Here is a 65,121-nt window from a genome sequence, read left to right on the forward strand (position 1 = left end):
CGCCCTGAAGCAGTGGTTCTCAAATGGTAGATCATATGACCCTCTCATAGGGGTCACCTAAGACCATCAGAAAACACAGACATTTCCATTACAATTCATGACAGTAGTAAAATTACAGTTATGAAGTAACAATGAAAGCAGTTCTGTGGTTGGCTGTCACTATAACATGAAGAATCATATAAAGGGGTCACAGTGTTAGGAAGGCTGAGAACCACTGCTCTAGAGCAAGAGGAACCCAAATACATTTGGAGAGCTTCCACCTTAGAACTGGTCCACATAGGATTAGCTTTTGCATATTTTAATTTTGCAGTAAATATAAAACCGTATTCATCTTAAGGGACTATTTTGGTAAATCTGATGAAATTCATAACTCAACCTGTATCTCTGTTTTCTTTCCAGCATAGTATTTCAGGGAAAATTGGAACATTTGGTGAGATTTCCATTTGAATGAGAGGCACCTGTGACTCTGAGGACAGGATAGTGAAAAGCCATCAAAGCCTTCTGCTCACAGCATCCAGCCTTGCTTCCTCAAAGCCCTGCGGGCACCTCCCACACTCCACTTCAGGCCAAGAGGCAGGAGTGGAAAACTGGTTCGAATTGATCAATGAGCAAGTGATGCCAAGATAACTGAATGGCCTGGAAAGAAACTGGAAGACTCCCAGTTACAGAGAAGACTCAGCAAAGAGAGCTTGAAGGGCACAGCAAAGCGACGCACAGAGAGGCAAACAGGGCCAGCCAGAAAGGACATGTGCAGGAAAAGGAGGACAATTGGAGTAGGAGTCCTGCCAGGTCAAATCGGGAAGCATTTACAAATGCCTTTCAGGGCTGATACAGCGTGCTGGGATTTATTTCAGGCACAAGACTATTTGGGGGTGGGGTAGGGGGAGCTGGAGAACATTTAGAATAGAATTGTGTAACTGAATGAATGACTACTGACACTGTTGAATGTACTCAATGTGCCACTGCACTTGTGTTTGAAGTATGTTTTCCCCTCATTGGAGGGAAAAGAACTTGAGAAGTAGGGATATCTTGTCCAAGGGTGTCAGTTGTAGATGATGGGCTGTGAAGAGAATCTACTGCTAGTTGTTGGGATGTGTATATCTCCATGAGTGGGTTCCTGTGCATCAACTACATTTCTAGTGGGTTACTAGAAAGGCCACAGGGAATGGGCTCCAACAAGCTTTTTAAAAATCATGTCTGATTGTTGGAGCAGGAGCTCTGAGACTGTCAGTGACAGGTCAGTAATTCAATGTTATTATATTCAATATTATACAGATTCCATGCGATAGAGGCTATGGGAAGATTTTGCTCTCCTCCAAGCACAGTTTTGGGTAATTTGGGGAACATGGAAGGACTTCTCCAGACTTCGTCACTGTAACGGTTAGCTTTAATTGTCAACTTGACACAACCTAGAATAACCTGGAGGGGGGTGAGGATGAGTCTCAATGAGAAATAGCCTACACTGTGTTGGTTTATGGGCATGTTTATGGGGAATTGACTTAATTACATTAATTAATGTGGGAGGACTCATCTTATTATGAGTGGTACCATTCCCTAGGCTGTGGGGATCCTGGGCTGTGTAAGAGGATAAAGCAAACAAGAAGGAGTACTCTGGTTCTGCTCATGGATGTGGGGTGACTAACTACTTTGAGTTCTTGCCTTGTTTTACCTGCAATGATAGACCCAAACCTGGAACTGTAAGCTAAAATACACCCACTCTTTCCCCATAAATTTATTTTTGACAGTGTATTTTATCACAATAGAAATAAAACTAGAACAATTATTGACGTCCTGACTTTGGTGAAACAGTTATAAGCATGCTGCTATAGACAACACAAAAGACATACCTTCCTCCTGCTGTATTTCTTTATTTCTTATGGAACTTGAAGAAACAATAAATTGATAAATATAGCACAAAAACATGCAAATAAAATAAAAGACCTAAAGTCAAAAGATGAGAGGATAGAAACAAGAGAAACATGGACCAAGAGTGATACTGGAATTGAGTGCTGAAATCAGCTCACACACCAGGAGCCACCATGCCCACTGTCTGATGCAATTAAGCACATTCATTCCTTGGGAGTGACAAAATTTTTCTCAGGCTGAATTCAGAGAGCAGAGGACTATGTGTCACCTAGATAGCTGTGGAACTCCCCCATGACTATTGTCATTGCTACAAACCCAGTGCAGATGATCAGAATCTGCCATCCAGGTTACCTCGACATTCTTAGACCCTAAACAGGTTCTATGTTGAACCAGGAATAGTGCTTTGTACAAGGCCCCAGTGTTATCTCATTCAAGCTTGGTTATATAGCCCAAAGATGAGATGGATTAGAAACCTGTTTCTAGGCAGATGTTCCCCTGCTTTAGCATCTGGCTGATGCTACCCATTGTTTGCATTCTGGTTGGGCCACGAGAGCCAGATTTCCGCACAGTCCATGGAAGTTTACCTGAGAACCTGAGTTCGATCCCAGGACCCACAAGGAGGAAAGAAAGAACCAACTCATCTAAGTTGTCCCCTGATCTCACATTGGCATGTGTGAAGCCACACACACACACACACACACACACACACACACACACACACACACACACACACACACACACACACCCCACCACCACCACCACCACCACCAACAACAACAACAACAACAATTACTATGTAAAAAAAGAAAGACAAAATGGCCTGAGTGTGGTGTGTTCAGCATTCTTAACTAAGGAGTTCTCTTCATTAAGTGTCAGTAGCCTCTAATAAGCAAGGATGCTACACACAGAGGCAGTCCTCAGACTTAGCACCAGCTGTGAAATCAGCCCTGAAGCTGAATTCCATGCTACTTCTTAACAATTTATGTGCAAGTCGTCAGGGAGACAGTATATATTGTTTATGAACTCCGTGACACCTTACCTTTTACCCGTCCAAGTCCATTCACTGTAAGAAACATTCTGTTGCGGACATGTGGCCCTGCTGTAGTACCAGGATGATGGAAACGTCCTGAGTGGGTTTAGGAGAGATGGATCTCCCCACAGACTGTACTAGCAACCAGGCAGCAGTGCAGGCTAGAGCACTGGTGTGCTCCAAAGGCAGATTGGACCTGAGTATTTTTTTAATTGTAAGACTGGTTCAGAATTAAGCTACGGGGCTCCATTCAAGAAGCTATAGGGTTTTGTATAAATGTGGGAATATATTTCTCTACTACTTTAACTATTCACACAGTGAAAATCACTTATGGGAATCTTCTGGTGTTAACTGAAGATAATATTTCAAGTTCTGTGGTAAGTCACTTCTTGATTCTTACAGATAACCAGCCCTAAGGTTTGTATAACCTAGAGCTAAACAATGTGCCCCTACACACCAGTTCCTTAGGCTGGCGGATTTCTAATCGTTCAGCATGGTGCAGATACATAGCGTCAGAAAGATAAAGCAAGAATGAGGGACAGCTAAAGCAGCACCACTCAGACAGTAAAAGGCGATTGTTTTCCTTAGGTATACTGTCAAATTGTCTTCATTATATTCTCATCAGAATCTAGACAGTCATCGGTTCCAATTCTCAATCAGATATTGTCCCATGTATGCTGAAAATGCTTTGCTTTGTGCAAAAACACTGGGGCCAGGGTAGCACTTAACTGTGAAAAGCTGGGACTATTTGTGCATTTGGTTGGATAGAACCATGTGTAGTGACTCTTTCCTGGGGCAGCCACGGACGCTTGAGAAGGCTCCACCAGTGAATAGGTAGCCATCGCCATGGCTCAGAAGACAATTTTTGGCTGGATATATTTAAGGGTAAATGATGTTGCTTGGCAAGGTCTTCATTAGACTCTTTTACACAATTAACTGAGCAGACATTTGGTAAAAGGTGAAAATGCATCTTCAAGACCTATCTATGATTCTAAAATACATTTTATTCCTGAAAGGATATTTTGTAGACAATTTTTACTAATGCAAAGATGTTTGCGTGTACTTTTAATATCTTAGTGGAATGTTAAATTTGACAGGCTAGTTTTAGGTGCCAAATATTCCTTCCAGTTAATTATACGTTATTTCTGTAATATTAGCATGTTTGTTCATAGGCAAACAGACATATGTGGGATTTACTTTATTTAATTTATGCTTGTCTTATACACAATTATTATGTATTTCTTTATATGGGATTTGCCATCATGAGTGATAAGGAGATCTGGGAACACATGCAGGAAACTTTTAGTTGCAGCTATTTAGGGGAAATTAGTCAGTAGCTAAAAAGGGACATTTCATTTTTATGGTGTGAAATTTAAAAATATACAAAATCAGAGAAAATAATTTACTGGCTCAATAGCACTGTCTTATTTCAACAATCATAACATTTCCTTTTTATTGGATCCCTTCTCTAGCCCTGTGGCTTAGTTTGAAACATAATTGTCTTGGCTACACACACACACACACACACACACACACACACACACACACACACACACTTTCCACAGACTCTTAAAAAGTAATACATTATTACATCTGAAACCAAACAGTAAGTTTTTAATAGCATCAAATATTTAATCAAGGCTCAAGTGTCCCCAATTATCTTTGTAAGCATTAATTCATCCTGGTGAGTATCCAAGCCTCAGATCTCTCTTTAATCTATAAGTTCTCTCTCCCTTTTTCTCAGCATTCATTAAGAAATTGGTTATTTGTTGCCTAGAAGGTCCACATTGTAGCCTCTGGAAATTGTCTCCCCAAGGAATGAATATGCCTTTCTCTTCTATGCATTTCTTGAAGAGGTATGGTCACATACAAATATTATGTAGATTTCTCAGCAAGACTACAGGAGAGACTGGGATCTGGCTGGTTTAGGATGATCTTAACTGGAGCAGCTCTGTGCCATGTAGTGTCCATATTTAAGTGTCACCTCATGTTTGGGTCCAAGGGTGGGAGATGGAACTCTCCAATGCCTTCTTAAGCCCAAGTTTACTATCTGCTTGGCCAAAATAAATCGTAAACTGGGTTTAAAGTTAGAGTGGAAGGGCCTACAGATAGAAATGCCAGTTACTGGGCCTTTGTCAGGAGACACATAACTTGACATTGTCTTATAAGATAAAGTCTACTCAGACATTCAAGTGTCATATGCCTGATTCATCTTTCTTTCTTGTAATAATGAGGCACTAATTTGGTCATTACTTCTGCATTGTTTTCTTACATACAGGATCTTCTGTGAAGGAGTAGTTACTTACTATCAATTACTTGATATTGCTGAGGCAAAGAATAATTTTCTAGTGTTTGTGCTACTGAATTAGTACCTTAGCACTCAACACTCCAAAGGAAGTGGTAAGTTTTGATATCATTGTCTATTACTGTATAATCATCATCATCATCATCATTATTATTATTATAATAAACAGATTTTTAAACTCTTTGACACGTGTCAGATCACTATAGTCAATATTTGTTTTAACACTGAAGTCATTCCATCCTACCAGTAGGAGATCCTTCAGTTTGGTCTCTGAGTCATTTCGCTGAGATCCCAGACAGGTCTCCTTTTCTCTTCTGTGACTAGGTTTTTCAAGCTCACTGTGCCCCAGAAGTGGACTCAGATATTTCTGAGCATGTGCCTCTATGTGTTATGGAGCCCTGAATCCACAAGCTGAGGTTTTAAACTACATTATAGACTTGCATATGTGGTAGACAGTGCACATAGTTGCTGTTTGTTTAATGTACCAACCTCTATTTCATTGTTATGGAAATAAATATCACTGTATCTTTGGACATTATGGTTTTTCCTCACTAATAATTTATATCTAGTCATCACAGCCTGCCTCTCTAGGTCCAACTGCAGATATGTCATCAAAGCTTTTGCCAACATCATTTGAACTGCAAATGGAGAAATTTAACTTGCCAACAATATATTGAGATCGAAGCTTTGGGGCTGTCATCAACCCTGCTTTTCCTACCACATGTAAGAGCTGGTTGGACATATTTGGTGACTCAGTTTCCCTAGGGATATTTCATCTAGTGCCTTGGCCCTGGATGCCTCTAACTTCCTGAAATCTTAGCCTGTCACTTACTCTCTTGACTATATACTGGACAGTCTCATTAATTCGATGCTTTGTCTCTGGAATCTTAGACATTTAAAAATTATTCTTTGAAAATTTCATAGATATGTACAATGCATCTTAATTACATATGCCTCACTTTCTCAATGTGCCTTCCTTATAGCTTCAAGACTTCTTAAAAAAATAACCCGTTGAGTCTAATCAGTGGTGTACATTTGCCCATGGTGGTGAGGTTATCCGATGGGACACTGGCAACCTGCTATTGCCACTCCTTAAAGAAAAGTGACTCTCTCCCTAAGTAGCCATCAGCTGCAACTTGGGGTAGGCCTTTGGGAACACCTTTCAACTCCATGCTGGAATCTTTAACTGGCTTGATCATGTGCAGAGAACCATGGCATCTGTGAGTTCCAATTCACAGTTCTCCTCCCCACCCACTGACTCTTAAGTTCTTCATACCCCCTCTTCCATAATGTCCTTTGAGCCTTGGGGTGGGGGTGGAGAATGTCAATAAAGATGTTCCATCTGTGGTGAAGCACTCACAGTTGCTTAGTATCATCAGTTAGAGCAGTTATGTGTCTATGCACTAACCTCTGCCCAGCAATACTAAGCCAGCCTCTCTGACCAAGGTTAGGAACAGTGCAAATCTATGGATAAAAACAGAAACATTTAAAAGACAGTCAGACAATGTGCCCCTGTCGCCAAATAACATTAGAAGGTTCTTATACCTTGGTTGGTTTATGTGAACCCTAGCCACAGGTCTTGATAACCTTAGCTCTTGGTGATCATAACCATTTATTTAATAATCATTTTATTGTAGTGTTTCTGATACACAAAGCATGTGTCGCATTGAGATCACTGGTCCCTGCCTCCCCAAGATGTGTTCCGTGTCTCCTTCCCCAGTCTACACTGTAAGATCCACATCTTCAGTGACAGACAATGTTATCTAGGCCCCCTTGAAAACACAGCTTGCTAGATGTACTCACTATGGATAGTTGATCACTCCATCTATGACTTGTAAATCCTTTTGAACAAGATAAGACAATGATGGTTTTTGAAGAAAATAAGACAACAATGGTTCATTGAAAAAACCCTCCTGCAAACTCATGTTCTCAAGCTTTAGCCAGGCTTCCCCCAGTTCAACTCCTAACTTTCACTGACTCTACCCTCCTGCCCCTTCCCTCAACAAATAACCTCATTTTGAACTTCATGCTAACCATGACTGGAATTTTATCAGACTAATAGTAGCATCACTACCCATGATGTTTTAAAGCAAAATACCATGCAATAGCTCTAAGAGTGAGAGATAAATGCATCATTACCAGTAAGAAAGCCCTATCACAAGGAAGGCAAAACCACTATCCTGAGTGTTCAGTAAATCTGAGTAACAACCCACTCCCTAACTCAAAGGCTTAAAACCATAATCATATGCTATTTTTTTTTCACGAGTTTGGGGCATTGCCTGGATCATTTGCTCTGGGCTATGCTGGGATCAGTTGGGATCTTGAGATAATTCCACTTTTCTCTCATCTCATTCTACCAGGCTTTTGCTCACGTTACCACTGTGCTAAAACTGTCTACCATATTAGAAAGCAGTGGCAACTTTATTAATTTGGCTATGGAAGGTGATCTTTGAGGAGGAATCTTTATAAAATATTGTTATGTATTTGGTGTCAGCATAAAGTAACCAACTCACCAAAAGGTGAATTGAAACAACAGCCACAAACCAGTGTTGGTGTGTGTGTTTGTGTGTGTGTGTGTGTGTGTGTGTGTGTGTGTTTACATTCCATGACACTTGTGTGGAAATTCAGAGGAAAACATTTGGGAGTCAGTTATTTCGTATTGTGTCAGTTACGGAGATCAAACTTAGACTATCACTCTTGATGACAATTGCCTTTAACCATCAAACCATCTTGACAGCCCCCAATAAATGAAATCTGAAAAGGAAAACTAGCTTCCCCACCTGGCAACTCAAGCCAGGCTTTTAAGTAAATTGAAATCAAGCACAGATTAGTTTTAGGGTAAGAAATCAAACCAGACATGTGACTGCAAACTTTGTGGAAACTCTAATAAAGTCTTATCCTAAATAAATACATCTAAATTAGGGAAGGAGAGTAAGTGTTAATTGGAGTCACATTTTTAACACTCCATTGACAGTTTTCAAAGTCAGAGGCTTTTAAGTCTTGTAGTTAAAAGGTCTCTCTCTCTCTCTGTCTCTCTCTTCTCTCTGTCTCTGTCTGTCTCTCTGTCTCTGTCTCTCTGTCTCTCTGTCTCTCTCTCTCTCTCTCTCTCTCTCTCTCTCTCTCACACACACACACACAGTTTCCATCTGACCAGCCCTCAAAAAACAGTTAACTAAAAATACTAAAGTTTTCAGGCAAAAAAGCTCAGCATAGCTCTAAATAATGTAGTATTTTTGTCTCTACCCATTGGCAATGGTTACAGAATAAAATATTTTAAAAATATTTTATTTTTAGTTAAATGGTCTTTTGTGGGTATGTGCACTTGTATGTAGGTGTCCATGGAGACTCTAAGAGGGCATCCAATCCCTTGGAGCTGGAGTTGCAAGGGCTGCTGGGACCTGAACTTGGGTCCTCTGTTACAGCAGCAAACATTGCAATCAACTGAGCCATCTCTTCAGCCAGGAGCTCTGCATTAGATCAAAACTGATGACAACATCTCATCTAGATCTAAGGTGTACCACCTCTCTCCAGAATCCTTAAAATGTATCTTAATAAAAAGTAACCTGAAGCTGGGTGTTGGTGGCACACGCCCTTAATCCCAGCACTCGGGAGGCAGAGGCAGGCGGGTCTCTGTGAGTTCGAGGCCAGCCTGGTCTACAGAGCGAGTTTAGGTCAGCCTCCAAAACAATACAGAGAAACCCTGTCACTGGAAACAAATTTTGCAAAAGTATAAAAGAAAAAACAGTTTCTTTTTTCTTAAAAAAGAGGCACCCATATAACCTGCAAAAGAGCTATCTTTGACATCCATGTCAATACTTTCCACTCTCCCTAATGATAACTGCACTTCAGTAGTCCCAGTTCATGTCCCCTAGAAGTTCATGATAACCAATACCAGAGAGTCCAGTGCTCCAGCACCAGGGTCAAGGCTTGGCAGGCAGAGTCTTAGTGCCCCTTTCCTGTCCGGTCCCCTCCACGCCCACCTCCTCAGCAAGAGTCCCCTCCCCTTGCTGGAGCCCGGACTCTCTTTGCCCTCATTGTTGGCCGCATCTGTCACTTTGTGGGCAGGATGACATGAATGGATGGGCCGGACACACCTTCCGTCGTGATGTGAAAACCCTGTCCTGATCTGCAGACCGTTCCCGGACTCTGCCAGAGACGCAGCCAAGGGCTGGGACGCACCCCTCCTCCCCATCCCGTTTGGGTCCCGGTCCCTGCGCACTCGCTACCCGCAGCTCACCAGGCAGCGGCGCGCACCATGCTGCCCAGCGCTGTGGCGGCCCAGGCCGGAGCCTACTGGGATGTGGTGGCTTCTTCAGCACTCCTCGGCCTCCCCGCTCCGGGCTTTGGCAGCTTGGGCAAGAGTTTCCTGATCGAGAACTTGCTGCGAGCAGGGGCCGGACCCACGCACGCACCCCCGCCCCCGCGCCCTGCGCTGGGTCCCGAGTGTCCTCAGCTGCGGCCACTGCCCGCCAGCCCAGTACCGCTCAAGCTGTGCCCGGCCGGGCCGTATGGTGCGCGATGGGCCTTCCAGATGCCTGGCCGGGCTCCAGGGGACCGAGACACTGCCTTCCAGCCCTCAACCCCAGGTGAGCTTTGGTCAAGGGGAACCTTGGTCCAAGAGAGCCTCGACTCAGGAAGCCTCAGTCCTGGGGAGCCTCAGCCTCGGGGAGCCTGGACCCAGGAGAGCCTCAGCCCTGGGGAGCCTCGACCCAGGGGAACTTCAGTCCAGGGGAGCCTCGATCCAGGGTAACCCTAGCCCAAGGAAACCTCGGCCTAGGGAAGCCTTGGTTCCAGGGTAGCCCTAAGCAACCTCAGCCTCAGGTTAGCTCTGCCGCTAGCCCAAGCGCCAAAGCAGTCTCCACCGTGAGCCTCGAGTAGCTCACGGTGAGTACTCGCCGGGATGACCCACTGCAGTGAGCTGAGCCAGGGTGCAGATGCTACTCGTGCAGTCAGGAGGGGACACCAGTTCTGATATCTTTTCTCTCCATCCCATCCAGCCCTCGCCATTCTTAGCCTCCTTCTTCAACAGGTGGCTGGGCTACTTGGGCTGATCGTCTCTGCGGGGATCCTCGGAGTTTAGGGATTTCTAGCTGGCTGGCTTCTGTCCCCAAGGTTAGCACTGCATCTCCGGAAAGGTGTTAGCCGGATGGTGCCTGGGGCTTAGCGGCTAGAGACCTTGCCGCTGCCTTGGTGGGGGTCTGATGATTTGAAAAGAGTTGCACAACCTTTGGACTTCACAGTTTGGATCTCCTGAGGCGTAATGATCAAGGCTTGTTTGCTTCGTTCTGAGCTAGCTGATAAAATGTCGGATTGGAAACTAAAGTAGGAAGTTCACCTATAGACAGGAATGTGAATAAAACCTAACTAGTGGGATTGAGAGGAAAGCTGCAGGCAGTTGAGTTAAATAAGAGGTAAAGCTGAAGCCAGACATTAACAAAGTCTCCAAGTGACTGGAGGGAAACTGAGATCCAGTTGGATGACCTTCTTCTTCTTCTTCTTCTTCTTCTTCTTCTTCTTCTTCTTCTTCTTCTTCTTCTTCTTCTTCTTCTTCTTCTTCTTCTTCTTCTTCTTCTTCTTCTTCTTCTTTATTACTAATTAATTCATTTATTTTTTACTGTGTCCTTAGACGGTCTTTTAATCCCGGTGAGTTTGCCCAGAAAGACGAACGTGCCTTTCAGCGGTTTCCATTGTCCCAGCAAACAGCCAGGTCAAATTTATTGCTAATGGCTTTATAGAATTTAGTGTGTTTAGAACCTGTCCCGGCCTTTCACTTGAAATGACTACTAACAGAATGGAACAAATGAAATTATTAACACCGGTCTCTTTCACAGAGCATAGAACTTAAATGCTGAGAGAGCCCTTTGCACCCTGGGAGAGGCAAGCTTTGGTGAAGGCAAGGTCTGTGTGCCTTGGGAACGTTTGTGTGCCAAAGAGACATGAGCACAACTCTTTTTGAAATATTGTAAATGTTGAAATATTGTATATAAATATGTGAGATAGGTTTATGTGACCACAAACAAGTAAATAATGTTACACAAATAGCATTTGCTTTTCAAGACAATTTGGGGATTTGCAGGTTTAGAATTGTGCTCAGAGAAGTTAGCTTTAAAGACTTCTTAAATTGCTGGTGATTGACCTCTTGGTGTGCAAAACTACTTAGCTGTAACCTTTGTTGACTTTTCAGTGGTTAAACTAAGTGCAAATTAGCAAGGATAGCTCAGTAAGCCACAAAAGTAATTTCCGTATACTTATTCATTTCATTCCAAATACTGTATTTAATGGAGAAGGGGTTTCCAAGACTATTTATTTTATTACAAGAACGTATTCATCCTGGTATACTTACTTACTCAAGTGCCCAAGTGCAAAAAAAAGTGAGGTTTTTTAAAGTAACTAAGAGAGCATAACTTGAAATGCTCTACTATAGTTTAGATGTATTATTTTCCCAAATGACTTGTTCAATCCCCATTGAGGATTGCATCTTTTCCTAGGTTAGTTTTCATATGGACAAGCAACCCTTTGTTTCAAAATGCATTTTTGTGAAGAAAACATCCACTTTTTCAAGCTGGAAAAAAGTCTAAAGAGAAGGAGGGGGAGAAAAAAAACCCTGTAAGTCCGTGACCAAAATAATTTAGATGAGAATGCAATCAGTCTTGTGAACACTGGCTCCATTTAAATGATGCTACCCTGTCTCAGTAAATGCAGGCTCTCCTTCATCTAGCAGTGGTGAGGTTGTAAAGTGACAGTATCTTTAAAGATCATCTGGAGATCAGGTGAGTTGGTGTGGCTGATGTCACTCCCACAACTGGGAGCTGACCTCACAGTCTCTCGTACATGCTGTGCAAACAAATGTTACACCGAGGTACATCCCCAGCCTGTGACTGCCATTCTGTAGAGTTCTTAGAAGAGCTATCCCCCTCCCCCCAAAATAACAATAGATCTCTTTGGGGAATAACCAGTAAAGTATGTATCAGTTTGTTTTGGTTTCGGTTTTGGTCAGCAGTGGAGATTGAATTGGAGCCTTGTGAATGGTAGGCAAGCATACTGCCATTGACTCACATCTGAAACCCCTAAGCATAAGTTCTGTGTCTTTACTTTATATATTGACTTGGGAAAGAATCGTCAAATGTGATTTAAAATAATTTTAACACATGACTACACTTATTTTTGTCGACCTTAATTTGTTGACTACTCTTAATGGACTGGTAAGAAATTGCCGCTGTTGCTTTATATAGATCACACTGCCTAAAACTGATGATCTGTTCTGTTTGTGTTTTTGCTTCATTATTTTGGTTATACACTGTTGATTACACCACACAGTTCATCCGTTCAGCAAAGCTTGAGGTCCGTCATGTGTTGGGCTCTGTTTTAGGTGATTGGCATAGTCGCTGAATAAACAGTGACTTATTTCTGCCCTTGTGGAGTTACAGTCCATGCCCTTAGGTTCCAGTCATTTTCACAATGCTTAGCTTCTCTAATCCTCACAGTAGGCATAGCAGTTGTTTTCTATAACAAATTATTTTACTTGCTAATTTTGTTTTTGTCCTATGTGCAACTTTCAATGTGAATGGACTCCCAAAAGAGAAGAAAAATGCCCCCAATCTTCAGTCTGCTACCTTGGGTTCATCTTGTGTTGACTCTAAGGAGGCCTCAGAGAGTCCAAACAGGGAAATAATCAGGAAAGAAGTTTGCAGCTGAGAAAGTGCTCAGGCACCCCAGGTCAGTGGTGAGAGTAGAGCTTCTTAGCCCCCCAAAATCAGCTAGTGTCAACACCTTGGAGGAAGAGGTTCTAAGTAATAAGTTGTCAGCACCAAAAGGGTGTTTCTGAGGGTTCAAGGAAGACACCTTTTCTGACAGCAGGTAATGAAGAGTCACCTATACTTTTTATCGGAAAGGAAGATGTCTCTAATCCATTAGAGTTTACTAATGGGGATCAGGAGGCTTTACAAGTGAAATTATAAATATTAAAGGCAATATTCCCAAAGCTCATTATCCTCATCATTTGGAAAATACTGTGAGTATTAGAACATTCATGTATTTTTGTATTTAAAAAGGGATCTTCAAATTTATAGAAGAAAAAATATGTATTTCTCTTAGTTATGAGAATGCCCTGTGAATTTTCCTCTTGATGGTTGGGCCACCAAGTCTCTTCAAATTGAAAGTAGCTTGCTGTTTATTAAACCCGCTTGTGTGCATTTAAAAGGATCAGAAAGCAAATGTTTATTCTGGACAAGTGAGTTAAACATTCTTTAAGTTGTCTTATCATATATGTATAGCCCAGAAATGCAAAATTGGTACCATTTTTTTTTCTGTAACTCATCTGAGGTTTCTTTTTACTGCCAATATTTAACATGTTTTCTGACTGCTTCACCTATCTGTCATTCAGAGGATTATTGACCTACTAATTCTCCACTCTGTTTCACCTACTTTCATGTGTGTCATAAATCCAGAGTGGCATTTTATCCTCCCTTCATTGAGACACACCGGCACTGTGATTCTACAAAACTGTTTTAGGCATTTGGCAAAGGATGGCTCGGAAGACTTTATTGATAAACTGTATTCTAGCATTATTTTTGGCTGGTTGAAACCTTGGACCCTGGGATGTTAATGATGTTGATGAGGACCAGGGCAACAAGAGTGTAGAATTCAGAATAAGATTGATGGCCCCATTGAAGCAGTTTCTTGCTCTGGTCATTGTCTCTGCCATCTTCTGCTGGGAGTAGCAAAACCATAGTCTTTATTTATTTTGATATTTTTGTAGCCAGGTTAGCATGTCCTTGTAGTTATACAACCCATGAAAAATTCTGAGCAAATTTTGTTGCATAGTCTCCAAGTTAATCAATACCTTCAGGTTCAAGGGGAGCAGTCCTTATCATGAGTAGCACTAACAGGTCCTTTACTTTAGTGCTGATGGAGAAAGCCACACTCCTTTAAAAAACAGCATCTGACTTGGAAACTGTCCATGTGCATTTGAGTTGCTCCCAACCTCAGCACCCACACACCTCCCATTAGTCAACATACTCAGACAAATGAATCTTAATGGGCACATGTATGGATAGCCATTCCTATTTCCTAACACAGCAGGAATAAATGCAGCAGACAAGCTTAAGTTCTAATTTCCATGTAGTTCCCACTTCAGTGACTTCAGGGATAAAGATGTGCAATGGATTGAATGCTTAGAACCTAGATTTTAAAACAGTATTCAGAAGGTTTATGACTGCACCAGATAAGAATGCCACATGTGCTAGGCAACTTGTGATGGCCAAGGGTGACTTTTGCCTTTTCCTCCGGGCTAGGCAAGTCCCTCCTCTTTATCTATTTGTGTTGGATTCCATTGTCTTCCTCCTCTGTGCTGCCTCCTTTCTTTTCATGTACCTGCCAGAAAGCATCTTTATTTACTACAAGACATTTTTATTTAGCCACATAGAAATGATGGCAATGCGTCAGTAAAGGACAACCGTCTGTACATAATTTCTGGTTAGTAATTGCATGCTATTTTCTTTCTGATTCTTTGATTGCAAAGCCTGTACACAAGGAAATTTTTTCTTAAAATGCTTAAACAAATGTGTCTCTTTCTTTCAAAAGAGTATTATTTTGTTTATTCGGTTGTCCACATTTTAACTTAGTTAGGGTTTCTATTGACGTGAAGAGGCACCATGACCACAGCAATTCTTATAAGGAAAATATTTAATTAGAGAGACTTGCTTATAGTTTCAGAGGTTCAGTCCATTATCATCATGGTGGAGAACATGGCGGCATTCAGGCAGACCTGGTGCCGGAGGAGTAGCTGAGAGTCCTAACCTTGCAGGCAACAGGAAGTCAACTGTGACGCTGGGAGGCATCCTCAGCATGGGAAACCTCAAAGACCACCCCTACAGTGACATACTTTCTTCAACAAGGCCATACCTACTCCAACAAAGTCACACCTCCTAATGGTGCCACTCCCTATGAGATTATGGGGGCCAATTACATTCAAACTACCACAACTACCAAATTTGCATTGTTGACATTGCCAACAACTTTAGAGTCCATCAAATTTATTTTGATTTTTGAAACTGGATGTCAGAGCATAGCCCATTTTGGCTTAGCACCTTTTCTATTTTATCTAGAACTTTTCCATTTTGTGCAAATTTGTATCTTTGAACTCTTGTTCCTCCTGCCTCAGCCTCCTAAGTGCTGAGATTACAGTCATGAAATCACCATACATAGAATAGGAAACTCTTCATCTCCCCCACCCCTTTTAAAGTTTGATTCTCCATTTTTAAAGTTGTCTCTGACTCACACTTCCCTACACTTATGAATACACACAATGAAGTCTACAACTTTTAAGTCAGTATAGTTTTCGTTCAAATGCACCTGGCATTTGCCAGGAGTAAAAAGGGAAATGGTAAACTGAAACAATATGATTTGTATCTAAGAACAATTGTTAGAACCTTCATTTAAGGCTTCGCTAGATCATTCTTCTGTTTTATACACTCTGAGTAAGAAATTGGATTTTTGCCTTAACATATAACATGCTTACTGGACCCTTGTATATTTTATTCCAATGTACTTTATTTCACTCTCAGTAATGTTTCTACTTTTAATGAAATCTTCACCTTTCATTCTTTTTAGCCTCCAGTCAGTACTTAACTTGGCAATGCTGAGCGATTCATCACTTTATATAAGGTTACCGCACCTCATTTCCTTTTTAATAGCATTATTCATTTTGTCAACCAGCTATTAGTTGTGAATAGATCAGGGGCATATTTTTGTGAGTTATGTGAACAGTAAACTGTAGGCACTAAAATTCTCTCTGAAGTCAAAGATCAAAAAGCTGCTATAAGTTTTTAGACCTTTGTTTCAGAACTATAGCATGTAGGAGAAGGAAAGGAAAAAAATAAGCCAAGAAGTTTGGGCCTTTTGTGTATATTGTTAAATGTTTAATAACTTTTTTGTTTATAAATATTCCTGAGAGGGCAGGATTTTTGGTTTTCTGTTTTGTGTGCAGGTATCTTGGCATCCTCAATTTTGTTAATTTTAAGCAACCATTGTAAGTAGAATGTGTGATATATTTCTACAAATTCTATTGAAGTCTCCAAATTTCTTGTTTTTTAAAATTTTAAATCTCGATTACTTTCTAAATTAAAATATGCATGAATAAGTTCCGTTTTGACAAGGCTATATGCTTCAGTGAGAGAAGAAAACCAGAACTGCTGATGGGTTTCTAATAGACTACCCCAAACTGGATCTAGACACATCCAACAACTCTATAGGTACACCGAGTCTGAAGTTCGAAAAGCCTTCTAAGTCTTGAAAGGGGGCGAGGCAGGATCACACTATGGGTTTACCTATTTTCTATAGGTGCTTTGCATTACAGATAGAAACCCAACAATTGTAGATGTCATGTGATTCACAAAGCCCAGAATATTTACTTTCAGGTCCAGGAAAGTTTGACAACCCTTCATCCAAAGCACAAATGGCAAGGTGAGGGTATTTTAATATATCGAATCATTATTTGAGTCCTATGGAAATCGCCCATGATTTTAAGGTCTAGATTCAAGGGTTTAGTGGTACTGACGATGTAGCCCAGAGTGGTTCAAGATGCCTCGTTTCAAAATGAGAGCAGAAGTTAGCATCAGCATTTAATTTCCAAGCACTTGCCTCAAAAGCCCTTTGGTAAGAGACAGGAAAACAGGTATTTCCTTCTAGTTTATCATAACTAAAATGCTATAAGAATCCACATAGGCAATTTGTGGATTAGAAACAAACCAACAAACAAAGAAAACCCATTTTGTTTTTGTTTTCTGCCTTTCTGTGGGCTGCATGAGCTCAGCTGAGGGTTTCTTACTGGGAACATCCTGAGGTTGTGACTGGATGTCCAAACTCCATGGGCTGCATGTCCAAGCTGCCGCCCACACGACTGGCAGTGACTGGGTGCTCAGCTGGAGTTTTTCATCAAGATTTGGATTCTTTAATGTCTTGACCTTTATATTGCATGGTTTCTGGGCTCCAAATGGGAGAGTTCTGAAAACAAGTCCACGTGGTTTGAGGGCCCTGGACTTTCTGGAGCCTCTAACTAAACTCAGCAGGTCTTGGAAAGTTCTGAAAGGCTGCCCTGCCAACAGCATGATTGAGAAAGTCACCAAGAGCATCTGACATTCCAGAGATGAACAAATAGACTCCACTTCTCAGTAGTGGGGAGCCTATTACACCACTGTAGCCATTTAAAATCTGCCAAGAGGGATAGTATGATTCCTACGGGACCCAGCTTCTGAGTAGACCTGTGTAGGAATCGACCACAGAGTGGTAAATAGCTGGAGCTCAGGGAGACTACACAGAGGTGTCGGCCTGGGAGCTACCCATGCCATTGTTTAAAGGTATTCTCCTGTGTAACACCTACTTTGTATTATACAGAACATTACTCCCTCAAATTCAGCTCATTTTCTAGGAACTGTGTAATAGACCATGGTGAGATAGAAGAGTGTCCCTCGAGTCCCATGGTGGTCACAAAGATCTAGTATGCTTGTGGAGAAGCCAGGCAACCCACTTGCTGCTCTTGGATCAAGATGTTGATGGAGGTGTCTAAATATATGCTTACTAGTACCTGTTGTCACAGTGCGGTGTCACCAGACAGGATGTTTAGGGTAATACCCAGGCACCACTATCCAATGAGTTTCAAATACAGCTTTCTTCCTATAACCAGGCTTGTCTGGGAAATACAAATTTTCCCTTTGGCTGGAGCTAGCATGAAAATACATGCTTTGGAATTAAGGCCTTTGTCTTAGCAGCGACATCTAACCCTTCTTACTTATACTTTGTGCTACTGGTCATTCCTTTGACCTTGTCCCAGCAGCTGGACTGGTGTCCTTAACCTACTCTCCTTCACTCCTTTGCACATGTGACCTTTCCTAATTAGAATGCCTTTTTATTCCTTTGTCATTCTGAGTGCTTTTCAAAGGGAGGTTCAAAGATGTTTCCATACCTAAAGACACCCTTAGCTAAGCTTTATTATTATTATTATTATTATTATTATTATTATTATTATTATTATCATCACTCATTTGCTCATTTGTACATGTCAGAGTGCAGGGATTACAGGTGTCTAGCTACTTGCTTAAATATTTCAGTGGAAGAAGTCTGGGCCATACAGCTTCTTTTCCATGTTGTCTTGGTATCGCCCTCCACTTATGATCTAGATGGGGGATAGGCTAACAGCAGTTGAGCACTGCTATCTACAAGGTATTGTTTTACATTCTGTACAGTGACATATTCCTGGCTAACATTGTAATCACCCGTGGAGTGTTTGAACTAATATTGTATGTGGGGCCCCTTACAAACCAAGTCTGTTTTAACCAGGTTGGTATAGGGCCCAGGCACCAGCAGTTTTGTAAAGTAGTGCCCCACATAATTCTAATGCATAGTCATAGCTGAGAACCATTGGTTAGGGAAAGAGTAGGAGTTCTTAATCTTTATCTTTATAGGGAATGCATCAGGTCTGATAGAACAAAAGCAATTTGGAGTACTGGGAAATTTTTACCTCTGACCTGTAAGTTCATAAAAAACAAAAAACAAATTCTTCAAGGAATGGGAATTTTCCTTTTTTTTTGTCATTGTAGTCCTGGCAACAGGGCAGAATTTGCCACTTGATAGACTGCAGCTCCTATTTGACATGGACTTAAAGGACTGAATCTAGCAAGTAGCACCTAACTGGAATTTGTGTCTCATGAGTCATTCTCACACATGAAGACCTGTTATTTTCTGTCTGTAAAATACTTGAGGCAAACCCCCAGAATGCTCACTTCTGTTGTTCCCTGGGTACCAGAAAGGTAAGGGATGACCTTCCTTATTTCCCTGCAACCAGATCACACAAATGGATTGTTTCAAGTGGACTGTGTGACAATACACACGAAGCCTCGTTGTGGTCATTAGGCCTGACTGTCCCTTGATAGAGGTTTGCCAGCTTTAAAGCTTTGTCTTTGGGCCCACTCTGGTCTAGACAGTCTCTTACACTGTGTGCTATTTTTGAGTTGCAGTTTAGGTTTCTTTGTATTCCAAGTGCCTGAGAAACTGGCACTTGAAGGATGTCATAAAAAACGTTGGAAATTTAATTCTCCATTATGCTTTTCCTACAACTTTTTGTTTGGTTGATTTTACATGTTGGCTTAGGAAGTGAGTTTTTTCTGCCTCTTCTCAAATGTACTTAGCAGTCCACACAGATCATGAGGGCCTCCCGGGACTAATTTGAAAATCTCACTGGTGAACTTTTGGACTCCTTCTCTGAGATTTTCTGTTAAATGACTCAGTACCACATCTTGCAGGTTCATCTTTTGAACTGTTTAGATGGAGATTGTAATTATCTGTTAGTAAAGAGGAATGAAAATAGCAAAAAAAAAAAAAAAGTAAAATGGAACACTCTAGACAATAAAAGTTTGAAAGTTGTTTTTCTGTAGTGGGGCTTATGGCTGTTCTAGGCTGTGGGATACTTAATGACCAATCCATGTAGTTAGTAGTTTTTCTTTCAAAAGGATGCTTCATCATTAAATCAGCTGTAAGCACTTAACTGAACGTTGTAACTGAACACTGTAGTTGATTGATCACTGTGGTGAATTTGTATCTTCAAATGAGCAGAATACCTGGTAAAGGAGTGTGGAAGAGAGGAGGGAGCGGAAACTTTGATCAGGATGTAAATTAAATAAATAGATTTAACTAATTAAAAACAAGAGTGTGGAAGGAAGGCTCATGAGTTTTGTGTGTGAATGCTTAAACTTTGGCTCTTTGGATGAAGGTAGATTCCAGTTTAGGTGCAAAAAGTTTAACTTATTTTGTTCATAACGTAAGTTCCCCACGGAAGCAGGAAGTTAGGTGTGTCGGTGTGCCATGGAATCACAAAGGTCCTACTGATAAGGCATGGTCTTGGGGCTGTGCTACCCGACCTCAGGCCATTTGCTTTTTTTTTTTCTCATGGGAATCCTGGAAATATTTCCATTTTCTAGACTCCAGCTCTTACCTAGTAACTGGTCATGTCCCTACCCTCCTAGCTAATAATAGGTCCTTATGTGAAAATCAAAACGGTTTATCTTACTCATTTTAAACATTTTTGAAAGAATTCCATCACATTCCAGATGCCTGTCCCTTTGAAGTCCAGAGTCAGTGAGTGGAGAGAGAATGAGCTAAATTCATTACCAGCTCAGGGCCAGCATAGGATAAGTGCTCTCCAAACGCCACCACTCCGTTGACCAGTCAGGGAGCCTGCTGTGACAAATGGTGAAATAACAGCACCCAGCCTTCAAGGACTGAATCTGAAATGTTTGTCGAGGATTAAATTGCCCTTTTCCTGCCTTTTCCAGAGCATCTTCAAAGCAATTGCTGAGGGCTTAAAGGTTTTCACACATCTGTCAGCCTAACACTTGCTCTGTCAGCCTCAGTTTGCTTTCTGCTCATTGCTTCAAAAAGAAAGAGTAGGCCATTTGCAAATATTAACAGTGTAACGTGTATTTTGAACTATGGCGTTGTTTTAAATGTTGACTGCCTGTGACCGCTCAGCACTCTTACCATCACAGACTCAGAGGGATTGTTGCTTGACTTCTGTCAGAGGCAAAAAAGAGAGCACTTAATTGGAATTTCACAGCAATTTCCACATAAACCAGCTTAAATAAGGTGTATTTATGTACAGCGATCAAGAGCTGACTAATGTCCTGCTAAGTGTGTGTGTCCAAGAGATGACTGGAGTGCTGAAAATTCTCTGCACAGCAGACAAACTGCCAGGCTAGCCATGTCATAACGTGAAAGCCGTTTCCTGTTGCCCCAGCTAGAATTACTACTGTAGATTTTGTTTATATTTTTGTCATTACAGATTTTGGTGTCGTTTTGTTTATAAGTTTCAAACGGAGCAACATGTGGCAATTTAGCAGACTGCTCAATTAAACCGTTTCTGGTTTAACTTCAGATCAGATGCTTTCAGACCGCATTTATCACACAGGAGTTTAATTGGTGTCTTGTCTCATGTAAACAAATGGTTTTTAATCCATTATTTTTCCATTATTAGGGCTATATCTTAAGACTGGGAAATTTTTTTTAGAATAGGAAAATGTATACTTTATTTATACCTTGCAGTGTTTTGTTTTTATGTTCTATACTTGAACAAAACCCAAACCCAAATGGACATACACAGTTTTGATGCTTCCAGATAACATGGGAATTGTTTAACTTTGTATATCTAATTGTAACATTGTTGCATCTTCCTTTTTTCCCTATGGAGTAAAAACAAAGAATAGCCTAAAAACGCAATAGCCCCGATTAATGATGTAAAGTATGCTCACTTTGGAGAGGTAGTAAGTTAAAAGAAATGTTTGGAAACAAACTCGAAGATGCAACTTTTCTACCTAGAAATACATTACCATTTTCAAAGTGCTTCATTATCCACACTAGTAATGGAAATGTTATCTACCTAAAAATGTCATACTCTTCTTTAACTGTCTTTTGAGAATTTCATATGTGGCTATTATATTTACGTCATTTCCAGTCCATACTCTCTGCCTTCAACCACACCCAAATTCTCTTCCTACCTCTCAACCTTATGACTTTTTCTTTAACTATTATTGTGACACACGCACACACACACACACACACACACACAAACACATATCCCGAGTCCCTACAGTAATGCTCAAAAGTGTGTGTCTTTAAGGCTATCCACTTGGGATTGGATAACATGCCAGTCAGCTTGTCTCTAGAGAATACTGACTCTCTCTCTCTTGGAAGCTGCCAGTCACCTGTAGCTCTTCATTTAGGGGTGGAGCCTTGTGCGTTTTTCCCTATCCATGCTGGAATGTCAGCTGGTGTCATTATGCAGGTCTTGTTTAGGTAGCAACATTAAGATTTCACGGATTACTTTTATAATACAAATTGTAAAACTCATATAAAAGTATCATTTCTGTGGCCATTTATGGTCAATCAACACTAGAACAAGCCATAACAGAAATGAAGCCTTTTTTTTTTTAACTAACTTTGGAAAACCAAAATAATTTGTCATTTCATGTCTTTGCTTAGTTTCAAATTTTAAAACACTTTATTTTTTTAGAAATGTATTTTTTTTGCTTTTTTAAATTATGTTTTGTTTTTTCAGGACAGGGTTTCTCTGTGGCTTTGGAGGCTGTCCTGGAACTAGCTCTTGTAGACCAGGCTGGTCTCGAACTCACAGCGATCTGCCTGCCTCTGCTTCCTGAGTGCTGGAATAGGCATGCGCCACCACTGCCTGGCTAGAAATGTATTTTAAAAGTAAAAATATTAATATTGACATCTCGATATTGTGTGATAGGAGGCATAGGCACTGGTTTCCAAGTAGTTTCCCATTTTAAGGCCCTCAGGATCCTACAAATACCTTAAATATTTTTTTCTTGGGCAATCTATTTGCTTTATCATACCCTTTAAAGAAATTGGCTCAGATAAATACCTGCTGTTCTGATTGATAAGAGTACAAGTCTGAAAATACTGTGGTCTTTAAAAAGCTGTATAGGCATATCAAATCAAAATGAGAGTCTCTGGTGTGATCCAGAAATGGAAAGATGCTGCCACATGAAGACAAGAAAACATCGTAAAAATAAATCTTTATTTTCATGTTGAAATTTGGATTTCAAGGTTATTGGTCTCAAAAGATACCATATTTGAGGGTGTTCTAGGGAAAGGAATAAAGTTAATGTTTCTATTCCTGTTTCCTTAGATCAGGGAAGTTTCCTGTTCTTTGTTTTAAAGGTCACTTATTCAATTCTTAAAAGTCTGATTATTCTGGTTGTAAGCCCAGCCTTTAATGGCTAAGCCACCATTCCAGCCCCTGACTATAATATGTCAGGTAATGCTGCTGTGTACCTCAGAGTAAAAACAGGTGCCTCACTTCAGGAAATGGTGACTCCTCTCCCCATATTTATACTGTATTAAATGCATTTTATTAAAGGATGTGGTATGTAAAAGTCATCATTTAACAAGACTTGGCACTTAGTTCTCAATAACAATAGTTGTTTTTCTATGGAGTGGGGAATAGAGTTAAAATTTTTTCTTAAATATTGTATTCAATGAAAACGATTGTTGTGTCTGTGATGGTGTAGTCAAAATGTCAGAACAACATGTGATAATAATAACAAAAAGATCTTCATGACTAGTTAGACACTCAGTTAGGCCTCCTCCCCACATGTGGAGGATCCCATGGACATCTCTTAACAGATTTATGAATCATGTGCTTAAATCAATTGAGTAAAACAGAATTAGGGATGAACCACTACAGTGTGAACATGCTTTCAGGTAACTGGATTTACCATGAGAGACAATATAACTGTTCTTTTGTATTTAAAACAAGAGACAGGGATGAGGTTCAGTACTTTTACTAAGGAACAACTCTTCAGTAAATTAACTCTTACCATGTTGGGAACCCAGTTCTTTCACAGAACGTGGAAATGAACACTGAAGCGATGTAATCTCTTCCAAAGACCAGGCACTTAAATTGTTTCTTGGTAAGTAGAACATTTAGAACCGTGCCATTTAGTATTGTCATACTTAGCCACAAGAGCCTCTTTAAGTTTAAATTAATCTGGTCTGAAGATTTAGTACCTACTCATGCTAGCCATATTTGAGCTTGGCAGTTACACTTGGCCAGGAGCGCGATGTTGGCCAGGGCAGGTGCAGACGTGTGTGTCCATCATCGCAGATGTCCCTTGCCTCCTGTCACTCTAGTGTGCCTTGTAGAGAAGAACAGTCGCTATTCATTATTTGTAATTACAACCACCGGGCCTTGAGTCTTTCCACAGCATCTTCCAAATACCGAGGAGAGGACTTGGCAAGAACTTCCACACTTCAAAATGACTTTAATTTCAGTACAAGTTAGAACTGAGTTAAAGTTCAGCCACGGCGTGCTTTTACTCAGGGCCTTGGGGAAAGCTTGGAGATTGTGTGAAAGAAACGGTTAATCAATGGGATCAATGCTCTCTCTGCAGTGCCTTCCAAACCCTTCCTCCTGAACGCCCAGCCATTCTACTCTGCGTGCTGCGGTGGGTCCTGCAGGCGCCCTGCCTCCCCCACAGCTTTTGCAAGTAAGTTTTAATGCTTCATCAGCAATGCCTCAGTTACTTTGTAAACCAAAGCAGCAGGATTTAATGTGCTCAGGGAAGCTAATTGGCAGTGCAGTGGCAAGGAGCTAATGCCTCACTAAAAATCACAGCGAACCTATTCAGGAGGTTTCCAGAGATTATCAAACCTCGGCACAGTGAGCGATTGTGAGAGGGTTTTCGGCCACCCTAAGCCCGGAGCTGACATGCCAAGGCAAGGGCTTGTTTTCCATTTGGTATAAACGATCTTAGAGGGACCAGTTTGGCTTTTTCTGAAACCTGTAGACGCACTCAGTTAAAGAAGGTTGGTGGGGGGGGGGTGAGGGAAGGAAAGTAGACATGGAGAGTACACTCTGCTGTTTGCATTAGGCTTCAAATGACTCAGAAGTCACAGGTCTAGAAAATAATTAGAAACTGGAGACCGTAAAGAAGGAGTAAAGTATTATCTCTATCTTCCTGAAGAAAACTTGCCAGGGTTGTAGGGAGTGTTTTCAGGGAACTGGTCTCTAAATGTTCTAAAAGCAAAATTCAACTGTGTCTGGGAAAGAAGACGAGAAACTGAACAGAGTAGTGGCCCGCACTCCCATGCATACAGGTGTCTTGGGATGCCACTAAAAATCTATAGGCAGAGGATGGAGCCTTGCACAGGCACACAGTCAACGCCAGGTGACAGTGGAGTGAGGGTGAGTCCCAAGGCTGTTTTCAGCCCCCACGGCCCCATATATGTTCATGTGTTTAATGGGTGTTTCAGGAGAGCAGTTGCCCCACCAAATGACTTCCAACAAGCGAGGCAGCAAAGGCTGCCGTTTAATGAGCTGCAGGCTTCTGAGTATCTCTTTAGGGGGCTGATACTTTCCCACAGAGCCCTTTACACGGCTGGGACGCGGCTACAATGGGTGACAGACCCGTGACCAATCCTCACTTTTGCTGGACTCATCCACACGCGACCTCACCACGATTTTTCACTCTGCAGATGAACTTTAGGGACCATTTCACAGTGAGAGGGCTTGGGCAAGGGTCATTTGTCCTTTTGTGTGGTCATTAAGCCAGGCTCTGTGTGTCAGCCTTTTCTCCCGCTTCACATTCCAAGTGAATTTCTGGCCGCCATTTAAAGCCCTTGACTGAAAAATAAAGCAGTGAATTGAACTGACTTTTATAGACTCATTCCAGCTCATCTTCCCATATAGCCCTGTCCACCTGAAAGGGGATTTAGTGCCTGAGCTGACTGTATATAGGGACTTGCTGAATACACAGGGCCCATTATCAACTGTGGGGATTGTTTATTAACCAGGATTGATACACTTCTATTTTGGCAGTGACCTATTAATTGTCGATTTAACTAGAATGTATTGAATTTGAATAGTGAGATAGAAACCATGACTAAACCTTTTACTCGCTCCTTCAAGGTGGTCCTCTATGAGGGCGATTGAAAACTTGTGCAAATTAAGGAACCATTCATCACCAGATATTAGAGTGGCAGTCAAAGATGTCTGGAGGAGATACAAACCCAGATGCTAAAAACAAAACAAAACAAAACAAAACCACAAACAAAACAAAACAAAAAAACAAAACAATCAAGATCTCATCTCAGAGGCACTAAAGGGATCTCATACTTGATTTCCTTTATTTTGCTTATTCCATCTTGATCTCTTCTACCTCAGAAGGCTGCTCATGCTACCACTCAGGTGTGTGGAAATAGGTGCAGCAGTTTCATGTGATAGGGATGTTCAGGTGTGTGGGTATACAGGGCGGCATGGTGTATTTATTTTATGGGGGTGTTTCAAAAGAGTCTCTAACCCATAAAAGTTTGGGCCAGTTTAATAAATAGGAAAAAATCATTGGGCCACTTTAATAGAGCGAGTCATTTTCTCAAGAGCTCAAATGGTTATGTTGAGCAGGTCCCGTTTAAGGTCCCGTTTTCTCTCATTAGTTCCCAGTCCTTTCCGCTCTGTGCCCTCTGCATAGCTGTTGGAAGTGATGCTCATGCCTTGGGACTTAAGGCCCCGTGTTTATGTTGTAAAAAAAAAAATAAACACATGGCTTGAAAGATCAGTGCGGTTCAGATCAAGGACAGAAAATGTTGCCCTTGACTTGTCTGTCTTCCTAATGTTGGTCTCTTAAAATCATTTAGAGTCCTACATGTGTTTTTAATAAATGGTGCTAGGTCACTTTATTAGTTATAACTCTGAAACGAATATCTTATTTTCCTGTTTATAGTGTTCATTCACATTGGCAGCAACTAATAAGAAGGTGGGATCTCGCTGTCCATAAAGAATTCTACAAAAGCAACTATGACAACCAGGGCACAGCTAATGAGCTTTACATCTGAAGTACTTTTTCACTAAAGGAATTTACTAGATTTTCTTTTTTTTAAAATAATAAGTGTTTATATCCAAGTTGCTAAATTATTTTCCATTGCAGAAAAAAAAGGGAGAGAAAGAAAATGAGCCGTTCAAGTAAACTTGTGTCAAGTTTCCGCTTGGACAGCCAAAAGCAAGGTTTACACTAAAAGTTTTAACAAGTGATGAAACCGATGGCTGCCATTGTTGTTTCACAACGTTGACTTCACTTTTTCCCAAAACCCAGGATCGGGTCAGCACATCTGCAGCTAAACAAGTGAAATGCCTTTTCCACTCATAATGTGATTCATTTGTTTCACGTCGACTGGGGTTTTCTTGACTTCTCAGATTTAGACTTGATTCCCTGGTGCAATATGGAAGCCATCATTCGCCCGATGCCCTTCTCACACACGCAGTAAATTGTTTAATAGGCTGTTTCAGCACTATGCTAAAACACTGAGAACAGCAGAGAAAATTGAAAGGCACCAGTCAAAGCTGGCCCCTCCCCTAAAGCACTGCATGGAAAAATCTTTGATATTACACTCATAAACTTATTTTCAAAAATAATGCATTTCTCAGGTAACATGAAAAGGAAAGTTGTGGAAATGGCTTTTAAAAAGCTCCCTTCAAACACTGAAATCTTAATTAGGGAGGCTAGCAAATTGAGTTAATTAGATAATTACTTCATTTTGTCTTTGAGTACCCAACTTGACCTTTCAAGAATTTTGTGTCCTAGGAAACATAACTTCAGTTTGGAGCCAACTTTACGTGAGTTGTTTGAACAGAGAAAAACCTGTCGCCAGGACAAACTGCTCAGCCTTTTCCTAGAAGATGCCCTTACATTTGACATTTCCAGCTCATTCTTGCCTTTTTATCCTTGCTAAAACTTAAGGGGCCATCATATCCACTCCAGGTTTGAGTGTAGCGCTCTGTGGGCTGCAGCAGCAAAGGGCATTTTTCCTGGGTGAATCTAGATTGGCTCTGTAGGCTCACTGTCAAAGATGGGCAATGTTCTGATTGATAATATTGTTCCACCCGACCCGAGTGTTGGTCTTCTGATCTCAGCTGGAGTGATGGGTAGTCTGAGGAAACTGCCCAGAGCTGTGGAAACCTAGGAGAGACTAAATGCAATTCCTGACACATATATGCACACAAATGTAAAATATCTAACATATCCAGAGATTTAATTTAACCATTCTGTGATCTTCAGAGGGAAACAACTTTTTTTTTAAATTTAGAAAGAAGCCTGAGTGTACCACTTAGAAGATAATGGGGTTTGTAGATAATTTGAGTCTAGGTATTGACTTTTAAAAATTGATGGAGCGGTGTTGCACAGAGAAATGACAGTCGGTCAACCAAGAAGAATGTTTGAAGGATCAGAGACTCAAAACTATAGGCTTTCCAAGTTGATGGCTCTATCCAAAGCTCTAGAAAGGCAGAATCAGAGTTTCACTCCTATGAGTGCAGTTCCTTTTCTGAGTGTTCAGCCTAGATGGTAATGGTGGGGACCTCCCAGGCCTGTGGGATGCTTATCTATAACCCATTCCCTGAATATCACACGAAGTCAAATGTAGGGCTGCCTATAAAATGCCGATTTTCAGTTCCCTAATCAAGCGCACAAGAGCAGAATCGGAGTGGAGAGGGTAGACTGGATAGAGCAAAGTGGAAAAAAAGTATGGTGCCGTCTCAGTGTGTGTCCACAGAGTACAGCTGGGGTTTTTGTTGTGCTTTGGACATAGGCTGTGCAGAGGAGAGGACTGGATTCCTACTGGACTCTGAAAAACTTGGATCACCTGTGGCTGGTTCTGGAGACCCTTCAAAAGGAGCACTGATTAGTAAAAGCCAAGCTAAGAGGAAGGGAGACAGGAAAGACCTCTACTGATACCACACCCAACTTGGTGAAGAAGGTCTAAACTAAGTAGAATCATAAGTCCAAATCTTTATGATTCATGGGTAGATGCTCAAGAGCTTTCTCTGATAGTGAGATGGCACGTGACCATCTCAGACACACACACACACACACACACACACACACACACACATCTGAAAATAGCAGTGAGGAATCTTTCCACTGAAGAGAATACTGAAGGACAGAAACCCATGGGAGAGGGAGATAAACAGTTAGGGGCAGTGCAGCAGGGAGACACAGGCCTGTAGACAGCACCCCACCCTCCTCAGTAGAGGAACACTAGCATCGGGCGACACAGACACAGACTCCAGGTTTAAATAGTGAAATTTGAGGAAACAGTAAGTGGAGACTAGTGGTATTTTAGCTGGCCCATTGGAGAGGCCTGTACCAAACAAAGGATTGTCTCCCCCAGCCATGAGAAGTCACTGTGTTCATTAGAAGATGTATTTTCTTTCTCAAAGGGCTGTTAGTGTCCTCAACCTTGAGTCGTCCTGAAAGAATCTTACCTTCTTACTGAGACTCTGAAGTTGTCTAGATTCAGTGCTGTTCCCTATACTAGTGCCTCTGTCTTCCTTACAAGGCCGTAGAGGTGGGAGGGGGGTTAGCAATCTATAGATTGTTTTTTAATGTGAAAACTTAACAGGCCTTCTTAGAAGTGGGCTGGACTGTATGACCCTTGAGTAGCCCACATTGGGAACAGAGTTTGGAATGAAGCATGGAAGGTTTAGGGACCACAGGAATGATGCAGGAACTCTGTCCCCACATCCCTAAGGGTTGCTACAGTGGTTGCTTGTTTCTGCTCAAACATGGAATGCTTGTCCATACTTCTATAATGGCCTACCTCAGCACTTACATTTGCCATTCTGTCCTTTCTCCTCTGTGTTTTCACCTACTTGTAAGCTTGATACATATTGGCGGTCAGGGGCCATGAATATGTGTCCCCAGAGCAGCCTGTTTAGGTCTTCCTGTAGCATAGGCACAGGGCAGTTGCCCAGAGTGGGTCAGGTAGACAGAGAGGCTAAACCTCACATGGACTCCTGCTGCATTGTTAATGAAAAAGGGTTGTGTTGGGTTGCCAAGGTAAAATGACATGTGGGTGAGATGGGGCATGGGGAGTGGGGGGTGGGGAAGGGGGGAACCCACAAAGGATATAATATCTTTATGTTTGCCATAGTTTTTGCTTGTTCATTGGTTGTTACTGTTCATTTTAGTGCACCAAAACCCGAGAAACTAGACCCACAAGTTATTACCCCAACTTAGCTATGGGCCCAGTCAATGTGTTCATCAGACTGTGATTTCTGGTTTCAGTCCATGCCTCCCAAAATGTTAGAACTGCACCTGTAAATCCTCTATAGACATTTTTGTTCTTTTTTTTTTTCTTTCTAAACATAACTTGTTAGGAAAAGTCTATGGGTTTCTCTGGAAAGTTTTAGGGATATGTGGATGAGTCTCATTCCACATTACTAGTTGATCCCTCCTGCTCTGTGGCTGTCTGGTCTCTCTATCTGTGTCTTCCTTGATCTCTGCTGCTCTGTGCTGTGTGTTGACCATGGTCTCTCCTTCTCCTTGACTGTATGTTGTCTATGGTGTTTCTCTGTTGCTCTGTGCTGTCCGAGACGGTCACGTGCCATCTCACTGTCAGAGAACGCTCTTGATCATCTACCCATGAACTGTGAGCACCGTAAGGACAGGTTGTATTCATCTTCCACCCTCTCTCAGAGCTTATGCAGCACCTCTGCCAAGTTGTTCCCCACCGAGAAACAGATTCAAACTTAAACTGTAGATGGTGGGTGTGGATTTTATGTCCATATTTCTGCGATGGCTCACAGTAGTGTTCCCTTTGGTCCTTTCAATGGTTTCTCCTTGATACTTTTACCTGGTTGTAAGTACAGTGCATATCTTGCTGCCATGCTTTAAAACATTACACATAGTCCTTCCTTGTTGCTGTCTTTAATGGGTCCTTAAGATTTCATCCATTGGGTAGTTTATTCATCTCTTTGGGAAATTGCCATTCTCCTAATATTGAATACATTTGGTTACAGTGTTAGATTGGATACAGTCATATGCCAAGGGTGCCAAAACACAGAGGAAAGATCCAGGCTGAACTTGAGTATGTCTGGGTGGCATCTGCGCTCTGTGTCCTTAGAATAGAATTGAACCTGCAGCACTATGAGCGCTTCATCTAGGGAGTGATTGGTGTGGCATATATAGGATCCATGTAAGGACCAAGTGAGCAACAAGGGGGAATCAGATTCATGGGATCCTTGATAGCGCTGGGCATTGAGCTATTTTTGTGCTATTTTATTGACTCCTGGGAGCATCCTCCCATGCAGCATTTATCAGGTCCTCAAAGAACTTTGGGACCTAGGGTCCTTAAGCAGCATAGCTCTTACTGTAGAGAGAAAACAGCCAGCCACTGTGCTGTGTATGAAGTACTACCATGTCGAGAGTCAGAGGACTTCTCCTCTCTAACCCCACTGCCCATTTGTATGTTTCCTCTCTGCCAGGAGAAGAACACGGGCTGCCTCTGCTGACCCAGGACTCAAATTCCAAAGCCAGAAGGGGAATTTTAAGGAGAGCTGTGTTCTCGGAGGACCAGAGGAAGGCTCTGGAGAAAATGTTTCAGAAGCAGAAGTACATCAGCAAAACAGACCGAAGGAAACTTGCTGTGAGCTTGGGGCTGAAGGAGTCACAGGTACCATCGAGGAGGAAGATGCCTCCTCTTCCTAGTTTCAGCAGGAGCATGATGAAGTTTGTTCTTTTGGCAAAATTGTCTTGTGCCAGGCATGGTACCGTGCCCCGACGTGTTCTGAATTTTCAGTAGGTGGAGACACATGGGCCAAGTCCTGTGTGGAGACAGATGCACACACTGCGATGGTGAGGCTGAACTACAACATTCATTTTTATGAAATGAAGGGAAATGCAAAGGATGCATCATATGATTCTTATCCCTATCCCCCTCCGTGTGTGTGTGTGTGTGTGTGTGTGTGTGTGTGTGTGTGTGTGTGTGTGTGATCTTTATATCCAGAGAAGCAGGCTAAACAATTGCCTTTAAATGCAGCAACCAATTTTTCTGTCTTCCTTTTTGCTTTCAATCAAAAATCAGAGTGACTGTGAGGCTCCTAGGCCCCGCTGGATGGGTGTAATTATTCTATACATTTCACATCTGCAGCATCTGTACCTTTTATTGTTCATACAGTTGTTAATGTCAGTTTTGGGAATGAAGAATTCTCCCAAGATGACCAACTAGCTCATAGAACACAAGCATTTTTCTGTTTTATCTTCCATATGAGCATCTTCATTCACTGCAATCCTGTCCATCTTCTGGGTGAAGAAATGCAGAGGACTGAATACAGGTTCTGTGCCATGTGGCAAAGCTGATTGGGTTCTAGGTTTCTACACCAGGCAGCCTAATGTGGTTTCCTTAACCTTGAGCTATCATCTGCAGATGTGCAGAGTGTCTTAGTTGGGGTTACCACTGCTGTGATGAACCAGCAGCTTGGGCAGGAAAGGGTTTATTTCACTTACACTTCCATATCACTATTCATCATCGAAGGAAATCAGGGCAGGAACCCAAATAGGGCCAGAACCTGGAGGCAGGAGCTGATGCAGAGGCCACGGAGGGTTGCTGCTCATTGGCTTGTTTTACATGGTTTGCCCAGCCTGCTTTCTCTAGCTCAGGGCTGGCCCCATCCACAATGAGCTGGGCCCTCCAACATCAATTGCTGATTAAGAAAATAGCCTACTGGCTTGCCTACAGTTTGATCTTATGGAGGCTTAAGATCCTCCTTAACCGAGGTTCCTTCCTTTTGGAGGACTAGAGCTTGTGTTAAATTGACATAAAAACCAGTCAGAATAAAGGCATCTAGCTGAGGAGGATGTTGGTAATTGAAGTGCAGCAGGCACTCCGCTTTTTAAATAGACCCACGTCTACCTGGACATTCTGAGTTGGTGTGAAGGAGCAGAAGGGTAAAAGATACTATGTCAAACACGTCCTACTGTGTGAAATCCCCCTTTCCCTTGGCGCATTTCTTTCCCTGGGAAATGGTTTGTTCCACAAGCTGCCATGCCATCCCTAATATTTTCTAGTTGTAGGAGGAGGTATGTTGTGTGGTAGAAGGCAATTAGTCTGTAACCCTAATTGATTGCTCTGAATTCAGTGAGTCTCAGAGTAGTTTTACATATGAAATGATCAGTGCCTACATCTGCAGGGTCTACTTTGTTTGTAACTCTGTGCTGGGTGGGATGTCACACCCTTGGCATCCCAGGATGTTACTTACCCAGTGGAGGTTAACATTAGGGGGCTTGCCTTGAGCCTTGAGACTGTTTGCAAAGCCATTTACAGAGCTGCAGCCTTCTATGCCTCCCATGTCTGGAGACAGCAGCCTTGTCAAGGTCCACAACCCCAGGTGACACTTCAGGTGACAGACCTGCCTGACTTGTGGGTGGCAGGGATGTTAGTGGTCTCTGCTGGAGTCCAGCAGGCAGAGATGAGAGGAGCCATGCTCAGAGGGGAGAAACCATCCAGATCGGGATTGCAGGGAGCCCAGGTTGTCAGCTTGAAGCAGATGCTGAGAGATGGAAGGGACTGCATTCCACCTTGCTGTGCACTGAGTAAGTGTGGCCGTCTCTGGCTGTGTACAGCACTCTACAGAGACATTTGATATCCAATCCCACAGCCATTTATGAGCTACCAGGAAGGCTACACTAGGTTTTCTTATTTGACTCTTAAGCCTAAGCACTTAGTTTCACTTAGTTACATTGTTTTAAAAACTCAGGTATCTCAGAATGGATGTTTTTTTTATTGTGTTGAATTCAGGGGAACATTTAATAAACAAGGTAGCTTTTTATTAGCTTCCATGCTCATTGGCTATGCAATACAAGAGGGGAAGTGGTGAAGCTACAAATGAAAGTCCATCTTACATCTCCCCGATCCAGCTTAGTTTTTGCTGCTATTTATAAATGCTTCTTCATTCAATTTACTGAAATATGAGACTCTTAAAATAAATTCATATACAGGATGGACAAGCACAAATTGCAATTACTCTCACGTTTGTATGATGCCTACCCAACATTTGATGTCCTATAATGCTTGCAAGGATCCTATGACGTGTCCGCTATTCATTGAATTATCCTTGCTTTGCAAAATAGTTGGCACTTGGATTGTGTATGCATGCCAGCGCAATGGGCTCCGTATGTCCTTTTGGCTTTTCACAAATCATCTCCACAATGATGATCAGGTGGTAGAAGTGGGAAGCCCCTCCTTGTCAGCCCATGTTCTCCAAAGCCGCACATCATCCCAGTCCTCAGCAAGATAGATGGGTGTAGTACGTTTCCTCCATGTGTGTAAACAGATCCATTTAGGAGAGTTCTGTGTATGTGACTTCTGCAGCGTTTTGTTGGGGGAGATTATTCATACCATGGTAAAGGTTTCTGCCCTACTTCAAGGTATCACCATTGCATGTTGACACACAAGCCATGCTGCTGATACCAGTCACATGCATTCCTCCCAGCTTTGGCTGTCATGAGCAGCACAGTTGGCCACATGTACCATTCTGTTCCTTGTCGCAAGTGTCACGAGGTGGGTCCTTGGAGCCTGACCTGTAGAACTTTTTTGTTTTCTCTCACATGAACCTCATTATACATCATCCTGTAGATACATAAGACATTCCAAACCCAAACCTTGAGTTATTTTTGAATTTTGGCATTGTATTTTTTCTTTCCTTTCCTTTTCTTTTTTGTTTTTTCAAGACAGGGTTTCTTGGTGTAACAGCCCTGGCTGTCCTGGAACTCACTCTGTAGACCAGGCTGGCCTCAAACTTACAGAGCTCTACCTGCCTCTGCCTCCTGAGTGCTGGGATTAAAGGTGTGTGCCACTACCTCCCTGCTCGGCATTGCATTTCTTTGAATATATTAAAAATAAGTTTTGTAGCTGGGTGGTGGTGGCGCACACCTTTAATACCAGAACTTCGGAGGCAGAGGCAGGCAGATCTCTGTGAGTTCGAGGCCAGCCTGGTCTACAGAGTGAGTTCTAGGATAGCCAAGGCTACACAGAAAAACCAAGTTTTGAAAAAAAATCTAACAATAATGTTTTGTAAGCTAGGGAAGCAGCAACAGGATTTATGTGTTAAAATGTCCATGTATACATGGCAAACTGTGAGAGATTAAATATCTTCCCAAGTGTCTTAGTTAAATCTAGACACTGACTTACATAAAGTTTCCATTCCCATGAGCTCTTTTGAAAAGCCTTATCTACCTTATAGACAATTATATTTATTATTATTTTTTGAAGTTTGAATTTTCCTAGCTACCAGAATTTTAGAGGCTTTTGGTAATTTATTGGCAATGTGAAGTATATGAATTGGCTCTTTATGATTGTGTATTTTCCACCAGTTTTCCTTTAGTTGATGTGCAGCAATTATTGTGGATATTAATCAAGATATTTAGAAAATTAAGGTTAGTTCTACATTCCTGTTACAGGCATTTCTCTCCACATTTGCATGTTTGCTTATTGTGGTAAAATATGGATACAAAGTAAATCGTTTTAGCCTTTTAAAGTTCTAATTTCAGTGGCACTATGGGATTCACACTGATGCATGACCATTACCATACATCTCCAAAACGGCTTTCATCTTGTAACCCTGAAACTCTGTATAAACTCCCAATACCTCCTTCCCTTACCCAAGTCCCCTGCCAGCTACCCCCATACTAATACATTCTCCTTTCCCTACCCCAGCACCCTGCTAACCACTCCCATACCCACATCCTCCTGCTTCCCCTCACCCCAAGCCCCTACAACTACCTTCATACACAATACCTCTTCCTTCCCCCCACCTCAGGTCCCTGCTAATTACCATTATATTTTCTGTTATGGTATAGAGACATACGGATATAAGAATTTTGTATGAGGGGAGTCATACAGCATTTTATTAATTGAATTACTTTGCTTAACATAATGTCTTCAAGGTTGGTCTATATCATTACAAGTTTCAGAAATACCTTTCTAAAGCTGAATAATATTCCATTACATGGATGTACCATATCTGTACAACCATTCATCTATTGATGATCTTGATTATTTGCAATATTCAGATATTATAGATAATACTGCTGTGAAGAAACTATTTCATGCTTTTGATTAAGAGACTACTTAAATTATGTTCTGTCTCTGTATCCCCCTCTCTCTCTCTTTCTCTCATGCACACTACACACTCATGCACATACACACAAACACACACATATATACACACAAAGACAAATACACACATTCATGCACATACACACAGACAGACACATACATACATACACATAGAAACATACACACAGAGAGATACAGATATACATACACACAGACACATATAACATACATGTACATACATGCAAACACACATACAGAAACATACAGGGACACACACAGACACATACACATATGAACACAAACACATACACACATGCACAGACATACATATACATATATGCACACACACATACAAAAACATGCAGGCACACAGACACAAACACACACATACACAGACACACATACATATACACATATGCACATATGCACACAGGCATACACACACAGGCACACACAAATCCACGCATGCACAGACACACATACATACACACACAGAAACATACATGTACACACATACACTAGACACACACATATACACATGTACAGAAACATACAGGCACATACACAGACATGGATACACAGACACATATGCATATACACAGACACATACATATACATATACACATACACACATGCACACAGGCACACACACAGACACACATACATATATACATACACATACATGCACACAGATACACACATATACACACAGACATACACATATGCGTATGCACTAAGGAAAATAGAAAGAAAGAAAACAAGCATGTGTTAAGCAAAGCAGATACATTCATGGAATAGCACTTTCTTGGTGAAAAAGCACAAGAAGAACTTGGCAAACTTTCCAGGAGCAAATGGCCGCTGCTTATTATAAACACATCAGAGTAGAACCCAGTGTCCTGGGTTGCACACTTTGGAGCTATTTTGTTAGCAAAAGTCATACTCTCACATTGTAACTGACACAGCGGTCATCAATACTTGATTGCCTGTAGTCGATTTCCTGTGCAGTCATTTAAAATGAAAAGTTGAAGATTGTTTTGTCAGTGTGGAAGGACCATCTCTAATTTTGTTCTCTCTCTCTGTTTCTGTCTCTGTCTCTCTCTCACGTCTCTCTCTGTCTCTGTCCCTGTCTCTGTCTCTCTGTCTCTCTCTGTGATCTGCTTAAAGTAGGATCTAAGGTAGCTTTGGTTCAAGGGTGACCTTGAACTCCAGATCTTTCTGTGTCTACTCCCTGAGTGCTGGGATTGCAGTCATGTGCCACCATGTTTGTTTTGTGTGGTTCAGGCATCACACATGTTAGGGACTCACTCTATTAACTGAGATGTATCCCCAATCCTCTTGATTGGTGTATTTTAATAATTATTTTCTTGAGTAAAAGTTTTTTTCTGATGGGAGTCTTTTTAAATGTTTATTGAATTTGTTTGCTGACAGTTCCATACTTGTCACACCCATCCCCTTCTACTCTCTCTCTTTCCATTATCCCCTTTACCATATAATTACCTTTCAGGCATTCATTTTCCTAAGATCACTGAGTCGAACTAGGGTTTTGTTGTTTCAAAATGAAAATGTGAATTGTTAGTGCAATGATGTAGTGTAGCAACAATGACCATTCCTGGTTTTAAAATGTCAGGGAAGTAGTTGGAAATTCTTCTGCTCAAGGATGGCTGAATGACCAGTGGATAGGGTGGCTAATCACAGTCAGGTTGTGGTGAGGTGGGGCAAGTTATGATTCAGATCAAACCACCTTCTGCGTTATTTATTGAAACTAGTGATCATAGTCTGATAAATCCTGGGAGTAATCAAAACTTGGAAGCTGTATAAAGCCCACATTTATCAAAGCATTGCAAAATGTATTGTTAATTTAATGTTAAATGCTTGTGGTGAGGTCTGTATGTCAACATAATCCGGTACAAGGGAATGAAGTTCTTCACTGTGCTTGTGGTCTTGAGTTGGTTTTATCTCTCTAAACCTTGAATAGCTCATCAAACCACAAATTCACCTATAGCTCTCTCTCTCTCTCTCTCTCTCTCTCTCTCTCTCTCTCTCTCTCTCTCTCTCCTCTCTCACACACACACACTATAATACACATATGTGCATAATACACATATGCAAACATTTCACACATACACACACACCCTCGCCCATGCCAACCAACCAACTAAATATAATATCACCAAAATCAAAGCACACAGGTGCTATATTGGTCAATTTTCCTTGAATAAGTGTATTAATGTAGATTAAATAATGCTTTAAAGTACTTAAAACTAAATTAATTTCAAAATCCACCAAAAATACAAACATGATCATTTTGCCACACTCACTCTGTTTAGAAGTGTCCATGGGACATTATGCAGATCTCTCAGGTGATTTTGAAGGAACACACAGGAAAAGCCACAGGAATTTTCCAGTTAGGCTCTCAGATAAGGAGTTCTGTAGAATGTATAGTAGAAGCAGTAGTCAGTTGAAAATATTGTCACCTAGCATGTAAGAAGCCCGGGAAAAAGAAATAAGTAAAACACTAAAATGCCGTACCTGGAATAAGTGTGTCTCTCCCCCCCGCCCCGATTATTTTATCAATAGGTGAAGATTTGGTTTCAGAACAGAAGGATGAAATGGCGGAATTCCAAAGAAAAGGAAGTGCTCTCTAACAGGTGCCTCCAAGAAGTGAGCCTTCAAGAAGACAGGCTTACACGGTCCACTGTGGGCTTCCCTCCTCCGTGCCCTGCAATATGGGACGTCTCCCAGCCGCACTCAAGTCCCAGCTGGAGGGAGAACTCTCCAGAACCTGCAGGAACACTGACCCAGGAGAATTCAGGGGTACCAGAAGCAAATTCACTCCCAGGTGCCTTGTATCTGTGTCCTGAGAAGGAAGCCTGAGACAAGGATCGACTCACTAGCGCCATCTGAAGGAAGCATACTCCATGCGCAGCTAAAAGAATGTTAGTTGGTAACATTTGGAATAAAGCCAATTAGATTGTGTCTCAACACTGCCTTAAACTAACACGTTGGCATGATACCTGAGCTCATGCCTTAGGAGAGCCAGTCTGCTGTTTCTTATTTAGCCCTAGACTGTGGCTCAGTGTGTAAATGGAATAGAATCTCTCAGAAGGTACTGTAGGAATAAGAGCCAGCGTCTGTCCCACAGCCTGTTTGAAAACGTGTATATATGGGTGTTTTCTGTGTATATGTGTGTAAATGCTCATTAAATGCGTTAGCAGGAACCAGTTCTCTCCAAGTTTTACATAGAGACAATTCAATTTTTTATATGAAGAAAATAAATTGAGCGAATATTAATTTTTCAAAGAATATAATAAAATTTGTGCTTCGATGCCCCACAGTTAATTATGATTATAAAAATTCTCAACTCCTAGCTTCTTTGGTATCCAGGTGTAAGTGAATTTTAGCAGGCTCCACACTCCTAATCGAATGAACTATTGTTAGAGACCCACACCGAAGCTAGAGACGGAGAACTCAACAGGAACCCCAAGTTTTGAAGGTGGTTATCAGCATTGCTCTGTTCCAGGTCTGAGATAGACGAGGCTCTCAGTGAAGAAGGTCCACATTTGGGTGTGAATCGGCTTTTTGGTCTCTTCTCCATAGAGGTTATACTAGACCAGGGTTTCCGAAATAAAATAAATGCCTGAGTGGAGGTGTTTGTCAGATAACGTGTTGGCATTCAGTAACTTTTCAATTATCTGTGCCAACTACTTTGTCATCAGTGGCCAAAAAGTCAGGCCACCGTGTCACCATTCTTAAACTGTCTCTAATAGGACTAAAAGTCACATTATGAGCAGGCCCTGTGGTCAGTGCTGAGCCCACACTACATACAATCTCAATTTTCCACCTACTTGCTTCACACCACATATGTTATGTGGTTTTATATATTAACAGACAGCACCCAGATGTTTTATGATTACTCTGAAATAGTCTTTGTGTAAAATCATATTTCTGGTAACGATTTTCTTAACTATCCAAGTATATTAATTCTAGGGCCATGAAAAACTTTTTTTACTTTGCAGGAAATGGAGTCAAAAGGGGTGGGGGGAATACACAGTGTGGTTTTGAATGAATCTTTGGGCAAACAATGCACTGAGAAGTCCTTCATGAGAATTTTGTTAGTGAGCAAATAACCCAGGCTTACTTCGCAGCTCTAGGCTCTAAGGGTTTAGCATGCAGACGAGAGAATATTTGGGAAGATAATAGTTGTAATGAACACCAGGGAATTGTGTTTTAATTAATGGAGCTTGGATTGGTACTTTAGCTGGTGACTTTGTCACCTTTATGTTCCCTAAGGGTCATGTTATAGGGTTGTCTTGGAGCTCCCTCATGAGAAGGAGAGCCAGGGATCTCTTGACTACAGTTTACAACTTGTTTTCAAAGTGAAGTGCAGGGTACTTTCTTTAGTACTGACCTTATTGCATTTGTAAGGCAGCTCTGTATTGCTAGATGCTGTGCTGAACATTTAGGGTCTGTTGCTCATTCAGTCCTCATGGCCACCGCCCCGTGACTTAGGCCATGCTACATATACGTGTGCTCTCTCACACACAGCATAGCTATGGTACACGAGGCCTTTCTGCTTTTTCTCCGCATTATCTTGTCTGGACTGGAGTGAATGACTGGGCCCTTGCTAGAGAGGACTCCCTTCTTATCCTCTGGTGTCCCCACCCCCACGCTGGCGTTGTGTGAGCATTTTCTGTTAGATAGCTGCAGATTCTTTTCTGGAAGTGATAACATATTGGTATATTTCATGTCTGCTTCTCAGAGAAATACTGTTTATAATTAATACCAGGACCACAGAATTCTGGAGAATGAAATATTGAAAAAAATAAGAACACCTCAAAAGGCATTTTCATTTGGGTTGTAAGTAGAGGAAATGAATGTATTTTTTTAATATTTAGGGATTAGAAATATATAAACAGGGTAGGTATGATAATAGGCTTTGGAGACAATGAAGATGATTATCACTGATGTTTAAAAGACAGCTTGGTCTTTTTTAACAATAAACAAGAAACCCAATTACTTTGTCAAGTGATTCTCAGGATTACACATGACCGCACCGTAACTCCCAGACTCCGCTAGCATCCACACCCTGCTCCTCCAACATCCTTACTCTCACTTGACTCCCCCAAATCAGCACATATTTTAACTTCAAATATAAAATTATGAATATGCCCTAAGCTGTCCTTCCGATATCTCCACTTCTAAACTGCATTCTTCCTAGTGTTCAGCAAGACCCAGCCACCCCTATTGATTCTGTGACTATTTTGTGGCGTTTGACACAATGAAGCTTATTCCACACGTTCTGACGTTTGCTGGGCTGTATCTCTAGCCACTTCAAATTTTCCCCCAGTGCTTCTCTTTCTTTATTTCATTCCCTGTATTTACCCTCAATGCAGGTAAATACAGGGAATGAAAAAGGTTTGTGTCTTCAAAGAGCTTCTAAATTAGCTGCCTTGCCATACAGTAGTTGAAATATTCCATATTACTTCTTGAAGGCTCCAGTCATTTTAAGGGAGAATATTAGCATCCTCCAAACCTCACCTGTCTTTGCAATGACAGCCCTCTTAAATGCTCCACTAATCAGAAAACACAAGGACACCCGCCACTCCTTCCAGACACTGTTGTCACAAGAGCTGGGAGTCAAAAAGGCTTCCAGGGAGAATTCACTAGCTCCCTTCGTTCACAGTGACCCGCCTCATTTTTTCCCTTTTAAGCCCCTATAGGAAGAGGGGAATGTAAGCGGGAGAAATCAGGATGATGCATTCTTGGAAATATAAGGGAATGACTGCAGGATTAATTTATATCTTTTTCAAACCATTTCTGAAACAAGCATTTACAACAATGACAATTCACAATGGTTGTTAGCATCTTGTTATTACTCTGGCTACATTGTGTTTTTTTATGTTTGGTTATAAATAAATGCACTTGAAAACAGCTAACAAAGTAAAAGTCATGAAATTCTAGTAGACTGTCCTCTTGGGAAAAAGTTCATTTACTTTTTAATGTGTGAGTATGTAAATACATATGGCTAAACAGATCTGGATTGTAGTGTCTATTCAGCTTCCATGCTTTTTTATTTTATTTGTTCACAGACCATTGTCCCACATCATTAAAAATTACTCAAAACTATGATGGCTGCATTGTTCTATTGTAGTTCTTTTAGTTCTTGGGGGGTAAACCAGGGAATGGGCCAGAAGAAACCAGGGTGTGGAAGGAATGCCCACGGGACCCTGTTCTCTAGAAAAATAATCTATTGTGCTTTTGATAATATCAGCAGATGAATGAAAGTTGAGCAAGTTTGGTCTTATACACTCAGGGTGTTCAGTATCAAGGTAAATCAAAAATACTAAAGAGACAGTGTCTTCTAAAAAGCTACTCTGAAGCCTGTCAGAATGTATAGTTTAACTGGATTTATATGCTTGGTCTTCAACAGAACCACCAGTAAAGAAATAATATGAGGTGATAGTCTCAGAATGCTACACTACCTAGCTGTCTGGATTACTGAATTAGTATTTTGAGTCTGTATTGCTGTCTGTAAAGTGAATAGGATTCAGACCCAGAGAGCTGTGCCATCTGCTACCACTCTGAATGAGTATACAAGGCTGGTGTCCCCACATCATCTAGAATTACCACAATTTTGTGGTTCTTTTCTTAAGGTTGTTTAAATGATAAAAATTATGGGTGTGTTGAGAAGTGCTGGAGATCAGAACATTCCAAGGTTACCAGAGAGCTAGGAAACCTTGAGTGTCATTCAAAACCATAACAGATCCATCCAGTCTTTCATGTTAATTGAAGCTGAAAAATCAGGAATGTCATATTTGAATCAGATACAGTGATGTAATTATTGATTTAAATTATATGACTCCACCTAACTCTCTTAAGATTGTGTCTCCTAGATGTTCTCTTTTGTGTGTCACAGATTTTTCTCTGCCTTTCCGTTGTAAGGACATGTTGCCATTGGATTCAAACCAAATCCGGAGTGATGATGTCCCAAGAATCCTTAAACTCTATTGCATCTTCAAAGGCATTCTTCTCAAGTGAAGTCAAATTCACAGAACTTTGGGGTTTAAACATGGCTGATCATTTACAGGATCAGAACATTTTATCCCAATGTATATCACAGTAAAAAGTCTAGGATCAATAAAGGCGAGGGACAGCCTTCCTCGACATTCTTCTAATGCAATTTAACTTACATGGCTTTAATAAGTTTTTATATCAACCAAGCAATTCACTACTTGTGAGGATATTTGGCCAGGAAATTTTTGCAAAAGTACCTTCATTTTAGATTTTTTTCAATGCACAGGGAAAATTTAAGAAAATGCAACACTAATTTTTCAAAGCCCTCACATGGATTCCAGATGTTGACGATTTAATCCAAGAAGGTGTTTCCTTATTATACAAATGTGGTACACATAAAAAATTGGCATTGTTTAATTTATGACTCACACATGAACCATTGTTTTTGTGATATAGTTATTTTAAGTAATTCATAAACTAAACAATGCCAATATTTTAGACACATACCACATTTGTGTAATGAGGAAACACCTTCTTGCATTAAATGGCCAACATCTGGGATCCATGTGGGAATTTCTTTGAAATTTTAAATAAAGACAAATTAGTATGTCATAAAACCAACATGGCGAGTCAGAGGTGCAAGGATCTGGTAATCACAGATGAAGTAAATATTGTAACACACTGTGGCTTAGAGAATGTGGATGCAATTGACAGAGAGAGCCGGTAGGGCTTTTCCAATATCGCTGTGAGGATGGGACAAAAGAGGGTGTGGAGAGAAATGCAACATGGGCAATACCTATTCAGCGATCAAAAATGAACCCAATTGTATTCTCAGTAGAAAGAATCTTCTTCCACAAACTGTAGCAAAGAAGAAGTGTAGGGAGGACTTCAAGTAACGCCAAACATTTTCTAAAGCAGACAGTGAAGGCGAGTCAGCAGGAGTGGCCGGTGAGGTGCTCCAGGTATCATGTCAAGGAAAAGGACCTGAACCTCCTGAGCAATGCTACATGTGTGTGGGATGAAGGCAGAGGATTCTGCGAATCTAGCAATGGGGAGAGTGGTGATGGCTTTGGCATTAAAGAACCTTACCTAGAATAGCAAGGGGCAAAAGCCTAACTACTGTGTTGAAGAGAGGATGAAAAGTGAGAAAGAGGTTGGGAGGAGATACATAAAACCTGTGAAGAGGTTCGTCTGTGGAGAGAGGGTGGAAGGTGGGCGGGTCTGTGCAGTAAAACCAGATAGATCCCTTTCTTTGTTTCAAGTGGGTTATCCCTAGAAAGTGCTATGAGGATGATGATGGGATGGTTTTGTTAGGAAGGGACAGCAGCACCATCAGAAAGGGGGAAAACAAGTCATGTTTGGTGATGGTAAAAGCCAGTGGATGAAAATCCCCTTGTGCAGGCCAGACCTTCCTTCAGAGGGGCGGTGTGTAGAGAAGAATAGATCAGGTTGGGGCCCTTTGATGTAGAGAGTGAGGAGATGGTCATCCAGCCTGTGACATGTGTGAAGTGTGAAGCAGAGTTATCAGCTGAGAGTGACTTAAAGGTTAAGGAAGGCCGGGAGGTCTCAGGGAGGAGAGGAAATGGGAGAGGAGGGGAAGTGTATTTGAGAAACTGAGTAGGGTTTCTGGGATTTATTTAGTACTTATGTCTGATCCATGACTGAACATGAAGTAAAACACACACATGTAACTTCTTATACTAATAGTTACATATAATTACATACATGAGGAAGGTAGATTGACAACTTGGATTTTGCTGGCAGTATAATTTAGCTGCATAAGATGTAAGGGAGACAGGGGACTTGGTTAGTAGACTGTGGGAAGTTTGCTGGACAAGGGAAGCCCTGACACAGTAAGGGGCCAATCGTTATCGAGAGAGTGCTGGTGTCAATGAGGTCTTTGAATGTGACCATGGAGAAAAGTGGCTAATATAATGGAGAGGAAAGTCACCCGTGGCAGAGAGAGATGGGAGACCTCCTTTCACTTCTTTTCTTTCCTGTTTTTATGTGTATGTGTGATGTGTGATGTGTGTGTGTGCGCGCACGCTAGTGGAAGCCTACTGCTGACATTGAGAATCTTCTTTGATCACTACTCCACTTTGTTCTTTTGAGGCAGCGTCTCTCAGTGAAATGCAGATGTCAATGGATGATAGCTTGCTCTGTGGATCCCCTGACTATGTCTTCCAAAGCTGGAAGTAAAGCAAGACTGTTACATCCACCTAGATTTTCCATGGTTTCTGGGAATCTTAACTCTGCCCTCTTGTTTTTACAGAAAGATCTTTAGGTACAGAGTCATCCCTCCAGCTCTGTCACTATTTTGAAATATAACTTTGGTAACTGAGTCTACACAGAGCTTTTCTTTTCTTGAAACCGCCTGTAATGAATTCTTATTCCATCCTCACTATCCACCATATCTCTTTGCTCAAAACCATATTAAATGTATGCTGTCTTCATATTCTTTATTTTGCCTTTAGGGCTTTGCCTGTGGTTTTTTTCTCATTATGTATAACAATTTAACTTCAATAAACCTTATTTCAGTGTTACATAGATTTCTGAGGGAAGACCATTTCAGGCAGAAGAAATAGTCACTGATAGTATCTTTACTGGTTAGTTTCATTACCAGCTTGATGAGATCAGGGGTCATCTGGGAAGAGAGGCTGAAGGAGGAACTATTTAGATCAGGTTGGTCTGTGAGAATGTCTGTGAGGGACTGTTAATAACTGTTAATTCATGTGGGAAGGCCAACTCTGAATGCCAGCAGTGCCATCTTATGGGCTAGATTCTAAACACCGAGTTCTAATTGAGCAAGGATACGTTTATTTCTCTTTGCTCTTGATGGTGGATGTGATGTGACTGACTGGTTGAGTTCTCATCTTGGCTATCCTGAAAAGATGGACTATAACTTGGGATTGTAAGCCTAAGTAGTCTCTTTCCTTCCTTCAGTTATTTTGGTCAGGACATTTTTATCACAGCTACAGAAATAAAACTAAGATCAGTATCTAAGAGAGAAGATGGCATACATTAAAGCATTGTTTCAGTAGGTAGAAATTTTATAATACACTTGGTTCAAAGGACAGCAAAGAAGGCAGTGTGACTATGAGGTATAAACGGTATGGAGTGGGGAAAGGGAGGCCAGAGGTTAAGGGATGTAGTCTAGACCAGCGTAAGGTCTTTGCCTCTTACTGTAAATGAGTGGGAGAAGGAGCAGGCAAATTATATGAGCTTTTAAAGTTTTTGTTTGCTTTTTATTTTTAGAAACAGGGTTTTCCTATGTAGTCTTGGCTGTTCTGAAACTCACTCTGTATACCAGGCTGGTCTTGAACTCATAGAGATCTACCTGCCTCTGCCTCCCGAGTGCTGGGATTAAAGGCATACACCACCTGGCAAGTTTTTCAGTTTTTAAAGGGTCAATTTGTTTAGAGCAGACTAAAAAGAGAAGGGAGATGGCAGGTCAGTCAGGAGGATCATGGAACAACCTACAGCAGAAGAAATGGTCACTTGGGACCATGGCAAGAACATTGGTGGTACCAAGAAGTGCTTGCATTCTGGATAGATTTTAAAGACAGAGCTGAGCATGTTACTTGACATAATGATGCTGATATGGATCAAGAGTCAAGGGTTCTTTTCCTGGGCTCATGGATGGATACAGTCATCATTGGAGAGAGTTAGGTTTTACAGGGGAGAGCGTCAGTTAAGTTTTAGACATCCTGGGTTTGCAATGTGGTAAAGCTCTTCAAGGCAGCTGGGCAGGAGGCAACAGAATATATAAGGTTAGACTTCAGGAGACATTTCCATGTTGGAGGTAGATTTTTTTGAAGTCATTAGTATACAGGTAGCACTCAAGTTCTGAGGCTGAAAGAGGTTGTTAAAGGAATGAGTGGATACAAATAATGAGGACTGAAAACTAATGGTGGAGGCCTGAGGCTCTCTCCAATGCTAAGAGGTTTAAGCTGAAACCCAGAAGCAATGAGAAAATAAGGCCAAGAAGAATGAATCTCTATGGTAAGAGGAAGGCCAGGGACTTGGTGTCCTTGAATGCAATAGGAAAGGTGACTAACGGAGGACAGATGGTCACCTGGGTCAGCGCTGAATAATCACACAGTAAAACAGGAATTCAAGAACAGCTCCTGGATCCAGTCATGTGTAGGAGAACTTGACCAGGACATTTTCAGTGGAGTGATGATGTCTGTCAGAGTCCAAATACACACTACTTGAGAATAATTAGGGGAGATAGTGTGGGGGGGGGTAGTCTAGAGTTTCACCATAAAGTTTGAAAAGCCGACAGGAGAAGAGGAGGGGAGTATTTGCAGGGGAAGCGCAGGTCACAGTTATGGTGATACTAACAATGCTCCCACATAGTGAGATGGGAGAAAAGCAGCCTATTGGAAGATGATGAAGGGATGATGTGGGATACCCAAGGCAGGGACCTGCTTCATGTAAGAGCGCGGATAGTCAGGTCTAGTGTGTGCGGGAGGACAAGGTGTGGTACAGGGGCTGGTTACGGAGTCAACATGGTGAGGGAGTCTGGGAAATGCTTTAAAAGCTTGCACAATGGCATAGATGTCCTCCGTGAATGAGGAGAGATGGAGATAGTGGAGTCTGGGTAGAAATGTTGTTACGAAATATTTTCTTGGAAAGTCAAGGCTATGGACAGGATTTGATCTACACACCTGTATTAGGTTGCATTTACCACTATTTACAAATATTTACAAATTTTTTCATTTGGAGTTGGTTTGTTCCAACTACTGGGAGTTATGATAAAAACTCATAGCTTACAGGATTTGTGACGTTGTTTGAGTAATTCAGTTAAACTTTACTTCACAATTTTAAGTCAGTTTGTTAGGTGTTCTAGGTCTCTTTCTGTTGTTGTGATTAAAGAAAGAAAATGAACTCTGATGTAAAACAGCTTAGGGGAGAGAGGATTTACTTTGGTTTTCAATTTCAGGTTACAGTCCATTGTAGCAGGAAAGTCAAGGCAGAGAAAACCTAAAGGAGCTAGTCCCGTCACACTTACAGTCAGGAGCAGACACAAGTGACGAATGCTCTGTGCTCACCTAGCTCTCTCTACCCTTGTGCAGTCCAGAGAAATGTGCTGTCCTCTTTCCCTCCTCAAGGAACACAATCAAGCCATCTTTTATAGACTTCTCACAGGCCAACCTGCTTTAGCCAGTCCCTCACTAAGACTGTTTTCTTAGTGATTCTAGGTTGTGTCAAGTTGGCAATTAAAACTTGCCATCACGTTCCTTATATTTAAGTTTGGATTTGTTGTATATTTGCAGTAAATCGAACTTCTTGTCATTGCTCAGAAATAAAACCTCTTTACATGTGAGATGATACCTTCCTTAGCATCTACTTAATGTATGAGCTTAGTTTGAGTGGTGCTGTACACTTTCCACCCTTTTAACCCCAATGTTACAAGATATCTCTTGCAAGCAATACATAGCTGAGTTTTGTTTTGTCTAATCCCACCTGACAATGATCATCTTATATTCATTGCAATTACTAATTATTTTGAATAATTTCCTAAGTGTTTCTTCCTACTTAAACTGCCTCTTAAAGCTCTCTCCACAGTGAGAATTTTTTCCTAACGTTGCAGTAATTCCTTTATCCCAATAATAATAAATAGAAGTACTAGGGCAGATATACAGCTTTTGGAATTCCATCTCACTAAGGATAAAATTGGAAGATGTCCCTATCCCGTCATTTATGCCTGGGGAAGCAATGTGACCTGGACTTTCCCATTCAGATTCAGCTGTAGAAGATATCGGTTGATCTAGTCCCCAGAGGAGCAGGAAGAACTCATTTTACTAGTGGGTATGGAAGCATGAAATTCAGCAAGATGGTGCTGTATGCATGACCACTTTCCTTACACAATGGCTGTAGCATCTAACTATGGCATGGTGCTCTTTTTCTCATATGAGACCCATTCTGTTGGCCCTGCCAAGAGAATCTGAGCTATTTCAAATAGTTTGATAGTGATTACAGCTGCCTACCAAAACCCATGCTTTGGGCATACATCAGGGCAGCACCTCTCTGGAAGCCTTGGAGTTTGTGTCCACGTGACTTTGTTCTATCCAGTGCATCACTTCACAGTTTGGCCTCACATGCATGCTCCCCCTACTCTTCCCTCCTGTGGAATACATGGAGAGCACGGAAACTCTTCAACAAGGTGACAGGATCTCCACCAACTGTGTCCTGATGACTACAAGGAAAAGATTATCCTTTCCCTCCCTGTCCTGCAAGTTGAGATATTCATGCTGATTTGTTTGCTTACTTGGTCCAGGGTATGGCCTGGAATTTGTTCTTTTGTAATCTTCCAGGTGGTTATGATGCTTCGTATAAATATACCAGCATTTGGAAGCAACAACTCTAGACAAGAGCACGAACAGCAGCAACAACAACAACATGTAGAAAACAAAACAGCCACAAAAACAACGAGAAGGGTGAATGTTCTACAGGCTGCATCAATATAAATAAAGATGAGAAAAACCAGTAAAGGTTCCAGTTAACATCTAAAATACAGGTGGAAAAGTACAGACTAGCAGAAAAGATCACACAATATCTGTATGAATGCAATTGTGCACTCCCTTAATTATTTTTTGTTTCTTTCTTTGTGTTTCCCATAAAACACTTAGATTGGGAAACATCTCTAGTTTGAAAAAGAGTGAACAGAAGAGGTCTACTGGACTGAGGTTAGTGTCAGGAGAAGTACCCTGGAGGGATTTTATTCTCCAAAAATTAGATGTGAAAAAGAATCAAATACAGAAGGTCTTGACTGGAGTTTAGTGACAAAGGGGAAGGAGAACCCCTCTTCCACTAGGGTTCAGAGAAGGGGCTGAAGAGACAATGCAGGCTTCATACTCCCAGGACACCTATGACCTGTACATGGGGACAAACCCAAATGGAGCAAAGAGAGAATCCATTGCAAAGGAGTCCAAGTCCATGGAGCAACAGGGGCTCAGTGGGCTCCATCATCTCTGGAGTAGGTCTCTGAGGCAGTAGGTTTAGAATAAGTTGTCTGGGGGAGGCAGGACATTGGGAGTAGTTCCAAAGCAGAGTTCCTCCCATGAATTTATGGAGAAGGAACTCCCACTGATAGTGAGGGATTCATACTTCACTTTATCTGATGCACGGAGGTTAGATGACTCCAGCCACGGGTTAGGAACTTGAGAATCAAATCAAGACGGGAAACATGGAGTTCTTGATTTCAACCAACCTAAGAGGTTAACAAGGCTACTTATCTTTAATGTTTAATCTTTAATGTCATCACTAAACTTTTTGATGCCATTTGGCAGTTGGGAAATTTGAAACACATTTTCCCAAGAAATGGACCTTTATGTATCACATTTCTTAGTCACACACATGGGGATGGGGAAAACCCATGACTCTGCCTGGTGTGTAGTACCAGCCATGTGTTAGATTTTATTTTGGGGGTCTCAGAGATCTGGGGAAATTTCAAGGAACAGATGGTCACACAGGTCTGTGTGGCCTACACTGAACCTGATGACTTTCTTGACCTGCTTTGAATTCTGATAAAAGATAATTACCTCTCTGTAAATCAATGGTGCTCTGAGGATGTTTTAATCTTTAGAGACATCTTTGATAGTCACTATTGGAACTGTGCTAGCAACATCAAAAGGCCAGGGGTCATACTAAATATTCTACAGTGAACCCACATACAACAAAGAATTATCTGGTCCAAAATTTTAGTAGTGCCAAAGTTAAGAATTCTGCTATGAACACATTTTTAGATACTTTTAGGGACTTCCTGGGGGCTTAGTCACACATAGGCCAACTTTGAGTCAAATGATCCCAGATCAAAATGTTCCAATGATGCTCCCTATCTAGTCTTTGTTGAGGAAGCAAGTCAAGTTCCCAGAGTCTTATTCCAAACAACTGGAATTACTTTAGGAGAATAGCAGAAATATGCTTGATGGTTTTGATTTTTTGAAAGAAAGAAATATGTTTTCAACTTCCTATGCATTTTCAAGTCAGTGTGTATGCTAATTGAAATATAATAAGCATATTTTTATTCAGAAACTAATAATAAATCAAGGTATTATTTTGAATAGTTCATCTGATGTAAGCAAATCCAAATAAATCTTTTTTCTAATAAGTTCTCAAAGGGTCACTTGATTTTAAAAGAAGGTTATATTTTTACACTAGGAAGTTTTCTAATACATGTTCAGGTTGTGTTCCCATGCACAGCCTATCAGGGTTCAGGGAAATCCCATAATCTCTTCCTTATTTTATCATGCTTCTTCTGAATACAAATGTGTGGGGAATTACTCAAGTGCTGGTTAGGTAATCTTTGTTCTATTAAATTGCCAATAAAGCAAAAAATGTAGCCTTGACCTCATTATAGCAGTTAAAACAATCCTGGAAAATGGCATGAAGTTCACAGGTGAACAGTTGCATTATTAACTTTCATAAAAATCTCACTGATTTGGAATTTACAAAGCTTTCTGCTGTGGTTTGGGGATTCATTAAAAGGCTGACGATGTCATCCACCTTCCTATGTTAAGGAGCACATTTTTATCAGGCCATAATGTGCTACGACTTCAGAAGTATTCTGTTAAATCATCCTGTTATTTAGTATTCTGGGATTGAAACATAAATAGGCTTAAGGAAACTGTACTCTGAGTCACAATGCCATTGAGCTACTTAAGTGACGTTTCTCATGCTTTTAACTTTGGTTTGTGGGCACTTGTGTGTTCCTGTGTGTATCTACATGTGTATGTGCATGTGTCTGACAGTACATGTGCACATATATTGCATGCATGTGTTGAAGACAGAAGTCAATATCAGGTATCTTCCTCAATTGATCTCTACTTAACAAGAGGGTCTCACACTGAGCCTTGAGCTTGTGGATTCAGCTAGACTGCTTGGCCAATGAGCTTTGGGACCTTCATGTCTTTGTCTTCAGCTTTGGGGTTACAGGTACACAGGACTACATTCAGTTATTTCATATGAATCCTATGACACATTGTAGGTCTTTATGCTTGCCTTTGACTGATTCATCACCTCAGCTCCTGTATGTTTTGATTTAACATCGAAACATATCATGTTCATCTTTTCTTCTCTTAACATTAAGCTTGAAGTCCTAGAAATTACTACTATGATTGCTGCTAAATGCTCTCTCATCACTACTCATTTAGTGTTGAGAAATGAATGAGGAGTACTGAGGCATTTGGACAGATTTTGTTCACTCAAAAAAATCTTCCTCCATTCGTGGCAATGGACTAGAACTTTGATGGCACATAACAGTTCTGTCCTCAACTACTCATCTATTTGGGATGAGAATCAAGTAGACAATGCTCTAGATATCTGTCAAGCATTTGTTATGTTGCTAGCATAGGTTTAGGTCCTGCACATCTGTCAGGGAAATCCAGTGAACACAACTCCTGGCTTCTCAGACACATCGAGTGAAGGTATTAGGAGGAAGTGACAATGAAGCAATTGGAAGAAGGCCATTCCTGCCAAGGAAACTTGAACAAAAATCTAGCGACACTCCCTTGGTTTGCCCAAGACCCAGACAGACTTTTTTCACAGTGTCCACTGAAGAAAATACAATACTGTAAATCCCAAAAAGTAACCCAGAACTTCAAGAGACAAAAGTAACTATATTTAGGCATAATACATTTCTACCATTGACTGAATTTGAGTAGAATTCTGTCTGTATTTAGAATAAGAATCGGCAGGTAGGCAGAGATTAGTGATTATAAGTTTTCAAGCAGAGTTTTAAGAGGATTGAAGAGGCAGAATTTATGGAATATGAAAAGCAAATAGGGAGGCAGAAAATATCAGTCCCTCGGTTCTCCATGCGTGCTCATTGGTAAGTCTCCTCAAGAGGCTCATCTGCCTATGCTGCTAAATTTGTTTGTCTTCTACATGGTAGACTTGTGTGTATTTCATGTCACACTTTGCTTATACTATCTGTACATATGTATTTGAGAATCTTTTCATTTACCTGAAAATCTTTAGAAAGGATTAATGACATTATCTGTCTGAATTCTATCTCATAACAATCTTACTGTTATTTGAGCATTGATGACTCCATCTCTCGGGGGCAGAGAGGAACATGCCAATGTCTGATTGATGATACTGTCCTAGTGCCCTGACCTGCACTGAAGAATGGTTGTCCTTGATCATTGTCTGCCAGAACTACTGAGAACACTGTTTCCTGACTGAGAAATTGTTAAGCTATTTAAAAAGAGAAAGAGAAACAAAAGATTTGTTTAAAAATGGTCTAAAGAGTTATTTACAGATTGAAACATCATAGTTGATGTAATTATTTGTGGAGAAAGGGTGGGAAGCTACTAAAACTAAAATTAATATGTGAATTTCACACAAAAGACTGAGTTTATAGTCACTGCACTGGTGCTGGAAGAGCTAGTTCTCCATGGGAGGAACAGTGAGAGCCATAATGAAGACATGGATCCTGTGATGCCTGAAGCTGGAAACCCAGAATGCTTGCATTTATATAAGTTAATTAAGTCTACTTAAGCTGGCTTGAGTTGAGGTTTTACTAACTAGCAATGAAAAGAGTCCTGGCTTATCATATGACTCTGCAGCCTTGTGAGATAATTTTTCAAGGGAAATTATAAATCATTATATCAGAATCATGATGGAGATTGGAGAAATTAGGTTTTTAAGAAAAGGTTTAATTATAGAATTTGGGTCTTGAACCATAAAACACATTTTTTCAAGGAAGAGAAACAGTCCCTCATGGATTTACAGCCCTGTGGAGAAGCCATAGAGTCAAATTCATGAATGCTATGAAGGTAGGTCTGCAGTTGGCTAAGGGCTCAGAAGGGAGCCCTCTATCAGTAAGCCATCATAACTATGGTGGAACGACAGATGGAGACATACAGGAAGTTGAGTCCTGTTTGCATAAGATCATTGCCTTTCAAATGGACGGCACTAGAAGAAACCATTCTGAGTGAGGTAACCCAGACACAAAAAGACAAACATGGTATGTACTCAGTCATATATGGATTTTAGACATGAATCAGGGGAGTGCCAGCATACAATCCCACTGCCAGAGAGTCTGGGAAACAGAACCTTCATCCAGCAACTGACAGAAGCAGAGGCAGACACCCACAGCTAAACACTGAACTAAACTCCTAGAATCCAGTGACAGAAAGGGAAAACTGATGAGCAAAGGGGGATGGGAGAGGAGGGGAGGGAGAGAGATCTGGGATTGACATGTGAAGCAAGTTTGTTTCTAACTTAAATAAAAAAAGGAAGAAAAAAAAAGATCATTGCCTTCTCCCATGCACAGTAGCACAAACACTGCAGTTGTCAGTTTTCATCATGAACGACTTGATCTCTGCTATGCATCTATGCCTAAAAACATGCAGAATTATTTCTCTAGGAACTGGGGGTTGAACAAATATTCCAGAGTTTTTATAGGACCAAATGATCTCTAAAAAGAGATACAAGAGAAACTATGAAGTCAGAGACCATGTTTTTCTAGTAATCATTAGAATGTCCTTCCATTTTTAAATAGATAGAACAGCAGTTATGACTTACAACTTGTGATCAGTAGCTCTGTAGCTGGCAACATTTGCTTCCTATAAATGTCGTATACTCCAGCTTGTTTTTATCCCATTGGTTTCATCCTCAAATCTTGTAATATGCAAATGATGTGCTATTTTTATTAACTAGTCAAGAAGCTTCTATATTTTGAACCTTAGTTGGCACTAGGAACTGTGCTAAAGGCTCATACGTTTTCTGTTTTGCACACCAACCCCGAAAGACTGGTATTGTCAACTTTTTAAGATTGGAGCATTCAAGGATTAGATCTGAAGGTATCACAACCCCTGACTTAAAATTATGCTACAGTGCCGTAGTAACAAAGACGGCACAGTGAAGACACACAAATAGATATGTAGACCAGCAGAACAGAACAGAGGGTCCAGAAACAAACCCACACAACAATGACTACCTAATTTTCAAGGGAGCTATCAAAATAACTATACTGAAGGAAAGACACAGCCTATTCAATGAGAGGTGCTGGCAAAATTGGATATCTAACTGAAGAAGAATGAAAATAGCTCCACAGCTTTCATTTCAGGCCAAATCAATTCAAAGTAGATCAAATACCTTAATTTAAAACCCCAAATGCTGGAATTTCTAGAGGAAAACAGAGGATGCACTTCAAGATATAAGTATAGGCAGGAAGTTTCTGAACACAGAAAATAGCCTCAACAATTAACAAGTAAGACTTGAAATTAAAAAAGAATCTTATACAGCAAAGGAAGCTATCAAGTGGAGAGAACAGACTGTCTATAGAATGGGAGAAAAGCTTTGGCAGCTATGCTTCAGATAGGGTTAATATCTGAAATATATCAAGAACTGCCAGGATTAAATACCCCACCCCCAAATCTGTCAATCAGCACATGAGTTAATTAAGATGGACAGACCTCAATAAAAGAAACACAAGTGGTCGATAAGTACTCATAAAATGTTTGAGAATGTTAGCCACCAGAAAAATTCATATTAAAACTACTGAGAGAGTTCTCACTTTAGCAGTGCATATTCTAAAATTGGAACACTATAAAGAAGATTAGGATGACATGCCAATTCATGAAGTGTTCCATATTTAAAAGAAACTGCTGTGAGATTACATCTCACCTTAGTTAGAATACCTAAAGGACAACAAGAAATACTGTTGAGGGTCGGGAGAATGAGGAATGTTTACTCATGGGTGATGAAAGTACAACTTCTGTATCCACAATGGAAATTGGTATAGAGTTTTCTAAAAAAAAAAAAAAAGAACTAGAACTTCCATAGACCCAATTATACCACCTCTGGGCATACAGTCAAAGGAATCTATAATCCACAGCAGAGATAGGTACACATCCCCATTATTGCTGCATTACTGGCAATAGCAAGGACTGAATCAGTCTGGACATATACCAGTAGATTGATGGACAATGAAAATACAGTATATATACACAGTGGGATTTTATTCATATGCAAAGAAAGGAAGATCATAAAATCTTCAGGAAATGATGTTTCTGGAGAGTATTATACATAAACAAGATAACATTAAGAAAGACAAAACTGCATGTTTCCTTTACATGCAGAGCCCAGCTTGTATTACTTAGATGTGTATGAATGGGGTTGAGTGTGGATATAGGCTATGAAACTACAAAGGAGACTTGAGAAGGGAGACAAACCTGTTGAGAAAGGGAAGAAAGACAAGACAATAAAACAGAAAGGAAGTCATAGGCTATGCAGAGGGGTACAAGGGAAGTCCCAAATTAAGACAAATTAAAGATCAAAAAGTTGAGGTTCCTATAGAACCCAGTGAAATACAGAGGATCATTGGGGAATACGTTGAAAATGTATTGTGAAAAAAAACTAAAAGATCTAGAAGAAATACATAAATTCCTATGCACATATGACCTACCAAAATGAAACCAATGCAATTAAAGCAGTAATAAGAAGCTTACCAGTAAAGACAAGTCCAGGACCAGATGGATTCACTGTGGAGTTCAACCAAATGCAAAGAAGAGCTGACACTCATGCCTCTCAAGCTGTTCCACAAAACACAAAAGGAAGGATCATTACCAAAATCATTCCACAAAGACAGTGTCTCTCTGACACAAAAGTTGGATAAGGACACAAGAAAGACAGAACTGGACCAATTTTCCTTACGAACATAGACAAAACAAAACACACAAAAGACCTTGTAAACTGAATTCAGTAACACATTCAGAAGATAATGCATGATATTCAAATTGGTTTCATCCTAGAGATGCAAGTTAGGTTTAACATACTGAAATCAATAATTAATCTTGTACATAACCAGACAAGGATAGGAACCAAATGGTCATCTCAACTGATGCAAGAACAACCCTAAACAAAATGCATCAAGAAAGGGGCAATGGAGATTGAAACCACTGAACTGAAATTTCTAGATACACATTCAAAATGTTTCACCTGACAGTGAGTTAAGTCTAATATGACAGGTTGGTCTACCTTCAGGTGTCCATTATGAAGGCAGATTTTTTTTGTCAATAGTGGGCACACTGTGACTTCTATACATAAAATACTTTGTCCTATAAGACTCCAACACTCTGGCTTGAAGTGACAAACCTAAAAGTTCAGTGTGTGACTTGTAGTCAAACATCTAGCCTGATCATGCTGTATGGAGGACATACATTCTTCCAGGCTGTCCACACAGATCTTTTTTTTAAAAGGAAATTTCATTGGTAAAACATTGTCACATGCAAACTAAAAAATGTTCAAAGAACATTCTGTTAAGTACATATGCACAGGAGTACGAGTAGAAACATTTTGTGACAAGCATTAATGACACTGGAGAAGGAAGAAGATGACTAAATGAAATGGACTTTCTACCCATTTGAAGCCATGGGACACCATTGTCTGGAATATATACACACAAAGGGGATCCATTGGTGCTATGGTTCAGCGATGTTTTTGCTAGATTATTTTTTTCCTAAAGCATTTGTTGTAAGGGTATGGTATTTAGAAGGTAATTAGTAAAAAGTAACAAAGTCTTCTTGGATAACATGGAGTCCAGGCAACCTTTGCAGAGAAACTAACTACTGTCTATTTTCTTGAAAGATGAACTCTTCATCAAATATTAAGTTCATGTTTGATGCTTAGGTTTTGAAAACTCAATGCAGTGGTTACAGACAGTAGATATGGTTAAACAAGTAAATAAGTATGATTAAAATAACTTTTCAAACACGTCAGAATTAGCTTAAAACTTTATTAACTGCATCTTAGAAAATCGTTAGGTCATTTTAGAGTTAAGGAGATAATATACATATCACATATTTTAGATATTATTTCAAGACCATGTATGGCAATAGAGGAAAACTAGCTTTTATATTTCAAGGTTATACATTAAAGTGGAAATTCAGTAATTCATGAGAATTCTAGTGTAGGGAGAAAAACAGGTGTTTCATTCTTTCCATTGTTTGAAGTGTTTAACGAATAATGATCAGAAATTATACATTACTGTCTGCAAACTGAGTTCATCATCATGAAAAGAACTATGATTCCAGTATCAAAGCTCCCGCCTTTCCACGTCCCATCTTTAGCAGACCTTCCCCTTCCGTTTCTTACTGAGTGTGCCAGATGTTGTCTGCATGTGTAAGCCACACTGGCATCATAAGGTTTCACAGTAAAAAATTCTTGGCACTGCCTCACTCCTTTCTTGTGCATGTGAGTTCGGGGGAGAAATAACATAAGTGAACTTCAACAGTGGACAATTCTTTAAGATTTTCTGCTTAATGATCTTTGTACAAATTTTCCCCTCACCCCATTCTCACAGAGATTATGACTAAAAAGTTGTTTTTAAAAGCTTCAATCCCTATATAACAGGCCACAAGAGCATTATAAATTTGAGGCATTTCAAAGTGCTTCCATTAACCAGGAAGCTAGTAGAATGCTTTGAACATTCACTGATTAGTTTCCTAATTACTTCGGTTTAAAATTTAAGCAAGATTTGCTTCTTCTTGGAAAGTTCACACAGATGTTAAGGAAGAAGATTGGCTTGGGACTTATGAAGGCCAGAGACTTCGGGATAGTTTCCATCATTCACAAGAACATCTCAGGTCGATGACAATGTATGAAATAGGTATTTCTGTTGGTGTGTAAGTCTTTTTACATTTAAGGGACTCTGTGCTTGTCTAAGACTATATATTATCTTAACATAATCTACATGTTTCAAATGTGAGAGAATGAACACCTGTGAAACTTCTGTATGGCACACGAATGGCTACTTCACTCTTCTACACTTCATATGTGTGTATATATTTGCTTATACTGTAGAATATTACCGACCAAGACTTATGTCTCAAAAACTATAACATTTTCTGCTGTGCCATTATGCCTACAGTTTCAACACTGACAGAACATTAATATCTAATGCAGTCAGTATTCAAATCTTCAATGGTGTCAATAATATTCTTTATAGCTCTTTTGCTTTAAATCTACAACCCCTATTAGAGGTCGTATTTTTATTTATTTGCCTTAGCTCTTTAATGTAACTACTTTCTGTAGTTCTTAGGCTATTATTTATCTTTCATGTTTGATGGGTTAGTCTTGGAGAGTGCTCTCAGTCTAATAGGGGTTGTTGGTTTCTTTGCACCAAACAAGACCTGATTATCACGTATAAACCCAGAAGATGTGAAGTCTTTATATTAAACGTTACCACCATTTGTGCATTGCTGACATTTCAGGTGATCTGTAGGAGAATTTCTTCTTTGGGCTAGAGATAGGAGTTTTGGGATCATGCTCAGCACTCTTTGGAGCTTTCCAGAGTCAGTCCCGTAGTAAGCATCAAGGTATTTTATGCACCCTACTCTTCTTCAACCTCTAATCTTGCGGGTGTATAATGCAGCACTTAAGGGCTCTGCAGTCATACTGAAATAAGTTTGAATTCTAGCCATATCCTAAATTAACATAAGTGATAAATTTGACAGTGACCTTTGGAAAGTTTCATAATCTCCTTCCCTACCACCTTGCCTCTCAAGGCAGGCTGGCCTTGAACTCATTCTAATCCTCCTGCATTAGGAATTATAGGTGCGGGCTGGAGAGATGGCTCAGCCGTTAAAGGCTAGGCTCACAACCAAAAATATAAGGAATTATAGGTGTGCACCACCATGATAGGCTTAAGGGTCTTTATCTAATTCAATTTGTTCTTTTATTCTTTATACATTATTATTCTGTTGGCTGAATGGAAGTGTGTAGAAGGGGATAGTAAATAAGATGTAATTGTAGCTGGTAAGCCATTAAAAGTGATTACAAATGACGAGTCATTATGAAGACTCTTTGTCTCTGCTTTGAAAACTTACCTTCTGCCTGGCCTTGCTGAGCTCCACATAGCTTCATGGCCTTTTCAATACTGTCTCCATTCCTACAGTTTTACCCCAATCCCCACCCCCACCCCCGACTAAACCTTATACATCACAAGAACACAGCAGACATTGAATTAGTAAGGGAACTTATTAGATGATAGTCATACCTATTTTCTTTTCATTACCTAAATAAATCATTATGCTATATTTTGGTCCCCGAGAAATCACTGAGGGATGCAAAAAATATTCCACAAAGTGCCCTGCAGGGAGAGACTAGTTCTAGTTTACATATTTTCTTTCTTTTCTCCTCAGAATAAGTTTCTTACTATCTGGGAACAGCATATATTCCCAGCAGCTAACTGCTGTGCTTTGAGAGAGATCCAAGTAAGTTCCAAGAAAGGCAAGAAGAATAAACTATGTTTCTGTATGTTGGCTGTAGAGGCATTGAAGAGTGGTTGTACTGGTTAGACACTGTACAAGAGGGTTCAGGGAAGAAGCTGGGAGCGAATTGTTGACATGCAATGAGAAGGAGCATTGGGGTGATTAGCGGGACAGCGTGGGAGAGAGTAAGTGTTTATAGGGACACAGGATTCATGCAGGAGCAAGGTGGAACACTCCATGGGATGGGAAGGCAGATTGGAGCCTGCCTTGACTAGCTCCACCTAGTGACTCTAGCACCAAACTCTCTAGAAAGGAGAGAGAGAGAGAGAGAGAGAGAGAGAGAGAGAGAGAGAGAGAGAGAGAGAGAGAGAGAGAGAGAGAGAGACAGAGAGAGAGAGAGAGAGAGAACCAACTCATCATCACATTGGACTGAATGGATAACGCCCCTCCCTTCCAAACCAAATCTGTACCCTAACATTTCCTTGAATTATTTAAACCCATTTACTATGCCTACTGATAACTCTTTAGTCCTTTATATACTTAATGTGAAAAGATATGAAAACCCACAAACCAATGAATTAAATTATTTGCCTGTTCACATTCTTCATGGAACAGAGATATAGACCATATACATAGCCGTGGTACTTTTAGAAAATACAACTTACTTTCCTGGTATCTGTCATTACTAGCTAGATATGTATGAGGACAGGGAAGTACCTAATCAAAAGTTTAATAGTGAGGGCTTTCAAACAGTTCAATTCTTATATAGAAAAATTATAAATTTAGAAAATGCAAGACAGATATATAGCTTAGTATATATGGATGAAACTGCTGAAGGATTATGCAAATTAGAGGGTACCATGCTCAAATATTCTTAGTGTCCAGATCTGTCACAGTGGTACAATGAAAATGCTATAGAACTATTTCATTTTGTTTGTTGGGTTTTGGTGGGACCTATGTTATCTAAGCTGGCCCCAAACTCTTGTTTGTAAGAGATTATACTAAGTAGCTGTGACTATAGTTGTATACTACAGTCCCCAGTTATCAATTATCAAGTACCTACATCTTGCTAGAAACTAATTATATTGACTTAATGCATGCAATATTATCACAACTTTACAAAGGCTGAAACAAAAGTAGATAGGAATAATTTTCCCGGGATAACATGAGGTAAATAAGAAAGCTCTGCCAGTCTGGTAGGCTTGTGTGTGTTTCTGTACATGGTCCTGCCTGTCTTATAGGCCATGTGTGTTCTTGTACATGGATGGCTCCATGCATTTGCTATCTTTTCTTCTCCTCCATACCTTGAATTCTCTAGAACTCCAAGCTAGGATGTCCCAAGGCCTCTTGGCTGCAAAGTTCTCAGCAGAAACTATGTCTTGGGTATTCTTATGGGTTCCCTTTTTGGTGGAATTGTCACCTTGAGCTCAGAATGCCATGTTCTCAGTTTTATTGCTGGGTGCCGGTGTTTTCTAATCTGCTTTTGGGGTCTGATATGTTAGTTCAGGTAGCAGTTTATTTGCATGGAGCTTTGGGGACTTCTGCCGAGCTATGTGTCCTTATCGCAAGGTCAAGATGCAAGAGAAAATTCCACTGTTTTCTGAGACAAGAACTTTTAAAAGAAGAGTCAGTAGTTATTTCTTGTATCACATCAGAGAGAAAATTTTGGAAAGAGCCCACTACTGTCATCTGTATTCATGCTGGTGACTCAGTAGATGCTTTGTCATCCATGGATGTGACTCACTGACTCAGTCACTGAGTCTCTGGCTCCTTAGACTCACCCTGCTAACAACAATTAAAATGGTGAAGATGTTGATCTATAGTTATAAGGTTCATGGAAACTCACTGTCATACTTCATACATTTGTCTGCTCTTAATAAAACAGAGAGTTGTGAATAGCTGTGTAACAAATGACTCATCTCAAGGTTTGTCATGGACAGATGGGAAAGTTTTCATAGAGAATTCTTAGGAAATATTATTCAGTATTTTAAGAAACAACTTGGCTATTTTCTTTTTTAAAAACTTGTTTATTACTTTTATACTCTCTTCAATTAAAACAGAATTTTTATTTATGAAGAAAAAATTTGGCACACATATAGGCAGAATAGAGAAAATAAAATGACTCAGCATCTCACTAGGCAAATGTAATACAGTGAGTTCTTGGTGTACTATGTAATCCTTCCTGACAGTACTAGTTACATTTACATTCAACGGGGTATTTCTCTCTCTCTCTCTCTCTCTCTCTCTCTCTCTCTCTCTCTCTCTCTCTCTCTGTCTGTCTGTCTGTCTGTCTCTGTCTGTCTGTCTCCCTCTCTCTCCCTCTCTCTCTGCCTATCTATCATCTCTCTATCTATCTGTATATCTATCTACTACCTATACATCATCCATCTATCTATCTGTCTGTCTATCACTTATCTATCTACTACCTATATATATCATTCATCTATCTATCTATCTATCTACCTATCTATCTATTTACCTACCTACCTATCATCTATCAATGCCTATCACCTATCATCTATCTATCTATCTATCTATCTATCTATCTATCTAGCTATCTAGAGAGAGAGAGAGAGAGAGAGAGAGGGAAAGAGAGATTATTCAGTTTGTGTCACTTGACTCTTGTTTCTGGACTTGTGTTGAAGCAGTTCACCACAGTGGAGAGTGCAGAGCATCACGAGGGTTGGGAAATAGGTGGGGGGAGGGGAAGTAGTGATAGAGAGTTTCACCACTCCCTTCAAGGGCAGAACCCTAATGATCTCATTTCCTTCTACTAGGCCCTACTTCTTAACATTTAGAACACAGTCAATAACACCACTGGCTTGGGGTCAAGATTATTGAGGCATTTTTCAGATATGAACTAATACAAATATATGTATATATGTTTATACATCTATGCACACACACATACATATATGTTTGTGTGCGTGTGTGGGTGCATGCGTGCATGCGTGCGTGTGTGTGTGTGTGTGTGTGTGTGTGTGTGTTATAACCATTTTGTTCTGTTTGTTTGGGTTTTGGTATGATCTGTGTTACCTAGGCTGGCCCAGAGCCACTTATACTAAGTAGCTAGGGTTATAATTGCACAAGGCAATTCCCAATTATTAAGTATCTACATCTTTTTTTGTTTATTTTTGGTTTTTCGAGACAGGGTTTCTCTGTATTGTTTTGGAGTCTGTCCTGGAACTCTCTCTCTGTAGACCAGGCCGGTCTCGAACTCACAGAGATCCACCTGCCTCTGCCTCCCCAAGGATTAAAGGTGTGTGCCACCAACGCCCAGCAAGTATCTACATCTTAATAGGAATTATAAATTGAATACATTTACATGTATATTAAAAGGACAAATGCAAATAAAAAGATAATAGGCTTAATTCTATTGAAAATAAATGCAAGAGTCTTCTACCTCTCTCCCCTTGTTTTGAGTGTTTATCTTTTCCTCCTAGTTATAAAAAAAATAATACCAGAGGATTGCAGGGTGGCTCAGTGTGTGAAAGTGCTTGCTGATTAATCATGACATCTGAGTTTGATCTAGAACCAACGGAAAAAATAAAGACAAGAAAAAAACCTCAGATGTGGTAGCAGACATCATAGCTGAGGATAAAGGACTGTAGCCATCCTACCAAAGATGAGACGGGAGACAGAAGAAAATTCCAGAAAGAGGCTCCAGGTTGAGTTAGCCTGGTATGCCACATAGAAAGATACTGACTCAACAAGATGCAAGGTGAGAACCAGCCTTGCCTGCTGCCCCTGACCTAGACATTTGTTTACTAGATTTAAAAAGTTAAAATGTGAAACTTTTTATGTGCATACCATATTGCATAAATATACCAAGAATTTAAATTGCTTATGGGAAAGCAAATACATGAACAAATTGCTGATGAAATCTGTGGAAAATGTATAACTGAATGTAAGTGTTTTCAGCATTTATAATAGTAACTTGGTTTCTTCGTGTTGCCTTCCAGGTCATTGTCATGTTGGCTATGTTTTAGGCTCAATATTAATGTTACTTACTTCTTAGTCGCATTGTCACATTTACATTTTTTTTGTAACTAGGAGGAAAAGTGACCAATATCAATGACTTCTGTTTGTTTGTTTGCTTTAAAACAGGGCAGATAATTCATATTCTGATCCTAGTGCTAGCACCCATTATGAGTCTTGCCTCTGTAGATCTTGCAGTGGGGCAAACTTACTCTACCTGTGTTTCACTTAGAAATTCATAACCCTCTCAGGAAACAAAGTGTGACTTCGGAGTACCGACATGGGCCACTGTCAATCTTCATAGAACAATCTTAATGCCACGGTCTCCCAAGGCCGAGAAATTCATCCCTATGACCAAGTATCCAGTGATTTACTTATTCTCATCTTGGTCTGGTAGATACATGGCAGGAGGCTAAAAAGGTGGTACCTGAATCTGGAAATCCATTCACTAGGAAGCAATGTGTTACTTAGCTGTGTCTCACTATGTGAGATGGCATAACCAGTCACCGCTTGACCTTTCTAAGCTGTAGCCAGACCTAACTCGCAAGGAGTGTCCAAGTGCCTGAGTTTTACTGCTCCTCGTGCTTCACTTGAGTTGCTAGTGGAAGAGTGCCAAAAATGGGGTGCATAGTTTTAGTTTTCTATCTCTCCAAATCAACCCCAACCAATAAGATGATGTTATGCAAATATCATCATTGAGATGTTTTGTTGCTCTCAAGAATCTTTGCAAAACTCTTTACTGGAGTGGGGCCTTAGACAATTCTGACCATTTGAGGCTTAGTTTAGATTTTTAAGAAGCTTTGAGGAGTGAATACATCTTTGGTCTATCTTTCCATCATTTCCCCACGTGAATACATTTAGCCTAAGGACTCCAATAATCTAAGTAGTAATCAAGTGAAAATTTTAGGGCCATCTTTTGGAAACAATGTGTCACAGTACTTGAAAGTGGCTAACTTTATTTCTAATCCATTCATTTCTTCCGTTCCCATGATGATCACTAAGCTCTCACCTTCTCCTGTGTTACAAAGTGTTTATTCCTCACAGGAGCTAGACAGTTGTAAAGTGTGTGTGTGTGTGTGTGTGTGTGTGTGTGTGTGTGTGTGTGTGTGTGTGTGTGATAGTGATGACTGAGGGAACGAGGTTCATTGAAATGAATTTTTCAGATGGAGAAGATGAGTTGTGTGTTTACGGAAATCAAAGGAGCAAATAGAGTTGAACTTATGAATAAAAAAGACCCCCTTCCT

General features: G+C 40.6%; 1 protein-coding gene and 1 pseudogene across 1 annotated transcript; both read left to right on the top strand.

Annotated features, from left to right (window-relative positions):
• Window positions 1-9,254: 9,254 nt before the first annotated feature.
• Dbx2 (developing brain homeobox 2) lies at window positions 9,255-41,786 on the top strand. Its single transcript, XM_005067143.4, has 4 exons — window positions 9,255-9,787; window positions 24,164-24,259; window positions 31,030-31,217; window positions 38,238-41,786. Exons 1-4 carry the CDS (start codon window positions 9,457-9,459, stop codon window positions 38,532-38,534), a joined length of 912 nt encoding a protein of 303 aa, XP_005067200.2. The 5' UTR covers window positions 9,255-9,456; the 3' UTR covers window positions 38,535-41,786.
• A 13,413-nt stretch (window positions 41,787-55,199) lies between these two features.
• On the top strand, window positions 55,200-55,285 carry LOC121142982 (annotated as a pseudogene).
• The last annotated feature ends 9,836 nt before the right edge of the window (window positions 55,286-65,121 follow it).

The sequence above is a fragment of the Mesocricetus auratus genome, unplaced genomic scaffold, assembly GCF_017639785.1.
Source record: "Mesocricetus auratus isolate SY011 unplaced genomic scaffold, BCM_Maur_2.0 Super-Scaffold_100010, whole genome shotgun sequence".
Taxonomy (NCBI): domain Eukaryota; kingdom Metazoa; phylum Chordata; class Mammalia; order Rodentia; family Cricetidae; genus Mesocricetus; species Mesocricetus auratus.

Excerpts from the sequence above, each read along its gene's own strand:
- Dbx2 (XM_005067143.4), top strand. The coding sequence starts at position 9,457 with ATGCTGCCCAGCGCTGTGGCGGCCCAGGCCGGAGCCTACTGGGATGTG. Across the intron at positions 24,260-31,029 it reads CTCCCCCACAGCTTTTGCAA|GAGAAGAACACGGGCTGCCT; the intron begins GTAAGTTTTAAT and ends CCTCTCTGCCAG. Across the intron at positions 31,218-38,237 it reads TGGGGCTGAAGGAGTCACAG|GTGAAGATTTGGTTTCAGAA; the intron begins GTACCATCGAGG and ends TTTTATCAATAG.